Source organism: Mercenaria mercenaria, chromosome 16, assembly GCF_021730395.1.
Source record: "Mercenaria mercenaria strain notata chromosome 16, MADL_Memer_1, whole genome shotgun sequence".
In the NCBI taxonomy this organism is placed as follows: domain Eukaryota; kingdom Metazoa; phylum Mollusca; class Bivalvia; order Venerida; family Veneridae; genus Mercenaria; species Mercenaria mercenaria.
The window spans coordinates 40,731,984-40,804,072 of record NC_069376.1 but is presented as its reverse complement, the minus strand read 5'-3'; the positions used below and the strand labels follow the sequence as shown (position 1 = coordinate 40,804,072).

The following is a 72,089-nucleotide window of genomic DNA, read 5'->3' as shown; positions in this document are numbered from 1 at the left end:
ATATTTGTTTTCACTAATTCTATTTCAACAACGGCGAAAGTTTCTGAAATCAGTAAAGGTTTTTGGGATAATTTTATATCAGTTCTGACGTTGCAAACACTGCAAATTATAAATTCACATTCTTCGATATTTGCACGATTGCTTCAGGATTTGTTGAGAAATTTCAATTTATATGGTGGATCATTGTCATCGTCAATTTTAGCATTATGTAACTGGGCATTTTGAAGTCCACGTTGTATTTCCATATATCCATTTTTCAATTTTAAATAACTTTATTAAAGTCTATATCAATATTTAGAGATTGGTTGTGAGAGAAAGATTTCACTTACAGTGAACAGATGGCGGATAATACTTCAGACTTGTGTGTTTTGTGGTGAATATTTGTCCTGAACCTTTAGAGAATTTTCATTAAGCTTGCTAAGGATGATCCTAGGACTTCCTATACGGACATGATGCATATTTGTCTCAAAGACATCAAGATGTGAAACAATTAAAAGGAAAAGAAAGGTTAGGGATGATCAGTATGACTTACTGTATCCTGGCAACGGCACCGCTGATGTAAATCAATGGGATGTGTGCCTGCTTATTACATTGATTACGGAATGTTTGATGCAAGTCTTCCGCCAATGCAAAAGTATCATCTAAATGAAATTCGCGGATAAGAAACCAGTTGCAGCATCTTCCAAACACATGAAGCATATCCGACGAAGATTTTGATATCTATTGGGGACGCCTTGATACAGCGACAATGACTTTAGCTAAGGAGATGTTCAACGCTACACATGAAGCAGAATTTCGCCAGAAAATTTGTGACGCTAAAACTAGTCACTTACCAGATCTTGGTGATGCTTTACGGATATGGTATGAAGAAACAATCGGCAAATGGCGGACACAATTCAGGAAATGAAAATCAATTAGATGAAGTTGGATCCAATACAATGGAAGCAACGTCAATTCTACGGAAGGTGACTGTAGGAAAACCAGGGCATGCAGTGTAAATATTATAGTCAGTTACATTCTGTATATAAACGTAAATTAGTTAAAATATGTATTAAGTTCCGTCGTGTAGATTACCATAATCTTTCACCACCAGGCATTTAAACAGTTTTAAAGCCAATTTGTTAAATTATTTAACACTTTAAACCTTTCCATTATATCAGTTTCACAAGCATAAGAGTTGTTTACCAGGATAATATGGCAATCGAGGTTATAGCTATATTTTATTTTTTTATTCCGAAACATAATAAATAAATCAAACAAAATAAAATTGGAACTCTTAAATCTAATTTTAGACATAATGCATAATATTTTTTTTTTTTTTTTTGTTTCAGTCTTCTTTGTTCGATATGAAAGCAAATTGGGCAATGATATGGTGTTCAATGTTAATGAAAAAGAACGTTACATTTAAATAATCAGTTCACATGTAATATGTGTGCTACGGAATAAAGCAAATTGTCTTTCTAAAACTATGAAATGAAAAGTAAAGATAAGTTAAAAGAAGGCAATGCGAATACAATAAGATTGCACTTTCTTGATGTTTGAAAAGGGTCTTTCATAAAGATTTTGAATTTCAAATAGTTTTCATTTTTAAGGAGACAAAAACAAAAGAATAAAAACTGTAGACGGCATTCTGAAGAAACTTCAAGGTTTGTATATAATTTGTTCTTTACATTATTGCACAAATGCATGTACCAGTAAACATCTGTATAACAATGATGCTTTAGTATATAGTTCACAATGTATAAGATACTTTTAACATTGCTGGAATTTGTTTTTGGAAGTTTTATGTCTTGTTTTGAATTTTACTTTTGAAGGACAACCATTACATCTTAAGTAGTTTCATCTGCAAATGACTTTTATGACGGAATTTTGCGTAATCGCTAGCAGAATAAGGTGCTCATGCGAGCTGTTTTGATCACTTGCCCCCGTCGTTCATTACACGCGTCCAAATTTTCTGTTCATATTTTCCAAAAACATCTCCTCTGGAACTATTCAGTGCAAGTTGACGTAACTCGGCATAGATATTGCTTAGACTGCTACTCGTCGATTAAACTAAAAATATTTAAGATGCATGTCCGATTCGGAAACTTTTTTTGCAAAAATATCTCTGTACATTTTACTGTTGATATTGAATTGAAACGTCGCATGCGTCTTTGGGGTTATACATCTAATTGATAGCATCAAGTCCCTGTATTCTGGCCAAATTATGTCCCCTTTTCGACCTAGAAAATCCTGGTTTAAAGTTTTGCATGCATGTACATATAGCTACTGCTTAAACGCATACAGCTTTGAGACTTATCTTTTCTTTTTTAGGTCAATTTACAACCTAATTGGACCAAGCCCCCATAACTCTGACTTGCATTTTGGCCAAATTATACTCCCGTTTGGACTTAGAAAGTATTAGTTAAAGTTTTGCATGTAAGTTATTATCTTCAAAACTAATGCAGATATTGAATTGAAACTTCACATGTATCTTCGGGGTTATTAAACTAGGTGGTACCATCAATTCCCATAATTCTGACTTGCATTTTATCCAATTAATGTCCCTTTCTGGTTATGCGTGTTAACCCCAAACCTAATGCAGATACTCAGGATTGAAACTACATAGATATTTTAACATCTTTTTTTGTCCTTTCCCTAAATAAATGAATAAAATATCTTTCAAGTCAGTGTAGCATACGGTGGCACAGTGGTGACATCCGCAACGCTTTATTTATATTGTGGACACAACTTAGTAAATCGTGGCCACAACTTAGTAAATTAACTGACAAACTGACAATTAGCATCTACAGGAAGACTTGTGCCATTAATTACACTGATGTTTTGTAACAACAAAAATCAGTGTTTTTGTAGAGTTTGAACATCTTTTGTTAGTTTAATGGTGGAATGAAGCACAAAGGTAGAACAGAGAGTTCACGCTATTTTTGGTTTGAACGCTGCTCAGTAATACTTTTGAATATCAAAGCCAAGTTTGATTTTATTTCAAAGGAGTTTGATATAGTTTTAATTTGAAATAGTTATTTCAACTGAATGTTTAATTACCAACTAGTAAAACAATTAATTAAAGGTACATGTATATTTCTTGATATCGTTACTTGCCCTTGCATTAATTTGCCTATCTTTTCAAGAGCGCATTGAATATGATTGAAATATAGCATGAAAGTTTGTCACATGTCCTTGCCTAATGTATAAAGAACAAATATTGGCAAACATAATGGTTTATATAATATTTTGCCAGTTTAACAATGCTTTACGTATTGAAAAAAAAATAAATATCATCTTAGTCCCATATAAATCAATAAATTATATTTTTAAGAAACCTGCATCTACTGGAAAAAAATACTTTATGCGCTGTTTCTTTGCATGTCCTTTGAAATAGTAATTTAGCAAAATATGTCATAACAGCAGTTCAATTTTAGACCCAAATGTCACGCTTTATTTGCACTTGGCCGTAGCATATAGGGACGAGGTCTCTTTCCCTGGTGATAAATGGTATGGGAATCATTCATTCTTGAAAAAGATTTCCCAATCTCGAAATAATTTCACACGGATATTTGAAATTGACTTTCAAGATTGTTCAAATTTATACTAGAGTATACTGATTCTTTAAACAACGTGGACCGATGAGTCCATTAGACCACTATAACACGGTCTCTATTTCCTATATGTATCTAATTTTAATTCAAGGAAATCTTTCTTGGAAAAAATCCTACAAAAATTGTTCAAGCTTTTGCGAATCGGAAAATGCATGACTACCATGGGAGTAGAACTCGTTTTGTAACAACTTTGGCGTACTTAATTGAACTAAAATAACATGGCAAAATGAGTCTCAAGTTAACTACTATTACATGTACTAACATTGCTTACATAACAGCATGGAACGGGGTTTTATACATGTTAAAATTTGAAACTCTTATAAGCAATCTAGAGCTTCTACAATTTACTTGTGTTACATTTGATTTATTTTGTCAATTTAACTTTTCATTCATTAGTCTTATGTATGCACATTTACATATAAACTTTCATCATAAAAGATAAAACATTGTACATATCCATTGTTAAAGAAGAATTACAAGACTATAGAGGCTATATATATTAAAGGTTCACAGCCTTTAAAATTTCAATATTCCTTACTCATTATTGATTACGACTCCGCCTCGTTTTAAGTCATGAGTTTAATACTGCGTCTTCATACATGGAAGCATTGCTAATGAACGTAATTATCTATTGTATCTATCAGCAATTTTGTGAAGCAACAATCAAGGATTTACCAGATAACTTCAGTGCGCCAGAAAAAGTGTCTGACATCGAACAAAACTACGAGATAATCATCACTTGGTTGTAACAGGAAGTTACAATAGTCGTTACTTTGAAACAGCACTTGCAGCCATTAAAGGAATGGATTACGATTACAAACGAAGTGTCGAAATGCACAAGTCTTCGGATGGGCCATATCGATCCTGAAGATGTTTGATTTGGTCCTCTGCAGAAATCCGTTTGGAAATTTTCATAGATATAGACAAGTCCAAAAGTATGGCTGATATATTCAACGTATGATGCATACAACTAAAGGGGACGATGAAAAAACGTTAGACATCATCATGGTAACAGACTCGGCGATTTTGGCGAAGTGCAAACAATTCCATGATCATGGTATCCTCGAAGACGTTGTAAAGGTGTTCGATGACACAACGAAACTCATCCGGCAGATCTTACACTTGGTACGACATTTTAGTTTATTACTTTATTTCGACATATAAGTAATTAAGAAATAATTCATAGCAAACCAGTGGTTAAACACTTTTTTATACACGACGGACATTAAAACAATGAGTCAAGAACCATTAATATTATATTATATTCCTCTATGGTTGAGAGTAATATTTCACGAGGGCGTAACCCGAGTGAATTATTTTGTACGACGAATAACGCCCGAAGTGAATAAATAAATATAGTGTTGAAACAAGGTTTAGTTATATTTTTTTCGATTCTTGTACATTTTTTATTAGCTCACCTGTCACGTAGTTACAAGATGAGCTTTTGTGATCGTCCGTCGTCCGTCCGTCCACAATTTCCTTGTGAACACGATAGAAACCACATTTGTACTTGATTTTTTCAAACTTGCACACAACTTGTATGGACAAATATCTCGATTTCTTTCGAAAACTGGCCGGATCCCACCATGGTTCTAGAGTTATGGCCCCTTATAAGGCCAACTTTGCTATTTTTGGCTTGTAAACACGATAGATTCAACATTTGCAATCAACTTTAATCAAACTTGCGGACAACTTGATTTGGCATATTATATCTCAGTTTCTTTCTATATACTGGCCAGATCCCGTCATGGGTTCTAGAGTTATGGCCCCTTAAAGGTCCATGAATTGCATATTTTGGCTTGTGAACAGATAGACAACATTTTGCTACCAACTTTAATCAAACTGCACACAACTTGTACAGGCATAATATCTTGGTTCTTCCGAAAATTGGCCAGATCCCGCCCTGGGTTCCAGAGTTACGGCCCTTAAAAGGCCAAAATTTGCTATTTTCGCTTTTGCTATCATATAGAGACTTGATTATAGTTTGATTTTATACAAACTTATATCTTCAACAACAATACATCCTGGATTCCATGATGAATCTGTCCGAACCAAGCATCGGTTCCGGAGTTATTTTATCAATGATTATCTCCCTTGATTTTAATGAAAATGGATTTATATCAATAAGTACTTATAGGACTCATTTGAAATTTCATTATTTTCATTAGTTGGACTGAGACAATCAGAATAGATAACTATGGACTGATTTTATGTCAAATTACCTCCCTTTATGTCAAATTAAAAATTGGTTAGATCTTTGTAACTAATGAAGATTCTGATTTGAAATGTCGTTTATGCTCTTAGTTGGACTCGGACAATCAGGGTAGATCATTTTGACTGAATTTATGACAAATAATTCCTTTATTTTATGTAAATTAATACACATCAGCGTTTAATGAGATTGGTTTTAAATGTTATTTAAGTCCTCTAGTGTAAGGAATAGTCTTGCTAGTACAAAAATGCAGTATAAGAGCCTAGGACCCTGTGGCTCAAATTGGCCGTGATTAGTATGTGACCCATAGGTCAAAGTGACTATTACAAGAAAATTTTTTCTGATGATATTTAATGTGTATGCCTATTTGATCTATGTCAAAACTTATTCTTATTAGTAAGAGCAACGGTACTCAGGTGAGCGAAAATAGGGCCATCATGGCCTCTTGTTGTCAAATTTAGATCGATTTAGATCGGCTGTTTCTTCGAGAATCAATGGCGCCAAATGGTAGGTCGTCACGCTCCTTTGTTTATACAGCCGGGACCGGAAAATTGTAATACGTCTTGCTGAATAGTTCAGTTAGAGCGCAATTCTAAATGACGGCGAACTAACTCAGTGTATGTGTGTAAATTAATCAAAACAGTTGTGCTATGTGAGATTGTTTTAAATAAATATTTGATCAATTGAAAGCTCTATTTCTCGATGCGTACATAGCGCCAAATATCACGTGGACGTGAACATAATGTTTGGTTGTTATGATTTAAGCATTTTCTAGTCATATTTCAATTTTAACACGTTCGAATTACACCAGGAAGGGATGCTAATCTGGAATTCGTTTTCAGTCGTAAGTGGACGGAGTAAACCAGAATAGCCAAAGTAGGTCATTTTGCGAAATGTGTTTTAATCGACAAGACAATACACGGTAAAACCATTCTTTGTTTATATAAAAGAAAATCATATAAGTGTTAGAATAAATAACTAATACTTACTTTCATGAAATATTTATTGATTGATTTCAGAGTGCAGAAATCAGGATGTGTACTCAGCTTATTTGCCAGTTAGCAACAACTTGAAAGGTAAACATGCTCAATATTACAATATCTATAGATAAGTGCCTACTAGTACTACATGTAATCGTTTATTCAATTTTATTACAGTGGTAAATACTTGTATGATTACAGTCATCGGGCTATAATCTGTGCTATATTCTCGGTCTGTATTCAACATTATGTTTACAGGGCTAATAGTAAAAAAGCGAATATTATTCAAATATCATCTTATATAAACACACTTATGAATGCTGCTGTCATACGAAAATATTGGCTATAGTCCCTCGGACCTCGAAACATAGTTTTGACTAGATCTATTGATCGGCAAGCCACTCAGTTAGTGTATAATGTTCAAGTACTTTTTATTGTTTCAATAAAGACATGACCAGCAACTTCCTGAAGCAATATAGAATCTGCAGCGGTCAAGTTGATAAAGAAATCCTCAGGAAAACTAGGCTTAAATTCAAAGCAAATAAAGCTATTGTGCTGACAGGCCCCAAGAAATGCGGAAAGACATCAGTAGCAGTTGCCTTAGCTTCTTCTTATGAACCATCACAATGTTTACTTCTGACTGAACCAAACGATTTTAAGAAAATTGATTTAAAGAATACCTGTTTGGTTATTATTGAGGAGTTTGCCGGGGAGTACTGTTACAGCAAGGAAGACGTATACAAATGGTACAGCATGTTTAACCATGTGTATAATGCCATAACGTCAGGACAGATGAACGCGATAATCACGTGCGAAAAAGGCAAACTTGAGAAATGTTGCGTTGAGATTTCACCACACCCTTTGCTTGAACACAGAGTAGACATGCCCGAACGTACCACTGTCATCAAACAGGAGATGATACTTCAGAATACAGAAAGTAAGTAGGAACTAAGAATGCTGAAATGACCTTCATTTTTTATAAATTTAAAGTACTGTTGAAACTCGGTATCTCAAACTCACTTATCTCGAAATTCCCGCCATCAGAAAGTATATTTCTTTATTTTGTTCGGTTAAACTTCGCACCGACACAGTTTTAGGTCATATGGCGACTGTGGAGGAAGACTCCAGGTGTTACTCCGTGCATTTTTTCATCACGAGCGGGCACCTCGGTAGAACTACCGACTTTCCGTAAGCCAGCTGGATGCCATCACAAGTAATCTTTAGTATTGTCAGATTCGACGTGCAGCGACTTCCTTATATCGAGTCAATCTAAAACCTCTAGTCATATCTCTAATTTTTAACGTCTCCGGTGTGTGATGGTAAAACAGATTCCTTAGAAGTAGGCGTGTTGCAAACATGAAATCAATAAAAATATTAACAAAATGAGCTTCGAAATAAATAAATTGTACATTTCCTGTTTTCACGTACATACGTATCTACATAAAAATAAGGGATCTCTTTTTGTCTAACTGTGAACGCTGTGAATGGTCTTATTTAGTGACATATGTTTGAAACATTTTGAAAGGAATTCTTACGAGATTTCGATAGACAAAACGACAATTTGTTAACAACTACTTATTGTCCATGTATTGTTTTAATTTATGTGTGTCAGCTACAATAAACAAGAGCATTTTAAGGGGAAAATCGAACTGTAAGGTAGAAAAACAGCTTTTTCAATATACATAATGCGTCCGCCAAAAAAAGTCACATTTTTTTTCAGTCCTTCTTAGAACAAGGAAAAGATGATTAAGGTAGAACATCCACCTTATACTCCTGGCCTAAGTCTCTGTGACTTTTCCCTCGTAAATAAACGCTTCGCTGTAAATGTCGTTTTTGTTCTGCAAAGTCTTTCTCAACAGTATAACAAGAGGAGATTACCTTTCAATATTCATTTCATGGATAGCAAAAAAATGTGTTTCTCTGTGCAAAGAGAATGCTCTAAAGTTATAACGTGAAAATTGTAATAAATTGATTTATAGTTCAGACATACGAAGACAAGTGAGACTTTTCGTTACGTAAGGCAACAGCAACATATTCAGCGAAAAGTACCTGCACCAAGTATCATCGATTTTCGGCGATCTCGAAGTAAAACGATTACAGATACCACGTTTGTTGATATTACAATGCTTTTAAATATAATTTCCAGGAATAGTTTTCAAGATGATGGATATTGCAACTTGATTACTGTATTATGGTAGTATACAGAATCATTGTAAAAATCATGAAATCTGTGTCCGTCATAAGTCCATCCAAAAGGTCAGAAATACATCAAAGCTAAAAATTAAGAGTGCAACTGCATGCCATAATCAATCTTAATATTTTTAGATACTTTAGGTGATGTGGACAACTCTCACGGATCAGTAAGTTATAGTGCGGTTATGGAAACAAATCGTATGGGAATTATGGGAGCGTTTAACACGCCTTATGGCAATGACAACCCGACGATCACACTGAGATTGCCGCAAGGAGGAACAGCTCAAGACCAAGACATCTCCTCTATAGGAATACCGGGGACGTTACAGAACAGTAGAAACCTATTTCCAACTACTAGGAATAATATTGTACCAGTACATGCATTATCAACAGAAAGAGGAGGTAACAATTATTATCAAAGTTTGAGCTCTATCTATTTACAATATATACACACAACTTAAGTCGTTGTTTAAAGGTATACTTGTTTTATCGAATGAAAGCAAATTAAATTCTACCTTAGATTAGGTTTTTTTTTTTTACAAACTTAATGAAGCAACTGGCATCGCCTTAACAAATCATAATTTAATATTAATAAGTCTACTGACATTGCTTCATTTAAAATTTCTCGGAATTAGCGACCTAAACTGACATTTATTTTATTTTTGCTAGGTAATGTATTGTACGAGTATGGGGTGTTAATATACCACTATCATTGTAAAATATATACGTCTGTGTCCTTCTGAGTGCTGTCAGTATATATCAGATATATATATAAGGGTCAAATTCACGCTATCATTTAATATGTTGTTTTAGATATTGTAAACAACTATGCCGGATCAACAGATACAGGTACTGTGATGGAATCAAGTAGAAATGGAATATGGGGAGCATTTAACATGCCTTATATAAACGGAACAGAAAGGTGGGACTTACCCATCTCTGTTATGGGAACGCCAGCATCGTTGCAGAACTTCACGACCAGTTATCGAAGACCTATTCCGCTAGCACAAACAGTATCAACAGAAATTGGAGGTAACAATTTATTAAATCCAAGTTCTATCTATGTACTACAATGTAGATATAAACAAACGCAAACCGTTGAAAAACTTTTCTTAAAAAATTAAAATACTACCTCATATTGAGATATTGCTTATGACAAGTTTGGCGAAACGGTTAACCCACTGTATAGAAATAAAAGCCAACGACCACCTTGTTAAGCTACCTAAACCAAAATGGCGGTATTGATGCAGAACTTCTTGGCACAATAATTTTTGACAAGACTGGGCTGGCTAACAGCTTTGCCCTGCAAATTATTTTATTACACCAGTTAAAGAATCATTCTTAATTCATTCGTGGAAATTCCACGGATGATCTGAGCAACAATGACCGTAATTCTGCTAGACTACAAATTCTTCATTCTACAAGAGAGAAATGATGAGAGGTACTGTTTCTTTTTCAGTTGGTACAGGCCCGCTGTCTCAGATTCATGGACATCAAAGGTATAAAAAGGGTGAATTGAAACACTCAGTTTTTATTTTGGTGACTTAATTGCTTTAAATAAGACTTTATCAGGAATCGTTTAGACTTTCTAAGTGATTTTTCTTTAACGGATTTGAAAGCGATTGAAATTTTGCACGCTTGTTCAAATTTATTCAAAAAAATATCCGGCAGTTTCTTAAACATGAGCGTCTTTGCGCAAAATTTTAGGTGAAGCTCGACGTCAGTTTTGCGTGTTTTGCGTTCATAAATTGTTTGCCTTGACAAATTATACATCATTGGAGAGATAATTTTAATACAAACATATCTATTTAAATAAAGACTTTTTGCCGTATTTTTTCTTGTATATAAAACGCTACTTAAAACACTGTCAAGTATGTCATTTTGCGCTCTGCTAAAAAAATGAGTTAGTGATCATGTTTGAAGATTTACGGCTGCAAAATGGAGAATAACAGAAAACTGGAAAAATACAAGTCAATCGGAAATATCGTCAACTTTAATTTGACATTCAAATCCGTCAAAAATCGTTAGGTGGCGCATATTACCTTAAGTCGAACTGGCCGATACTGGGCCGTTGTTTGTTGTTTATATACGCTGATGGTGCAGGACGGACCTCTATCTGCCATTTTGTATGTACTTCTGCACGTCTGTTTATCAGTTAACAATTTCGTTACAGCTCAATAACTTCACAATACTTTGACCTATGAATCTTAAGCTATGATACACAAACTTTAGTTAAATATTGCTCATGGTTTCCCATTGATTTGAGGTCAATGGAACAAAGGTCAAGGTCAACACAAAATCGATTTCTCTTAATATGTTAAGACTCCATTGACCTGCGATCTTCAAACGTAATTGACCAATGCGTGTATGGCGCGGGAGTTTCTAATATTTACCGATGCTGTAAAACGAGGAGCAAGCTAGATGAATCTCTTGAAAATGACTTGTACTACATAAGTGTAGTTGTAATTTGTATTCTTTTACGTAAAACCGGATAAAAATCAAATAGCTTGATATTTTCTCTTCGTTACTTATAGCACATTTCTCATTTCATTGAACTTTATTTTACAAAAATAGAAGAATACATAATATTACGCTAAATATGATAAAACTAGACGAAAATTCTGTTTAGCTTGAAAATGTAACGTTTACTTTCCCTGTCTACAGACGTAATATCTCGTGCTTTGTTTATTAACGCTGCTACAAGAAAATAGGGTTAAAATATTAGTTCGGCATAATTTTACTGTTATTTGTCAAAAAAAAACATGTATAAGAAAATATTAGCTTTAAGTTCAGATACAATCTGACTTAAGTACTTGATCTTCTAAACGAAGATCTGAGAACGACCCATTCACATACGTCTTCTGTATATTTTGGATTTCCAGTATTGCTATATTTATTTTAAGCAATCAGACGACTTGTTCGAATGTCAAAGAGTAAGAAAAAATATGCAGGCAATCCAGGGCTTGAACCCGGGTCCCCTCACTTACAAAGCAAATGGCCTACCGGCTGAGCTAACGGCTATCTGACACATTATGGATTAAGAATTGTAAATATAGAAAGTCAAGGCTACAGTTAGATTTGCAAAATGTTGTAAGTTAAGCTCTGATTGGTTAGCGAAAGGGTCGTCAAAACGAGGCTATTAATAGGTCGTTTTCAGATCCTATGCGTAGCGTAATAGGAGATGTACTTTAGTCAGATTGGTTCAGATAGGAATTTCCGGTTTTCGGGCAACTGCTTGCATGGTATCAGCAGAGCATTCTCTTCGCCTTAAGCCACAGTTAGCCCTTTTACCTGATATTCAAGTCAGCACCTACAACCAGTGAAAGTTTATGTTACACATAAACGTTTAATGTAGCGATATTACTTGTTTAGTTAAAGAAAACACGCATAAAATGGTAAGTAATGACCGGATGTATTAAAACAGTCATTTTCCACGCATTACTATAATAAAAATAAAAACAAACTGATGTGGCACATATTTCATATGGGACAGACTTCTGTCAGTATTCCGATTACTAACTGATATCTGTCCGATATCGGCGTGCTCATTGGAGAGCAAATTCTATATTATAAAGCATAAATGTACAAATAATAAACAGGAAAGATTGAATGAAAAATAAGACAGTATAATATGTACATTGTAAGCTCGCATTGGCGAAGTCATAAGAGCAATTGCAAGACCCCCGGCGCCGTCGCCGTCAAAATTTGTAGACACCTCGTTAACGGTTCACAGCAACCTCACATCTTATTACCAGTCACAGCTTAATGAAACTTCAGAAGTGACTTTCCTTTGTCTGACTTAAATTTTATAGCTCTTGATTTTAGTTTGATTGAATTATATCCCTTGTTACACTTAGCCTTTCCTCACAAAAATTAAGATCGGTTTTAGTCATGCATATGTTTCTAAGGAGTTGTCTGTCAAAGACAAGTTTAAGGGCTAATAAAAATGCATATTTATTTTCGGTAGATTACGGCTTCATGCGTGTAAACTTTCCAATTTAATTTCCGGTTATCATTTATCGATATCAAAATTGTTTGCATGAACTCTGAAACATATGCAAATGTGTTTCATCGAAGTTTCAAGATATAAAAGTTTGTTTTGGCAAGGATCTCCTTCTATAGCTTTTTATCACCATGAATAGCTAGTGTGATAAAATACGCAAATGATATTACCCGGTATACGATGTCTTAAACCTGGACTGACTGCAAATTTTTCTTACTCTTTGACATTCGAACAAGTTAAGTCATCTGATTTGTTCAAATAAAAATAGATTTGCGAAAATAAAAATAGCAATATTGGAAATCCAAAATATACAGAAGACGAATGTGAATGGGTCATTCTCAGATCTTCGTTTAGAAGATCAAGTACTTTAGCCAGATTGTGAAAACTAACTACTAGCATTTAGGAGTGACCTGTCGCTTTTATTAATAGATTTGAAAGGTTACTGGAATAAACCACTTCAGTAAAGGGGTACCTTACCCTTTTATAACTTATTTTTATAACAAATATTTAAATGACTGCTTTCTTCGACAATTAGACGCCGTGGTGCAGTGGTAAGCGTGACGGCTCTAAAATCTAACTTTTGTGAGTTCGAATTCCAATGGAGATCAATATTGTTTTTTTTTTTTTCTTTTTTTTTTCTTTTCATTTTATACTTTGCTAAGGTACATTTTAAAATGATGATAATGTTAAACATGTATTTGAATCGATCGCATTACTTGTATCATTTTGGTATTTTCGCATATAACATAGGTTTTTCAAATATCTTCTTGATTGTGAATTATTCAACATGGTTGACATAGCCCTTGACAATTTGGTCATTCATCTAGCTGATGACACTGATTCGGAGGAAACCGACACCGCCAGCGAGTGTGAAGATGCTCTATTGGAAGCGTGTGTTTGAAATGTATTGAATGTATTGAAATTGTACGAATGAAATTAAAAATGAAATTGAAATGATGAAATAAAATGAAATAAAAAAAAAAAACAACATGAAAAATGTAAATAAAACAAATTCAATCATAAAACAAATCGCCCTGTGTGGGATTCGAACCCACAGCCTCCTAATCGCAAAAGTTAAATCACTATCAAGGCTCCTCAATTGTACCAACTGAGCTACCGATGCAGTTTCAATCTTTACATTATATAAAATATATTTATAGTTTAAAAAAGTCAAATATCTTTCAAACCCTTATTTAATAAATGGAACAGTCTGGAAAATCCAAATTTAAAAATAAAAGCGACAGGTTACTCCTAATTGCTAATACATTAATTATCACGGTGAGGATGCGTACACCGGATATTGCCATTTAATGATAAGGTATTTTCCGAAAACGTGTTTATTTTTCGTCATCAAGGTAAGTAAAACACCTATTTACTATTGTATTATACTTCTATAGAAGAAAGGATCATTGTTTTTAATAACTATATAATGTGTATATGCTCTCACAAGCGTAAAATGAGTCAATCTTATTAGGAAACGCTAAAATTTGTGATAAAATGGCATCTTTATCATCTGATAAATGCAGGTCGGGGACACATTTCTCTCGGTATCGTCACTTATTGTCTTGTGATAAAAATTCTGAATCGTATGATTTGTTTAGTTACATACAAAGAAAATATGTGCAAAATTTCAGCTTTGTAAATGTTCAAATGACGGAGAAATCGATGATAAATGAGCGTCGATGGTGTACTGTGTATTGCAAATATATGTACTGAGTATTGACTTGTATCACATTTTACTGTACTGTGTATTGTTTACATTATAGCTTAGTTTTATAGAATTCATCTTACAAAATGTACATTATCATTTCCTTTCCAAAGTACAAAACAGTAATTTCTTTAGCCCTGAAGATACGTGATGTTTTACATTGATATTTATAGCGTTTACTCTGTTGTAATTCATGTAATAAGCTCTAAACGTAACTCTCAGTCACCATAGTGCAACAGCGGGCAATATTTTTTGTTACGTTTAGCAGTTGTAAATGTATATATATTTTCTATTCTTCCACTGAGCATTGATTAAGTTGATTTTACACGAATTACCTCAAAAACAGTTAAAGGTATCTTTTATAATTTTGCATTGGGATGCCACTAAGACTTACTCTTAATATCTAATAGAAAGCCCGGCCCTACTAATAAATACTATATTGTGAATTTTTTCGTTGCAGATTCAACTTGTTTATGTGTGTTTATGGCTGGCTCGACGAACGAATTTAAGGCCATTGTATGTCATTTTGTTGAACACCACCCAAAATACGAGAATATTATAGTACGCTAACGACCAAAACGGCAAAAAAGTAAATTACAAGATAGCACCAGACATATGCAGAGAAAAAAAAGCAGAAAAATACTGTTGATTCAGAAAATATTAACATACTTGTTTCAAAAAAGAACCAATGTGCAACAGAAAGAAACCTTTGATTTGGACAAATGGTGAGTAGCCTGTTCATTGATGGCAGTGGAAATGTATGCTACCTACCTCGCCATCTAGCAGAACTCAACATTTACCCGTGCTACCAGTACAAAAATATAATCTAGAGACACATACACGGCGGTGTACATGGAACTTTCAATGTTACACAGAGTGCAATTGCATGGACAGGCAGGGTTTTCAAAGAGTATTGTTATACAGTCTATGAAAGAATGTGACAAAATAGATGGATGAATTTTAATCAGTTTGGTTGCCAAGAAACGTTTTCTTCGATTTTATAGTTTCCTATATTTCTTGACGTTGCAAAATGTTTTCATCGACAACTTGGTTAATATGAGGTATAGTGAAGACTGCAAGTTGTTTTGAAGAGCAGGCTTATAACTCTTCCACTGATTTTACAATTATACAACTTCTTGCATAACAGAGACCGCATTTCTGACGCTAAATTAAGAGGATAGAGAAAAGCAAGACAGACGAATACTTATTGACATTAAAAGAAGCAGCTAGTTACTGCATAAATGTGATGAGTGTACATTACTTCCACATAAGATTGGGCATTGATACTGAAATAGGTTCTGTTGTGACAGATTTATTTTACCACCAAGGGCGCTTTTGTTTGTAACAAACTCAGTTCGGTTTCAAACCGGTTTGCCAAACTTTCGATTTGTTTTGTAAAACTGGTTTTGATCTCGAAAAGGTTTGTGTCATTTGTTTTCAAAAACCGCTAACCGGTTTGTCAAACCGACCAAACTGCCTTCGGAGGCGGTTTGTTCGGTTTGTTGTATCCGAAATTTATTGCAGTTCGAGAAAAAATGGCGAACCGTGTGGACCAAAATGGAAACGGGTAAAGAAAAAATATTAAGTATTGGTTCATTTCTGGTGAAAACCCGTGGTAATCTTTATGCTCAGCCGAATTCATTTGTCAATAATTACTTCTAAAAACATTCTCTTTGATTGGCATTCATCGTTTTCATCAGTTTCTCTAACCATCGAAATATTCCATTCATTTCGTTCCAAGATTATTCGATCTCCAACAGTCCAAAATCCAATTACTGTTAGAGTATAAAGTTTTAATTTATAGTAAATGTGTCTGTTTCTGAAGGATAACATACATATGCAATATTTTGTATTTAAATAAATGTCTCTGTTGCTAAGCAAGGGATCACTTCTTGTAGTGTAAAGAAACACACTTACTTTTGTAAGAATTCTAGGTTCAAGTCCTAGCAAGAAGCCCTATGCACATTGACATAACTTTATATGCACATAAACATCATTAGTATATAAATACATATGCAAAGCAGTTCTCTAGCCTGACTAAAAGATGCAGTTTTAAATTTTAAGAGCAAAATGAGTATTTTTTTTTATTTTCATGCATGCAACTATTCATATCAATGAACATTTCATTTTTCAACTAAATTTTCATTTTTTTTTCATCCCTGACAAGATATTAATTGAAAATAAATTTATGCAGAAAAATGGCCGAAAAACACTGCAAAGTCATAAATACTTGTGGGGGACTAATTTTCATGGATTTCATAGTTGTGTAATTAATTTTTAACAAGCCCATAAATACCATCGTTTTTATCTTCAAAAGTTGAATTCCATAAATTCGAGTCCCCATGAAATAGCCATTTCAATATAGACAAAGCAGTTATTAACAACAAAAATAAAATGACTATTAAGTCTGTAAAAAGAGCTGATCCTTGTTGTCAAATGTTGTACAATTTATTACAATGCTAACTTCGGAAACAAGTTTGCACAAGTTTGTTTCAATTGATAATGCATTGTCTCATTATTGCCTTGATGATGGTGACTTTCCCCTTGTAACTCACATGTTCTGTTGGTTGTTCTGACTGAGCTCCTAGCTTAGCCAGTTTGTCTGCCTCTTCATTGCCTGCAAATCCACAATGGGATGGAATCCACTGAAGTGCTACTTTGCAGGTTATACTCAGGCTCTGCATTCTCCTGGCTAGCTGCGGAGCTTTATTGTTGATCAGAGCTTCCATGACAGACAGTGCATCTGTAAGAAAGACGACTGAGGAGCTTTCTTCTGCCGAGTCTTCAGTCATTCAGACGGCCTTCATGAGTGCTTCAGTCTTTGTCTTGTAATTGCTTGTGTTTTCCTGTGGCTGCGTGTAGTGTAGAGAAATTTCAATTCACCGAAATACATATAATTATATACATAAGTATCAATTATGTTTAATAATGTATATCCATGGTTTCTGGTCCCCCTTAATACAGTGACATAAAAGTTCAAAGTATTAAGTATTATCTGATCAAGTCAGGGGTGTCATTGGATGCCATCCAACTCATTGTTGCCAGATTTTGGATGTACAGTGTGTCATCCGAAAAAAATGTCAGAGATTAAATATGTCAACCATTTTTTGAAGAATCTTAATTAATATTTATTTAAACAAGTTTTTGTGAGGTAAGATACACTCGCTGGCCTAAAATACAACTGGTTACTTAAATCAGTCCAGCACCAGAGTCAGAGTATATGTGCTTTGCTTGAACCTTGGGTAGTATAACATCATCTATTTTTGCACATTAACTACATCACAACTGTCAAACTTTGCTGAGTGTGTCTAAAACAAGGAAACAGCAATGATTTCAATTTAGGAGTTATCCCTGTTACAAAACACTTAATCTCTAATTTTCATCAAATTGAAATAATAAAAAGTCTTCTGGATAGTGGATACAGTTAAATGACTACATCTCAGTCTCAGTCTTTGTGGCCGGATGGTTAGAGTAGTTGATTTTAAATTATTTGTCCTTCACTGCTGTGTGTTCGAAACATTGCTCAGGGTGTAGAATTCTTTCATGTGTGGATTTTTAAGTAATCCAGCTGACTTAAAGGACAGTGGCTTAACCTAGCTGCCCGCCCATGCCTTAAATAATGCATTGAAAGTTGATATATGACCTATAATTCTGTCAGTCTGACATTAAACTTAACAAAACCAAACATTTGTATTCACTCAACTGGTCTAATGGCTTATGTTGTTGAGTGCAAAAGGCAGTGATTCAACTGTCTATGCCATAATTAGCCTTGCTATATACACATGTTAAATAGTGTCGGCACATGAGGAGTAGTAATAGTAGTACATGTTATTTAATATGTTTGGCTCTTAGATACAAAATCTGTCATTTATCTCCATTTAGAATAAATTTAATCAACAGTTTTTCTAGATTCGTCATTTTGTTCATACAAACCGCCTGTTTGTTCAAGAACTCATTTTAAAAGAAACCAGTTTAAGTTCATCATTATTTTTTATCCAAACCAAAACCTAAAACCCAAACCGGTTTTTTGCAAACAAAAGCGCCCCACGTAATAGTGTAAAAGTCATGTTTTACTTTGATAAAGAACAAAAAGTCATGTACATTGAAATATTGATTAAACAAACTTGAAACGTAAACACAAATTCATAAAATAGCAAAGATAATAATAAGATAGTAGAAGAACTCTATAAGATTTGTCTTTCGTTCTAATCCTTTCCACCAACTGTACTTGTAATGTTAGTATATAAATATAGTAATGTATATTGTTGGGAATAAATATGTTTAAACCAAAGATCATAAATATTTGACATTCAACAGTTTAAATACATGAACAAATCGAAATGATCTTCAAGTGAGTTCCCGATCGTTTTTTATAGTTCAAAGTTGACCTTGACAAAAATATACAATTTTGGTCAACAGGGAAGTTGATCACATAAAAGTGATAACGAACTGTTTGCATAGAAATGACATATATCTTGCAAATGAAGTGTGCAAAATAATTTCAAGAATAACACATGGCACTGTTTCCTCCTACTTTTAACACAAATTGCTCAGTGCATATGACACCCATTTTGTTTCGTATGAAGCAAGTGGTGAGCTAATTACCTTTCAGAACAATGCATTTAAAGCAATAAAATAGCTTTGACTATATTATTTAAGAAAATTTCAAGTGAAACTAGTTCGAAGATTTTACGTTGAATGAGTCTAGGTTTATTGAGGAGAAACAACTTTAAAAGTTCAAAGCCCCTACCATATTAACCTTTGAACTATTGACACCATAATCGATAAAGGTCGTCTACTGACCAAGGTTGATGTCTCTTTGTAGTATAATAGCGAAAGGGTAACATATTTCCATGTTTGCTCTTCTTGTAAGGTGAGACATTTTCCACACTTGTCGTCATCATACCCCGTGTTCCATTATTATAAAATTTAAATTAACAGCTGAACTTGTGGCTTGGTCTTTACTCAGCAGTGGCTAGTCTTTAGACAGTTTCTCGGAGTGACTATTGGCATGCCGCTGTAATTGTAAGTTGTTATATCAGTGTTCAAACTGGTGCTTGTTATTTTCGCTGTGAAGTCTAATTTCATCTGCAAACAGAAAAAGACATTCCGTCATTTAGGCCAATGGAATTACATGCCTCGTCTATCTAATGACCATAAATGCTGAAAATATGCACATTTTCCAATATCAATACTCAGTACACTAAACTGCAATACACAGTACAAATATTACTTTGAAAACTCAATACACAGTACACCATCGACGCTCCTTTATCACCGATTTCTCCGTAATTTGAACATTTACAAAGCTGAAATTTTGCACATTTTATCTTTGTATGTGACTAAATAAATCATACGATTCAGATTTTCTCCACAATGCAAATAGGTTATGGTATCAGGACAAATGTTTTTACGGCATGCATTTATCAAATGATAAACTTGTCATTTTATCAAAACTTTTAGCATTTCTACTTAAGATTGACCAATTTCACGCTTGTGAGAGCATAAACATAGTATCTTGTTATGAAAAGTAATGATCTTTTCTTCTGTAGTAGTATAATACAATAGTAAATCGGGATTTTACTTACCTTGTTGACGAAAAATAATCACGTTTTCGGAAAATACCTTATCACTTGGTGGCAATATCCGGTGTACGCATCCTCACCGTGATTATGCCTTATTTAAAGTTTGTAAATCGATCATTTTGAATAATCTATATAACACTGAGGTATTGTTAATGGCGGAAACTAGATACGTGCTACACAAGTACAAATACTACTGTATCCTAGTCTAACTGAGATATCATATATCTAATGTTACTATTGTTATTAAGTTTTTATGATTAAAATGACTGAATAACAGTCAGCTTTTTAAAACTCAGATTTATAATTAGTAGTGCTAAACCACTGGAAAATAAATAAATTGTATTTATGTATATTCGTGTTAAAGTTTTGTATTCACAATTATAAGTCTTCAGACAACCGTCCTGATTTTTCAGTTAAAGGTACCCCTCTTTGCATTATTTCACTGGACGGGCACCTGGGTAGAACCCTCGATCTTCAGTAGCCCAGCTGAAAGGCTTCTTAACATGACAGAATTATACATTGGTGATGTAAAATTTAACTGTACGTCATTTTTATATACTCCAACGGCTTATTTCCCAAATGCTGACCATATTTGCAACAATTAATATTTTATCCGGCTATTACGTACTCGCAAAAGGTAAAAACAAAAAAAAACTCATCGATGTTTATAAGGATTATATACAATGTATCTGTACCAACTTTCCCCGCCCTTTTAAAATCAATCTATATTTTGGCGAAAAGAAATGATACAAACGTAAAAAGAAAGCTTGCATTGCAAATAAATTGCAAAGTGAAGCAGCGCAACAAAAATGCAGTACTCAGTATATGTATTCCTTTATTAGAAAATGGTAAAGATAAATAAATCTTTGCGATTTACAGTTTGCCATGCGTTCTGTTGCGTGTGTTAGGGATTCGTTGTCCCGTTGAAACATTGTTAGAGTTAAGAATAATGTTAAGCCTGCACCATAAATGATTTTAGCTTCTCAGTAATATTTTTGTTGCACCCGTATTTTTGTCTAGCCTTGTGATCTGTATGTGTTACTTGTTATAAGATGGTATGCAAAATAAACAACGGAAACAATATTTAAAAACAAACATGCATGGGACATTGATGTTGGTTTGTTTTGTATATTTAACTCCACAAGTTACGTGTAAATCTAACGTACTGTCAATACAACAGGTACTTGTAAGTGATCAAAAATATCTGTGTTCTGTTAAACCCTGTTATAGTTGCTCTAAGTAGTTAACATTGTCTCTTCAGCAAGTCCAATTCCTTCTTTATCTATATAAACCGCCATTTTGTTTTTTGTGGAGTCAATTTTTGAAATCGGTCGGGCGTGACTTTATCGGCGTGTTTACATTTTTATCCAGTAGCAGACGATTACCTAACAATAGGGAACCGCACCCTGAGGTGAGTCATCGGTGTTCCAACACGCTCAAGGAGAACAATACAGTCCCTTTATTTTAAACAATAGGACGGATTCTATTTAAAGGATCTAAGCCACAGTTTCACTCTATTCAATTTAACCCAAACAATAAAAGAACCTTAAACCACTTCGAGTAGACAATTTTTTTTTCAAGTATAACTTCAAGCAGACGAAAGAAGGGGATCGGGTCATCACTAGGAAGATATCTGATGTCAATAGAGGACAGTACATCAATAAGCGGAACAATGGAGGGTAGGTAGGCGCATTATAACCTTAAATGGCTAGTGAAAGGATCCCGGTGTCAGTTACACCGTGCGCGAGAAGCGTAATATTGAGAGAGAATTGATAAACTAACCAATAAGTCAACAAAAGTTGTAGATTTAATGATAATTCATTTTTTCATATTTTACATAAAAATTCACTTTTAATTTTTCTACTACACATAAAAGTGTTTGTTATTTTCATTTCATTTTGTCTTTACAATTTTGTCAATATCAAAGTCACGACTAATTTTCATGAGTTCAGCAAAAAAACGGATATCGTTTTAAGTGAAGTGTCAGGCGCACAGGTTTCACTAAATGCGACGCGTTTGTTTCATCTTCCTGCTTTAAATGTATTTCCAATTCCCGAATTTCTTTTCTTCTCACAGGTAGGTAGTAAGGAGCGACAGTTTGTAATCCCACCCATTTTTCTTGTTTTTCTCAAGTCGTCGCAGCAAAGGACTAGTTTTTCCTTTCACGATATTTTCGCCACAAATATCTGAATACACGTGAAGTCCGTCACTAGATTTCGATCTCACTTTTTCCGTTGCGTGAATCTCCATTAAAGCCACTTTCCATATACCTTCTAAGTATATAGGCGCATTCAATTGTATTTTGAAATGGCTAGTATCGTTGTTTACAAAATATGCATCGCTTTCGTCACTTTGTAGATAAATGTAAATGTCACTTATCATGTTGACTTCTTTCCAATGGGACTTCTTGAAGAAAAATGATACCGTTCTATAAATAAAAATCGATTTAAAGAATAAATGCTTTTACTAGTCTTATAAGATTACAAAATATATGGTTCACACCTATTGATTATAAGGTTAAACACGCGACAAGTTCTATAATATTGATGTTTAATCCTAAAGCTAAAAGTTCTATAATATTGATGTTTAATCCTCAAGCTAAAATAGTGTCTGTTTTTAATAACGTCAAAAGGAATTATACCTGGTATAACATTAACGCCTTTGTCGTCTGCTTCTTTATCAATCAATGAATGCGATCAATTCGCTTCGGCTGTCTAAGGTATTATGATTATTATATATACAATTTATTTTGTTTTTTTTGTTTTGGGTTTAACGCCGTTTTTCAACAGTATTTCAGTCATGTAACGGCGGGCAGTTAACCTAACCAGTATTCCTGGATTCTGTACCAGTACAAACCTGTTCTCCGCAAGTAACTGCCAACCTCCCCACATGAATCAGAGGACTAATGATTTCAGACACAATGTCGTTTATCAAATAGTCACGGAGAACATACGCCCCGCCCGAGGATCGAACTCGCGACCCCGAGATCCGTAGACCAACGCTCTTACCTACTGAGCTAAGCGGGCGGGCATATTTACAATTTAACACTGAAGTATCTTTTTTCTATTGATCCACCGCCGCCGCCGTCTCCACAATGCGCGCCGCAGGGAGCGTCACAATGCGCGCCTCAGATATCTCCGCAGAAAATGAAGCCACACTATTCTCTGTATGTATGGTTTGTTTCTAGTGGTATTGTACAGCAACAAGTCCTTCACAAAAGTGGTTTTTCCACAAGCTGAAAAAAAAAGAAATAATTATTGGTTTCATTTTCTGCGGAGATCTCTGAGGCGCGCATTGTGGCGCTCCCTGCGGCGCGCATTGTGGCGCTCCCTGCGGCGCGCATTGTGGCGCTCCCTGCGGCGCGCATTGTGGCGCTCCCAGTGGCGCGCATTGTGGCACTCCCTGCGGCGCGCATTGTGGCGCTCCCTGCGGCGCGCATTGTGGAGACGGCGGCGGCGGTGGATCAATAGAAAAAAGACACTTCAGTGTTAAATTGTGTATTTAATAATCATAATAACTTAGACAGCCGAAGCAAATGGGTCGCATTCATTGATTGATAATGAAGCAGACGACAAAGGCGTTAATATTATACCAGGTATAATTCCTTTTGACGTTATTAAAGCAGACACTATTTTAGCTTGAGGATTAAACATCAATATTATAGAACTTTTAGCTTTAGGATTAAACATCAATATTATAGAACTTGTCGCGTGTTTAACCTTATAATCAATAGGTGTGAACCATATATTTTGTAATCTTATAAGACTAGTAAAAGCATTTATTCTTTAAATCGATTTTTTTGATAGAACGGTATCATTTTCTTCAAAAAGTCCCATTGGAAGGAAGTCAACATGATGAGTGACATTTACATTTATCTACAAAGTGACGAAAGCGATGCATATTTTGTAAACAACGATACTAGCCATTTCAAAATACAATTGAATGAGCCTGTATACTTAGAAGGTATATGGAAAGTGGCTTTAATGGAGTTTCACGCAACGGAAAAAGTGAGATCGAAATCTATTGACGGACTTTACGTGTATTTAGATATTTGTGGCGAAAGTATCGTGAAAGGAAAAGCTAGTCCTTTGCTGCGACGACTTGAGAAAAACAAGAAAAATGGTTGGAATTACAAACTTGACGCTCCTTACTACCTACCTGTGAGAAGAAAAGAAATTCGGGAATTGGAAATACATTTAAAGCAGGAAGATGAAACAAACGCGTCGCATTTAGTGAAACCTGTGCGCCTGACACTTCACTTAAAACGATATCCGTTTTTTTTGCTAAACTCATGAAAATGTAGTCGTGACTTTGATATTGACAAAATTGTAAAGACAAAATGAAATGAAAATAACAAACACTATTATGTGTAGTAGAAAAATTAAAAATGAATTTTTATGTAAAATATGAAAAAATAAATTATCATTAAATCTACAACTTTTGTTGACTTATTGGTTAGTTTATCAAATCTCTCTCAATATTACGCTTCCCGCACACGGTGTAACTGACATGCTTAAGGTTATAATGCGCCTACCTACCCTCCATTGTTCCGCTCCTCTATTGACATCAGATATCTACCTAGTGGTAACCCGATCCACTTCTTTCGTCTGCTTGAAGTTATACTTGAAAAAACAAATCGTCTGCTCGAGGTGGTTTAAGGTTCTTTTATTTTTTGGGTTAAACTGTATAGAGTGAAACTGTGGCTTAGATCCTTTAAATAGAATCCGTCCTATTGTTTAAAATAAAGGGACTGTATTGTTCTCCTTGAGCGTGTTGGAACACCGATGACTCACCTCAGGGTGCGGTTCCCTATTGTTAGGTAATCGTCTGCTACTGGATAAATATGTAAACACACCGATAAAGTCACGCCCGACCGATTTCAAAAATTGACTCCACAAAAAACAAAATGGCGGTTTATATAGATAAAGAAGGAAGGACTTGCTGAAGAGACGAGGTTAACTACTGCTCTATTCAACAAATGACGTCACTTTAAATCAATACATCGTTGTTAATATGTTTTAGGCGGCGAAATTGGCAGCCATCTTTTGTCAAAAGAAAACAGAATTGTAGATAATGAAAATATCATGCTGCCGCGACCTTATAAAGTGTTATGGTGGAATAAAATGTGTACATATTTAACTTTAGGATATCCGTACCAATCTGGCTGTGATAAGGTACATGATTAGCTGTGTTTTCGACTGACGAGGAAGTAAGTGAATAAGTTTTCGTCCTGGATAAGTATATAGACTGATAGTGACTTTTTTACTTCTCGATTTTCTTAATACCACACAAATTAGACAATAATTATGATTTAATAGCATGATTACGTACATTTTTTTTTCTTAAATCGAAAGTAGGAAAATCCATTGAATCAGTTGATTTATTTGTCTTATCTATATTTGAATCGTTGTAATGTTACTTTTAGCGCCGGTAAGATAGTATAATCAATTGAAGTTTGAGTGTTAACAGTTGAAAAAACTACATTCTGTTGTATAAAATGACATTTTAAGAGCTTATATATAACCATTATTTACACAATATTTTGACATGGAGACACAATACAAAGAAACGTTAATGAAACTCTTTTGTTTTTATTATTGATTAACTAAATTATGTAATTATGTTTAACGAAATCAGCTCTTTTATAAATGTGTATTTTGTAAAACAAGTTTAAGGTCGTACAATAAATATAATTGAAATGTGACGGCCGATTTTTTAAGTGTATTTATAGCTAGAATCACGCTGCCCCGGATGGGCTGGCGGATCATGAGTTCCGAATAGCAGCTGTGACGCGCCCGTAGAACCCCTAACTCACTCGTAAATCATCTTGTTTATCCTTTCAGAAATCGGGGTAACCGGGGTCAAGGGTGTGAAATTTTGAACATGCTCAAAATTTTGCCACGGATGATATATCCGTAAGGAATCCGTAGTAAATCGTAGCAGTTCTGAAAAGATCGTAACAGATTTTAAAATATCGTAACTGTCATGAAGATAATAACTGTGGTCAAAACATACGTGCTATTACGGCTTTATTCTAATAAGGTTAATTAAGGTTCTGTTAGATTGTATCAGAGTTTTATAACGTAACAAATTTGCAAAACCCACTTTTATTACACATTTATACCAATTCGGGGATGGAAATCCGGAATTCATTCGTGAGTCCATCAGGGACAGTGTGATTCTAGCTTATACATTAGTATAATTTAGTACATTTATCAAATTTCACATTCGGTTAGACGAACATATTGTGAATGTGATAGAGTTAAGAAATAAAAAAATGAATTCCAACGGTCGCTCAATATGACAATAATTAAAATGTTTGCAGGCTTAGTTTGACTGAGCCTGTACATGGACGATAGCGGATATGCAAGCTACCGTTCACGCCCTGTAGACCCGGAATCAAAAGAATGGACCTCAAAATATAATCAAAACATGTATATAATATCCTGTTGATTTTATTTCAGAAAAATCGTTTAAAATGGCTACAACAGAAAATGAATATTATATCAGAGCCATACTGCTGCTGGTTGAAGGTGGTTGCTATATTTCAAAAAAAGTATTATACAGAGAACATTCTGGTGACATAAACAAATTGCTTAATAGTTTTAAACGTGAATTAAAGCGCGAGTTGCACGAAAAACAAATAGAAAAACTATTTCCACCAAATGGAAACACTATAGTTGACACATGGGACCTTCAAATGCTAATTATAGTAGTTTTAAGACTATTTCATAACTCTCTTAAGAGGGAAGATATAAGGAAATTACGAGATCTAAAACTTTTGCGGAATGAAGTGCAAGCACACAGTTCTTCAGTAACACTTGATGTAGTTCAATACGAGGATATCAAAGACGAGCTTACTGATGCATTGACCAGTTTAGCTTCGGGCTTTGGAGAAAATGTGCAACAGGAATGCAGATCATTTATCAACAAGTACACGTCTGGGCCTCTCGATGTAATGTCCGCTAGAGAGTATCTGAAGCAATTACAGAATTATGATGTACTGTTTAAACAAGTGTTGGAGAAGATCGACAGTTCTAAGAATGACATATGTACGCGCTTAAATGCCACACAGAAGTGTCTGTCGGACGATGTCAAGAATGTCAGTCAACAGGTGACAGGTAAAGAAACTCTAAAAAAATTTTTTTATACAAGTTGTTTCTGTACAATTTATCTAACTATTTACATTTCTGTTAATCACCTGTGTTCAGCGGTTCGGTTTAGTTCTTCATAACTGATTATCGTTGCGTGTACGATATGTATTTGTAAGATAAATACACATGGTAGATGTGAAAATAAATTTCAATCATGTTAGGACTATAGATCCTTACTAAAGTAGTAGCAATGGTGTAATGGTTTCAAACTTACTTGACACAGTATGTTAGTACGGAGGCCAATGAGGTCTACCATGCACCCCCACCCCCTAGACTTTTTTCATAGGTACCAAATTATTCGGCAGGACCAACTCTCTCAAAATAAAAAATGTTCCCATGAAAAAACTGTTTCCAACTATACACATGTATAAGATTTCACTGTTTCTGTGGCAACCATTTGTTTTTGGAAAATACGACCATATAGAGGATAAACAGTCATATCTTGGTCAGATTTGGTATTAAAACAATAAAAATGGTGTCAAAATGGAGCTAAGACATTTGCATTAAAAAAGCAGCATCTTTATGACTAATTTGCATATTCATTAATGACAATGTTAAAATTTGACAAAATTTTGTTAAATTTATTTTTTCTAAGTTTCAAATCAATTTAAATCACTAATCAGCTTTGTTCTGGTCTTAAAGTCTCTCAGTGTTTTGTAGTATATTATTTTGTTACTTTTATGGCACATTTGTTTACACAAAACTGGATGTGCTCAGCTAATTTGCATAAAATGAATCAATGTCACAAACAACGAATAAAATTCTGAAACCCCTAAAACTAAATAAAATGATATAATTAATTGTTATCAATGAAAAACCAATATTTATGTGGTCTATAATGTTTTAGACATTATATAATTAACACTTTATTAAAGGAAGAATACAAATGTAACATACATTACACATGTTACGTTACCATTTCAACAACCTTGTTGTATTGCATCAATTATTCAGAAAATATTCCACAAACATGGTTAATATTAATTATTTTGTACTATGGTAATACAATATACTACTTTACTTTTCAGAGAGTGTGATATTATTTCCGTAACACACTTTAAAACACGTTACCACTACCATTGCTTTTAAAAAAAAGATATTTTATAAGAAGTTAAAACCCAGATTGTCGCATACTGATTTATTTAAACTGTTAGCTGTTAGTTTTAAGAAGGTTTACTTCAGTTATTTCAGAAATAGCCTAAAATATATATTGCACCATCCATGTAACTCTAATTGTAGAATTTCAATAAAGCACGCAATAATATCCATCTGTGCATCCATAATATTATGATCATACAGCTGATATTTTCAGTCTTCCTGTAAGTCAAAGTCAAGTTTTATAAAAAAGTACTTTTTGAATTTTAGAAAAAGTAGCATTAAAAGAACATATACAAAACCAACCCTAGCTTTATAGGATGAATCATAGGGTCCTGAATCAGATATCTGGATGAGGCCTTTGCTCTCCGTGACGATTAAATAAAGACATCGTGTCTAAAGTCTGCTTAGTAGAAGTAGACTTCAACCCACCTGTACAATACGGAGAACTTAGCTCTTGCCTGCAGAGAACTGAGTACATGTAGCTCCAGTACAGAATCCATGGACACTTGTTTGGTTAACTGCTCAACATTACATGACTGAATTTCTTTTGCAAAGTTGTGCTAAACCAAAACTAATAAACAAAAGAAAATATGCTGCTATTTAAAGTAAAAACTTTAGATTTAAAACTAAAACCAGCTGGACCAAATTGTTTTAGTGATACCAGATCATACTTACTAAAATACAATTCCTCTTACGCCAGTGCTAGGGGGTGCTTTTCACACTTCATTACCTCTCATAAACAGCCATGATCCAACTGAGTTTGCTATTTATTTGCTTGGTTGCGATCTTTGCTTCAAAAGGATCTTCTTAAATTCTATTGCAAAATGTTTTCAGCAACTCATTAGTGTCGTTCATACAGCACTCATTATCTTTCAGTCAGTTTTAAATAACATTATGTGATTATTCTCCTAACAATTTGGTTTTCATAGACTTAATATCATTCACATTCTTGACTGCTTTTTCCAATTTTATAAGTTTAAATCTAAAGATACCTTGAAGTACCTGAAATTTCATGTTGTTTTTTAGTTTTTATTCAGTGCAGCTTTTCAACAGTGAATATTTCATCAGTAAGCCCATGGATATCTCAATACAATTCATGCGTTTCTGAAACTAAAAAACAAAATGCTTTATTTCACACGTAAATAAATGTATTGATGCACTTCACAATAACACAAAACGAGATAAATATTCCATTAAAACCATTTCCATGAAAGGAAGCACAAAATTGTAACCCTATTATCAGTGTTCAAATGTTAACAGGGATGTTTACATGATTAATATATACACAATATATACATAAAAATATATAATCAATGTAAAATTTAAGTATTGACAACAATACTGAAACCATCAAATAAAAGAACATCGCATTTAAGAAACAGATATTAGTATAATTAAACCGATAGATTCATTAATTCAAAATAAAAAAGGAACATTGAATGTGTAATAAATGTTTCAGATAATTTCTTTGTTGACAAAAGTGAAGAAAGAATGTTAGAATTAATACTTTAAAGTTTTAACAAATCCATGATATCATAATATTGAAATCAGTGGTTCAGATTTCTTCATATATATTTCTAAATACAGCAAAGTACAGTGGTAACGTACTTTAAAGCGCCGTTATGAAAAAAAAACTCATTGCTTGGAAAGTATGGAGCTGTACTATTTTGTAGAAGTATTTAACAACTTGATAACTAAATATTCCTCTACCATTTTCTGAGAAAATAACGATACAGTAAAACAAGATTACTGGAATGGTAACGTAACAATTGTTAAGTATGCTACAAACAGATTCCTCCTTCAAATAAGTATTTACATTATATTTTCATGTGCTTCAGCTCAAATAACACAAGTTTACTGATCACAGTTTAGGTCATCATGTTGTTCAGTATTAGTTATATCTTGTTTTCAGAGATGTCTGTTTCAGTATAGATTAATTTAAGCAAATTTGCTAAAATACCTAATGTAAAAAAAAAATATTTACCTTCACAGTAATAAAATACTATTCTAGAAAATACTGAGAGACATTAAGACCAGATCAAAGCTGTCTGATCTATATTTTCTAAATAATTGATGTAACAAAACAAGGTTATTGAAAAGGTAATGTAGTATGTGTAAAGTATGTTACATACTGAATCCTTCTCCAAAAAGGTGTTCAAACTTTATTTCCAAACAATATAGCTCATATAATTGTTATTTCATTGATAACATTTTATTATATCATTTTAATAAATTTTAGTGGTATCCTGTTTCCTGAGATGTTTGTTGTGGTTATGGTTAATATTATGCAAATTAGCTAAACACACCTATTTTGGAGTAAAAAAGTTACCATCAGTGTTACAAAATACTATTTAAGAAAACACTGAGAGACTTTCAGATCAGATCAAAACTGTTTGGTATATTTAAATTGATTTAAAACTTAAAAAATATTATTTTCTAATAAAATTTTGTCATTTTGTAACATTCTCATTAATATTCATGCATATGCAAATTAGTTAATTAACATACAAGTGCTGCTTGTTAAAGGCCAATGTCTTAGCTCCGTTTTGACACCATTTTTATTGTTTTATCACCAAAACTGACCAAGATATGATTGATTATCCTCTATATGGTCGTATTTTCCAAAAATGAACGGTTGCCACGGAAACAGTGAAATCTTATATAGTTGAAAAGAGTTTTTTCATTGGAACACTTTTTTTTTATTTCGAAAGGGTTAGTCCTGTCAAACAATTTGGTACCTATGAAAAAATGTCGGGGTTGGGGGGTGCATGGTAGAACTCATTGGCCCCCTACCTATGTTAATTTCAATATTATTTTAGATTGAATCGAGAATATATTTGGCAATAAATTGGTACATGTAAACATAATCGTATTTCATATACACAACAGACATAACTACATTTTAGTATCGCTTTAAAATGCACGCCTCTAAATTTATGGTAATGTTTTTGAAATTTAGAAGCTTTTCCTTCGTTATTAATTGCAATGAAAAGTAGATATAAAGTGATTTTGTGTATTTTAGGAACTTTTTATCTATAAACATACTCTTTATTTCTTCTAATTTTTAATCAATAAAATATATAGAAAACTCTCAAAAGCGTGAGTCTCGCTGGTGAAATTTGATTCAAAATAAAGGAATAATTAGCTGCATTTTATGCACATTAAAACAGTTACTTTAACAATATTGGTGTATTTTTTATATATATTTTATTAAGTGCTATTTGGAATAAAAAAAATTGAAATTTTGATAATTATCTTCGGATGTATGTCCCTATCGCATTCAAATTGTACAACTGTTTTAAGTTATTAAAGTTCACATAACAATTATTAATTAATTATTCGAAGTTGATATCGTCAAATGTCAAATGACGATACCTGATTTTACTGTATATGAAATGAAAACTGCAAAAACAAACAACATAACATGAATATTTCAAAATTGGTATTCAGCACATACATTAACATGTCTCACCGATGTGGGTTCGAGCCTCACTCGGGGCTTTGAGTTCTTCATGTGAGAAAGGCACTCCACTATCAAAGCCATATGACCTAAATTGTGTAGATGCAGCATTAACCCTCACCGCCCCCCCCCCCCACCCACCCCCACAAAAAAATATATAAAGTAATATGATACTTTCACATTTTCAGATCTTGAAAAGACTTTGATTGAGCAACTGCAAAGACTTGATGCAGGAACTTGCAGGAAGAAAATCAAAGGTAATATTTGTTACACGTAAGGCAGCTTCATCAATATAATAATACAATACAACTTACTGATATTCAAAATTTGCGTTTCAGTTGGTATGCATGTGGAGTTATCGCTAGGTGGACCAACCGAAGAGTGGATACTTCTAATGGAGAGAACATTGAATGATGTCTTTAACGAAGCATATAAAACATCTGGAGGAAAATTTGAAGATATCAAGAAAAGAGTAGAGGATTTACTCGAAGTTATCAAACAAAACACAACAATCAATTACAATGGCTCAAACATAAAGTGCATCATTCTTATGTTTGAATGCTTTACATACTCTGGGCTATTGGATTTGCTCCAGTATCTAACGAGTCAGAAATATCAACGTCGGCTTGATGGTTTAACAGAAACATTGTCGACGCATTTTGAGGTTGATATTCCAGTAACGGCTACATCTACAATCTCACCTGAATGCTTGCAAAATGCGTTAGACGATTTAAGTAAGTAGGTGTCAGATTGAAGTTAATACTTGTGTATCTAATTCATTTTAATATGTTTAATTATTTAGTGACAAAGAATATTTCAATTTAAATGTAAATTAAAACAATAGTCACTGTAGTAATCTTTCAATTTATTTGATAAGTTTTGAATATTTGATATTGTCTTCATTTTGTCTTTTAAGACTTTCGAGAACTGACTTTTCTGTTTGTCTTATTGTCAGATTAAGTTTGTATATTGAAAATGTTTGGTCTCCATGCCAAAGCTACATTTTAGATATATATGTTTGGGGTGATGGTTGTATTTAGCTTTTTTGAAATTTTGAATTTGTTTTCAAAATTAATATTTAATATAAGATTTATCGTGCGACATTAAGTAGGTCTCGATGGTGTAAGTAAACACACAAGAAGTAACGCGATTTATTCAGAAAACTACGTTATTATATATAATTGTGATATCTTGTAAATCAAATTTAATCTGAAATAGTGTATTAATTAGACTTCCATTTCAAAAAGACATTAGAGAATGTTTACAAAATGACCCAAATTCTACAGCAGAGTGCGAAAGAGAAAAACAGGAGACTGAAAATTGTCACAGTCATCCGACTGATGAATCCAAGAAGTCGTTAAAGCTGGCGATGGAATGTTCATCTGTAGAAGACTTGGTATATCTCTGGAAAATGTTTCAACAGGGTGGTGCTGCATATTATCTTGACAGAATAGCTGATAAGCTTTCTGAATATTTTGGAAAGAGAATAACTTTATCATCATCTTTAAATCTGGAAGAATTCAAAAAAGCACTTGAAGATACACGTGAGTTTAAACGTGTCAAAGTTTCTTAGTCAAGAAAAGATTTTCCTGTTACATCTTGTGTGACCCAAGGGTCTGTCCTGGGGCTTCTCCTCTTTCTTTTATATATTAATGACTTACCTGATCATGTGACTTTTTGCTGATGATGCAGCTGTCCATCTTACTATCAGTAATACAACTGATGACTCATTATACCAGATTTCATCAATAACATGGAACACTGAGTGGTCACTTCCTGTCCCGGTGTAATCAGTCCTGTATATACAACATTGCCATATAGCAGATTATTAAGTTTAACTGCAATTGAGATAATTATAGTCACCTACCAGAAGGGACTTTCTATTGCATGACAATAGTTCATTCTATTGCTGATTTCTGTTGTGTCTAAAATTAAGCATAATTTATGCGAGATACTTAATCTGCTGTCACATGTAATCACTAGATAATCTTGTTGTTCAAGGTGTAGAATATATGATTAGTCATTTTCTTTACAGAACAAATTTGAAAGCCATAAAATTATTGTATCAATTAGTTCAAGCTGCGCACATTACCGAATTGTCTGCTCGTACGATTTCTAAACTCTAGACATAAAAACTTGGGGTGGGGGCGGGTGGGGGCGGGAATGAAATCAATTATAATGACTATGAAATGTATCTACTCAAAATCAATTGTGATGAAAGGACTATATACATCACTCACGTTTTTATATTATTTCATTTTACTTTACATGGTGTGAAAGTATAAACTAAGGTTGTCATTATGTTTGTCTATCTTTTTTGCCAGTTGAAAGTGCTGAAGATGCTGATGTTGGAGCAAGCAATATAACAGGTAAACAAGTTATATGCAAGTGCATATAGATATTTGACTTCATTAACCAATGTCACGTTCAGCCTTTTAGTATTTATAGACCGGCACTCTAGACGTTTTGTGAGCTATAAAATAAAAGACTAAACTTGAAATATCATGCTATGTATTAAAAGCCTGAAGACTGACAGTTCTTGAACTGTTTGTAAATTTATATCTGTAGGGATACCCAGATTTTAAATTTCTCCGTAAATTGGTTTCTACAGTGTATCAAATAATTTTACCCTGCTTTAAAATTTTGGAATGAACTGTACAATTCACATCATAATGTACGAAAAAAGAATATGGTACTATAAAGTAACCTATTAAATTGTCTTTTTGTTAAACTTTTATCGTTTTATCGTTTATCGTTTTATCACACTTTCAAACATATTTAGTAATATTTACTGTCAATATGCGTTTATAGATATATCTTTGCAGATACCCATTCCGCTCGTGTCTAACATCATCTAATTTAGACATAATTAAATAGGCATGATACTCTTACGATTTTTATCGTATTAATTTTAATTCACAAACGGCCATTGACTCAGACTTAGAAGAAATAATGAATATATTATTCTTTGTAAACTTTTTCTGTCATCTGAAATTGAAATTAAGTGGTGTTTCCGCTGTTGCCGGTTTTTAATGAACATCTTTAAATTTGTTATACTAAAAGTCTATTATTATGTCCCCTTTCAAAGAAGGTGAGGTATATTGTTTTTGCAGATGTCGGTCGGTCGGTCTGTCCATAGACCAATCCGTTTCTGGATGATAATTCAAGAATCATAACCATGAATCTAGGATCATGAAAATTGATAGGAATATTGGTCATGACCACTGGCACCAGAGCAGAAAGAAAATGCCCCTGTACATGTTATACCCTACCCCTAGGTATTCTATAAGAACCATGGTCATGAACGGGAAAATATACTAACCCATTTCAATCGCGCATTTCATATCTAAAACACGCAGTTCGGTAAATGTGTACTATGGATATCAAACAAGTGGTAATTTATCTACCATTGTGTACCGGTCATATTTCTCCAATACTTTTTCTCTTAGAAAAACAAGGCGTAGTTTATAGTTTTTTCAACGTTACACAAAAAACTTGCTTGAACTTCCCTGGTGAAGTTCCGGTCTAGATTGCAAAAATCATTCTGATTGGCTGATGTGAAAATGTATGTCAGTCGTCATTTTACAACACGTGTACGATAAAATGTGTATATGCAGCATAAATGTGCAAAATAAATTAAATAAACAGAACAGATGTATACCAATGTATGATTTCAAATTCAAAATCATATCCAAGATGAATTTCATTCATCATTTCGAGTTTTATCGTAAAACTGTTAATATTTTGCATTCTGTTTTTGTTTGTTTACATTTCGCCTAACATGTGCACACTGCCGTGACCTCTAGACCGGATGTTCATTAGGGGAGTTCACGCAAGTTTTTCTCTAGCGTTGACGAAAGCATAAATATGTGGAGCTTCTCTGTAATATGGAATATTGAGATAATGTGACTGGCGCACGATGGAAGATAAATTACCGCTTGTTCAATATACTAGGTACCCATTCACTGAACTGTGCGTTTTATATGAGAAATGTACGATTGAATTGGATAAGTGCACTTTCCCGTTCATGACCATGGTTCTTATAGAATACCTAGGGGTAGGGTATAACATGTACAGAGGCATTTTCTTTCTGGTCTGGTGCCAGTGGCCATGACCAGCAAATGACGCAAATATTGATTTTGAGGTCGGTACTTTAAACGTCAATGTCACAGTGACCAAGAAAAGTTTCCGGATGATAACTCAAGAACGCTTGGGCCTAGGATCTACGATTAGCTGCAAAACCACCACTGGGGTGCATAAATCGGTTTTTGATGCGCACCAAACCTCACTCCTACCGCCACCATGTTCCAAAGACACGGAATAGTGTAAATAAAAGTATTCTCCGCCAGGTGAATCTATAACACACGCAATGGAAACAAAAGGAAACCACATCATATTGTATCAAAGAAAAAAAATAATATGCAAATACACAACAGCCTATTTGTCCATCTGTCCAACGTGCATCGACCCACTATTAAACTGACAGTCCATTTCGTTCCATTAGATTATTAACTTCACTTCGGAGATACGTGTTCCTTTTGTGTCTGACACATACTTTACGAGAGTGATAAATATATTATATGACTTCAATAACGTCGTTTTATCTAGACTTAGAATAAATAAGCAGTACATATTCTTTTGTTATTTTTCAATTGAAATTAAAGTTAAGCAGTGTGGAAATTGTCGTTTAGTGTAGAAGCTTTGCTTTATACTTGTATAGGTACTTGTATAGGTAACAATGTTACTTTATATCACAAATGTATATTATACTAAGCGTGTCAAATGTCAGAACATAGTAAATGCATAATGAACTCTGTTGCAATTAAAAACTAACCGTGTTCTTTTACTTATATGCTGTTATTTATAAGGTTAATGTCTTACATAATTAAGCATACTATTATTATTATGATTAACGACGCACCACACGTATACATATCTGAATCATGGCATATCTGTTTGTATACAGTTATTCTGCATACATTATGCTCATAACAGTTATTCCTTATTAAAGTGATTGTTGTCAATGATGATAATGTTTATTCAGTTTTCGGAAAGGTAAAATATCATACTTTTCCTTGCAGTATTGATAGAAGATGATAGCTCAGATGAAGATGTCGCTCTTCGTGAATATAAACGACCTCAAACTACCCCGAGTAGACGTAAGTAAATTTATTACTGGTTAGGATGCCCACAATATGACAAATGCTGTTTGGTCTGTGGGCCAATGCCAGTTGTAACACAGAATTTAGGCCAAGGTTGAGCTATATCATGATGTTATTCTATTCTTCAGGAAATATTGTCTTTTATAAACTTTATTTTGTCTCTAAAATTAGGCGGTGTGGAAACAGTTGTCGGATTTTAATTGTTTTATATCAGATTAATGTATATCATTATTTAGCTTATTATACGTTTAAAGATAGATGGATGCATATACAAAACACAGCATAATTTTATCGTTATTTTGCATACATAAAGCTCATAGTTATTACTTCTTAAAGTAATTACATTTCTTCTCTTGTTTATAATAATGTTTCATAAATGTATTATAGCAATAATGTTCATCAAACTGAAAAGTAAAAGTAGAATCCACGTAAGCGTTCGTACTCATCCAGGTACATTTAGATCGAAGGGAAGACGCCGATACAACCATTTCGCCGTTATTTGTTGAATGCAACATTCTATAGCCATCATCAACATTATCCAAATCCATTTAATCTTTTTTTTAATCTTTCGAATGATATGTGAAAAAAGAAGGATAAACATCGAACAGGGATTGCTGCGTTCCAAAAACGCAATCTCCACAGACGCCAACGAAGCACGCAGACGAGCTCACGACCAACACACACACACACACACACACACACACGCATGCACGCACGCATGCACGCACGCAACAAGCAGACACTCATACAAAGCAGACTCACCAGGACAAAACGAACAAATAAAGGAACACAATGGGGCACCGCCTTGGAACGATCAACTGCAAAACCACAACTGGGGTGCTTAAACCGGTTTTAGATGCGCACCCAACCTCACTCTTACCCCCCCCCCCCCCCCAACCATGTTTCTAAGTCACGGGACAGTTTAAATAAAAGTATTCTCCGCCAGGTGAATCTATAACACACGTTATGGAAACAAAAAGGAAACCACATCAGATTGTATAAAAGAAAAAACAATAATATGCAAATACACAATAGGCTATTTGTCCATCTGTCCAACGTGCATCGACCCACTATTAAACTGACAGTCCATTTCGTTCCATTAGATTATTGACTTCACTTCGGAGATACGTGTTCCTTTTGTGTCTGACACATACTTTAACGAGAGTGATAAATATATTCTATGACTTCAATAACGACGTTTTCTCTAGACTTAGAATAAATAAGCAGTACATTTTCTTTTGTTATTTTTTCAAAAGAAATTAAGGTTAAGCAGTGTGGAAATTGTCGTTTAGTGTTAATGTAGAAGCTCTGCTTTATACTTGTATAGGTAAAAATTTTACTTTATATCACAAATGTATATTATACTAAGCGTGTCAAATGTCAGAACATTGTAAATGCATAATGAACTCTGTTGCAATTAACAACTAACCGTGTTCTTTTACTTACATGCTGTTATTTATCAGGTAAATGTCTTACATAATTAAGCATACTCTTATTATTATGGTTAACGAGGCACCACACGTATACATATCTGAATCATGGCAAATCTGTTTGTATACAGTTATTTTGCATACATTATGCTCATAACAGTTATTCCTTATTAAAGTAATGTTGTCAATGATGATAATGTTTATTCAGTTTTCGAAAACGTAAAACATCATACTTCTCATTGCAGTATTGATAGAAGATGATAGCTCAGATGATAGCTCAGATGAATGTGTCTTTACCACGAGTAGACGTAAGTACATTTACTACTGGTTAGGATGCCCACACTATGACAAATGTTTTGATCTGTGGGCCAATGCCAGTTGTAACCCAGAATTTAGGCCAAGGTTGAGCAATTTCATGCTGTTCTATTCTTCAGGAAATTTTTAAGCGCGGATGTCGGTCTGAGCAACATGAAAATAAATAAATGACGATTATTTTTAAACGTTGGTGTCTAATGAATGTAGTTCAGCCTTATATCAGACTAACGTTGATTTTCGATGGTGAAATTGTCTATTCGTCATAATTGTATCGTCCGCAGAATACATGCATCTGTATAATAATACGTTAGTCCATTTGTGGAAATTGTATCGTCCCACTATGAAACATTATTGCTGTTCAAGTGCGTTGGCCCAGATTATTGACTTCTCTATGCACATACCCGTTGCGTTCGTCTCTGACATCGTTTTATTTAGACGTACTTAAACCGGAATGACAAGCTATTCAATGATTTCAATAACGACGTTAATGACTTCATACTTAAATAATGAGCATATTGTCTTTTGTAAACTTTTTTTGTCTCTAAAATTAAGCGGTGTTGAAACATTTGTCGGATTTTAACTGTTTTTTATCAGATTAATGTATATCTTTATTTAGCTGATTGTAAGTTTAACGATAGATGGATGCATATACAAACCACAACATAATTTTATCGTTATTTTGCATACATAAAGCTCATAGTTATTATTTCTTAAAGTTATTACATTTCTTCTTCTGTCACAATTGTATATAATATTGTTTCATAAATGTATTATAGCAATAATGTTCATGAAATTGAAAAGTAAAAGTAGAATCCACGTAAGCTTTCGTACTCATCCAGGTACATTCAGATCTAAGGGAGGACGCCGGAACAACCATTTTACAATTATTTGTTGAATGCAACATTCTATTGCCATCATCAAAATTATCCAAATCCATTTAACCTTTTTTTTTAATCTTTCGAATGATATGTGAAAAAAAAGGATAAACATCAAACATGGATTGCCGCGTTCCAAAAAGGCAACCTCCACAAACGCCAACTAAGCACGCGGACGCGCGCACGGCCAACACAAACACACACACGCACACGCGCACACACACACACACACACACACACACGCACACACACACACACACACACACACACACACACACAAAACAAACACACACTCATAATAAACAGACTCACCAGGACAAAACGAACAAATAAAGGAACACAGTGGGACACCGCCTTGGAACGATCAGCTGCAAAACCACCACTGGGGTGCTTAAACCGGGTTTTAATGCGCACCCAACGTCACTCTTACCCCCCCCCCCCCTCGCCTACCATGTTCCAAAGACACGGGACAGTGTAAATAAATGTATTCTCCGCCAGGTGAATCTATAACACACGTAATGGAAACAAAAAGGGAACCACATCAGATTGTATAAAAGAAAAAAACAATAATATGCAAATACACAACAGCCTATTTGTCCATCTGTCCAACGTGCATCGACCCACTATTAAACTGACAGTCCATTTCGTTCCATTAGATTATTGACTTCACTTTGCAGATACGTATTCCTTTTGTGTCTGACACATACTTTAACGAGAGTGATAAATATATTCTATGACTTCAATAACGACGTTTTCTCTAGACTTAGAATAAATAAGCAGTACATTTTCTTTTGTTATTTTTTCAACTGAAGTTAAGGTTAAGCAGTGTGGAAATTGTCGTTTGGTGTTAATGTAGAAGCTTTGCTTTATACTTGTATAGGTACTTGTATAGGTACAAATTTTACTTTATATCACAAATGTATATTATACTAAGCGTGTCAAATGTCAGAACATTGTAAATGCATAATGAACTCTGTTGCAATTAAAAACTAACAGTGTTCTTTTACTTACATGCTGTTATTTATAAGGTAAATGTCTTACATAATTAAGCATGCTCTTATTATTATTATTAACGATGCACAACACGTATACATATCTGAATCATGGCATATCTGTTTGTATACAGTTATTTTGCATACATTATGCTCATAACAGTTATTCCTTATTAAAGTGATTGTTGTCAATAATGATAATGTTTATTCAGTTTTCGAAAACGTAAAATATCATACTTTTCATTGCAGTATTCATAGAAGATGATAGCTCAGATGAAGATATCTCTGTTCGTGAATTTAAACGATCTCAAAGTACCCCGAGTAGACGTAAGTAAATTTATTACTGGTTAGGATGCCCACACTATGACAAATGTTGTTTTGGTCTGTGGGCCAATGCCAGTTGTAACCCAGAATTTAGGCCAAGGTTGAGCTATATCATGGTGTTATTCTATTCTTCGGGAAATTTTTAAGGGTGGATGTCGGTCTGAGCAACATGAAAATAAATAAATGACGATTTTTTAAAACGTTGGTGTCTAATGAATGTAGTTCAGCCTTATTTCAGATTAACGTTGATTTTCGATGGTGAAAACAAATTTTATGTGACCTTTCTTATCATAAATATTTTCTTTTAATCTTTGAAATAATTGATAATTTACTTTCATGATCACAAAATGCTCTTTTATGCATTACATACCGAATAAAATGCAAACTGTTGATGTTGGTTTACCCCACCCACCACATTAGTACATATACTTATATGAAAAATCTTTAGAACTTCTCATCCTTTATAAAGATACATAACCCTCAACTAAGAGATCAGATACCTTTGCAGCCAAATGTCAGTCTGCTAAAACTATGGTTTGTGTTTCATTGGGCGATTTGCATACTGATAGACCTATTCTTTGCTAAAGGGGTAGAAATGATGAAAGTATCGCAAAAGCTTTACTCGAAATCTGCGAATTTAGCATTGTCCGCTCTCTAAGTCAAACAGTTCTCATCCGATCTTCACAAAGCTTGCTGATAATGTTTGTAGGCATATTATCTCGACCAAGTTCGATAACCAGCCATTCGCCTCAGACACTCTTGGATTATTGCCCTTGAATTACTCGAAAAACTGCAAATTTAGCTTTGTCCGCTCTCTAAGTCGAACAGTTTTCATCCGATTTCACCAAACTTGCTGACAATGTTTTGACATAACATCCTGGCTAAGTTTGATAACCAGCCAAATGATCCCAGGCATTCTTGGATTATGGCCCTTGAATTACTCGAAATCGGCGAATTTAGCATTGTCCGCCCTCTAAGTCGAACAGTTTCCATCCGATCTTCACCAGACTTGGTGACAATGTTTCTGGGCACAATATCTCAGCCAAGTTCGATATCCACCCATACCGCCCAAAGCACTCTTGGATTATGGCACTTGAATTACTCGAATTTTTTTTATGATACGTAACTGAATATTTAGACGGGCGTATTTTGTGAGAGTCTGGCTCTCTTGTTACAAAACGCGTTGCGATGTTCATTTCACATTGTAATTAACACTCCAACCCGTTTTGTAATATTACATGTATTTACAAATTGCAACTTTATTACAAAATGGCTTGTAACAAGGTTCCATGTACAACGCCGTATGAGTACATCTGCAAGTGTCTCTCAATTATATTTTGGTACCTGTTACATTTGTAAATGTTGATTATTGCTCCATCTGGGGCCAAAGATCATGGACGGTAGCTTGCGTTTCCACTACCGTCCACGAAGAGGCTCATTCAAACCGATCCTGCAACATTTACATTCGTGTCGTGTTGGACGTGCTCTGGCTTCAACATTCTCTATTGTACAGGTACAGATAGAATATTGTATCATACATATATACATACATACATATAAAGTGTCGCCAAACTTCAGTACTCTGAAACGTACTTTTGCAGTTTCAAACTAAACGTGTTCTTTTACTTACATGCCATTAAGAAAAATGTATTACACTATTTAGCATACTCTTAATATTGTGGTTAACAATACCCAACACGGATGCATATATAAACACCGGCATAGCTATTGTATACCCTATGCTTATAGAAAATATTATTTTTTAAAGTGATTGTATTTCTCCTCCAGTCATAGTGGTATATACATTTGTATCAAGTTGTAGAAATAATGTTCATGAAATTAAAAAGTAAATGTAGAAACAATATTAGCGTTAAAATACTCATCCAGTTTATTTATATCGTAAGGCAGGACTATGGAACAAGCAGTTTACCATTATTTGTTAAATACAATGCTCTATAGCCATCATCAAACAGCATATAATTAATATCCGTTTGTGAAATGACTGTTAACACCACTGCTGTCTTTATATATATATATGGCGTTTACATGGTGGAACGTATAACCTGACCTGTTTATTTGATTTCAGGTTTTATATATCTTACAATGAATATATTTTTTTCTTTGTAGATTGGAATGCTGTTGATTCTGGTGATGAAATAAACAAAATACCAAGTAAGCAACTTACGTTAACGTACATGTCAAAATTTGACTTTATTAATCGACGCCGCGTTGAAACTTATTTTACTTCGGTGCTCAAGACGTTTGATGACCCATGAAATAGAATAATGTAGTTATCTAACAAGAATAAGATATACACAGCGGTTCCAACGACTTTAAGGATGTACGAGCGAATTTTTTCTAACGTTAAGAATTTTCTCATACCCTGTGAGCTTGAAGAACATTAGTTTCTAAGACAAACAAGAGCAGAAAAAACATAGGTCACCGAACTCGTTTTAATTTTATAGGGTATTTTCTTCACCCACTGTTTACGCACTTCTGAAATTTTGTAAAATTTGAAAAAAAGTTGGTACCTTATAAAACATATAATATCCTACTTAATCTTATAGGGATTTCAGGTTTTACAGGTTAATATGAATATATAATGATGTCAGTATTATATAAGCATAAATGTCACTAACAAATCTCTTTAATTTTTACATGTTGACATAATTACCCCACCCACTTTATTTTCAATGGAAAAAACTTACTTAGATCTACAAAAAAAAATTCTGACATTAAGATTTTCAAAATATTTTGCAGCATTAATGACACACAAAAATGCTTCAAAATGAAAAGAAAAAATGTTGGGGTCACCGTGTATCTAAGAGATTTATTAAGAAAAAACTGTTAAAAGTGGTGAATTTTGATATTTTTTGTTCTTTTTGTTTTAATTTATATTTTCTAAATAATATAAAGTGCTATCTTGAAAACTTTTATTTTATTTATAGCTTAACATTATATGTATCAGTCAGAAAAATATCAAAACCAAACCTGATCTACTTCAGTAGATATTTGAAATTACCTACCCCTACCCCATTGTAAATTATACGTCAATTTTAGGCAAATGCCAGCCAAAAATAAGGGTGAAAAATTGTTTTTCACAAAAAGCATAATATATTTGGTTAAATGGTACATTACTAGCCATATTTTAATTATTTAGCATTAATTTTTGGCAAAACTTTTGTTAGAAAGCAATATTTGAAGAAACATTTTTCAAAATAGCGGATATCCTGAAAAAACGCTCGTACATCCTTAAGCAGAAGAAAAGGTGCCCAAAATATATACTGAGAGATAAACACAAAAATTCGTGCAATTCGTGTGAGTAAATTTATTACTGGTTAGAATGCCCGACCATGAATTTAAATTTGTACGAAACTCTGTTTCTGCAATGTTTCGAAAAAATTAACCCTGTTTTTAAGCAGTAAAATTCACATAATAATGTATAAAGGAAACACAATAATATGTTTCTATAAAATATGTCAAGCATGCATCGTCCAACAATCAAACATACAGTCCAAATATTCCTTAGATAATTGACACCTCTTTGCATTTACCTGTTCCGTTTGTGTCTGACATCTAATTTACAGATACTTTGACGTGAACAATAAGATTAAGACTTTAATCATATTCAGTGGTTTTCTCTAGATTTAGAAGAAATAAGTAGAGATAGTACCCAAAGTTTTAGATTATGAAAAACAATTAAAACGATAATGCTATTTGCTGATATGTAACACTTAAGACTGAATATAATACTTAAGTCTTGACTTGATCATTTTGAAGCATATTATTTAGGATTTTCGGAAACTTCTTATTTAATTTCAATGTATCTGCTCTTGTAGATAGTCCTATCTATCCAGCCATTGACAAATATTTAATCCCCAATTATACCTGGATTAAAATACACGATTATTGTGTGACGTCAGAAAATGTTTTAAGTCTAATAACATAAATTCAGATCCACTGTTTAAGCTGAAATTTAGATATAATGTTATTTGTACCATATCATCATACATCATATATAAAAACAAGAAAAACCTCTTCAGTATTTACCGTGAAAATTGACATTACAATGATATGACTTATCACTATGTTTTAACCATACATTTACTTCGTTATTGCTATTAAATTGTGTCATGCAGGTGAACAGGTAAATGCAGGATAGGATTAATATTTGTGTCATTGATTGATCTCTAGTACTATGTCTAAAATAAGGAGTACATTTTGTAATGTTTTGTTAAACTGGTGTGGAAACAGTCTTCGGATTTAAATGAAGATGTTTAGTTTTATACTTATCAGTCATGTATATCATATTAAGCGTGTCAATTTCAGAACATTTAAAATACAGGAGATGCACTATGTTGCATTTTAAAGCCAAACGTGTTCTTTTAACTCATAAGTTCAATGTCTTACATAACTTAGCATATTCTTATTATTATGTAACCCTGCACGTATGCAAACCTAAACCACGACATATTAATTTGTGTACGATTATTCTGCGTATATTATTCTCATAGCAGTTATTCTTTCTTAGAGTAATTGTTGTCAACAGTTTCGTGAAAGCCTAAAATATAATTCTCTTTATTGAATACTTCATTGAGGATGATAGCACTGATGAAGATACATATGAATCTTGTAGTGAATTTGAAAGATCTCCTACTACTTTGACTAGACGCAAGTAAATTTATTACTGCATAGAAAGTCCTGACCATGACTTTAAATTTGTACAAAATGCTGTTTCTGCAATGCATCAATGTATTTATACCTGTTTGTATTAAACATGAACTGTAAAGACATTTTATAATATATAAAAGGAAACTATAATAAGCTAAAATACAGTTACCTATTTATCCATCTGTCAAACATGTATCATTTACCGTTAACTTTATTTTTACTGTCCATAAACATTTGCCTAGACTATTGGTTTCTCTATACAAATATTCGTCCCGTTCGTGTCTGAGATCGTCTAATGGAAACATACTAAACTAGAAATGAATAGATTAGGATTTTATAGTAATATCTGTCTGGGTTTGTGATTACCTTGGCACACGGCTTGTTGGAACCTAAACTTAAGGCTGGTGGCTACCTAGCCCATTACTCCGCCCCCACCGTAATGATTGTGCTGCAGAACCCAATTGTAAGCTTACTGTTTACGACGTCGTCTGTAGACACGGATACAAATTGAAATGCGACTCATAACTTAACATCACATGCTGCCAACGCTGACCGCGATGGTTGTGGGCCCAAATAAGACGTTGGTGATGGTGACGTAGCATAAGAACTAGACCGCGGTAGGGCCTGTGCCAGATAATTTCCCGTTCTCTATGTCGACTTCTATGCCCTCCACTGATACCTACCATTAAACGTGACGTTGAAATCAGTCATAAAAAGGACGTTGACGAGTGTGATTGTACTAACGCTACACGCGGTCTAGTCGAACGAGGCCCATGGCCAAGCGTTCACGTGTCTCTGATACGTCGGTCGAGATCCAGTATTGCCGAACGAGAGACGTTTAAACGTCTAGCAACTTTTTCTTGCGTTCGCCCATATTCGACCATGGCAAGAACTTAGGCCCTCTCTTCAAAATTTAGCCTTGGCATTATCAAAATACTGATTAATTGTCAGAAAATCTCTGAAAAATATGGTCATATGTCGACTAACACCACTTGTACATGTGTAAACGTCGCTCAATAAAACCACAAGGTTGACACACACGGACTGCGTGAGGAAATCTTTGGCATGTACATGCATTTTACAAGGAGCTGAATCGTACGAGTTTCTGTTTGTTATGTTTGTCGGTCAGAGTACATGTACATCTCTGACATTGCCCAACACATTTATGCGAAATAACTTTCGATGAGGCGTTTCTTTATCACCTCAGTGTATTATTACTAATGCTCTTAAAACTGAAAGACGAGCATCTGTCAAACTGACACTTGGAACACTTGCTTGCGCTTGAACTCCCCGCTTTGTTTCGTGCGTGTCATAAACTGGGTACAAAAAAATGATATTCTTACGACTATATTATACCGGATCATCACTTCTTATGATAAAAGTTCAGTTTCGGTACCCGCCCACGATATGCGCAGTACAAAGCAAGGATCAATTCGCAGGGAAGCGTTCCATACAAGTAAGATTGATAGATTTATGATAGGTATTGACTTCTCGTCGGAACCCGAACGTCACTTGTCAGGAGGACTGGTTTCATTTGACAGAATGGTTACAGAATCGTCGATTAATACCATGGATTCATAGGTAGATGCTAATTTAAAAGCTAAATCGACTATTGTTTTCAAGTGTCAATTGTACGGATGCACATCTTTATATTTTCTGATCGTCACCTACGCTCAGTACGTGTTATCATGCTAGAAAATGCAGGCTATCAGTTGGCAGTGGCGGAGGAGTGTGGCAGGGGTCAGTGGAATTAACTGGAAGTAATCAAGATAAATAAAAGAAAAGGATACAATAAAATTATTTGTCCATTCGTCCCACTCTTAAAATAATTATATTCATTTGTAAAGCTGTCTGTTTAAATCACTGACATCTTTAGTATTCACATATTATAAACAAATAGACATAATTCAGACTGCCTGATTATCTGTCTTTAAGCCTGTCATAACTATCTCACGATAAATGTAATATGTTATCTGCTTGATTCTGTTTGTGGAAAAATAACAAATACAAGTCAGCAAAATGCACAAAAGATATAATATTGAAATATGTTAGAACGAGTGAACACCAAATACAATATTTTCACGAACATTGTAGCTAAGTTTTACATAATTAGTGTTTTTTACAGCGGAACATACATATTATTTTTTTCTCATATTTAATAAATTCAAAATATATGTTATAGATGTAACAATATGTATCGCCGCAGTTGTCTTATCTCGGTATATTTCATATTATTATGTAAAAATGTGGTGTTTTCTTGACAAAACAGTGCCTTATTAACTCACCTGAGCACAAAGTGATCAAGGGTGAGCTACTATGTTCAGTGATTGTCCGGCTTCCGTCATCGTCCGTCGTCTGTCGTCCGTCAACATTTTCTTTAAACAACATCTCCTCCTAAAGCCCCAAGCCAATTTTGATCAAACTTCACAGGGATGTTCTTTAGGTGGTCTTCTTTCAGAATTGAATTCCGTTTAGAACTCTGGTTGCCACAGCAACCGAAAGGAAAATCTTTGAAAAATCTTTTTGTCCAAAACCACAGGGCTAGGGCTTGATATTTGGCATTTAGTATCATCTAGTGGTCTTCTACCGTGATTCGTCAAATTATTCCTCCATGGTCATTTATGGCTCCACTCTGGTGGTCACATATTTTAAATAGACTTACCTAGGGAAAACTTTGAAAATCGTATAGTCAAAATTACATGGCCTAGTGCTTTGATATTTGATAATTGGCATCATCTAGTGGGCCTCTACTAAGGTTGTTCAAATTATACCACTAGGATCAAATATGGCCCGGCCATGAGGGTCATATGGTTTATATAGGGAAACTTTTGAAAATCTTCTTGTACAAAACACCACAGGGTCTAAGGCTTTTATAATTGGTATGTAGTTTCGTAAAGTAGTCCCTTACTAAGTTTTTTTTTTAATTATCCCCATGGGGTTTAAAATGAACCCGCCTCGGGGGATGGGGGGGGGGGGGGGGGGGGGTGCACATGGTTTAAATAGACTTGTATAGGAAAAAATTCAAAAATCTTGTCTCGAACTGCAAGGCCTAGAATTTAGATAGTTGGTATATTGAATTGTCTAGTTGTCCTCTACCAAGTTTGTTCCATCTCTGTCAAAATGGCCCTGTCTCAGCGCTGTGGCCACATGTTTTATATTGACTTGTATAAGGAAAACTTCAAACAACATCTCCTCTGAAACCATTTGGTGGAAGTGGATGAAACTGGATGTTTCTAGGGTGGCTTTCTTTCAAAGTTGTTCAAACAGTTTCATTTGGTTGCACATAGTGACAGGGTCATGGTCACTTTTCCTTGTTGTTTGTGTAATAAATATGGTGTATACAAAAAGAAATAAATGGTCACCTACTTTCACTTTCGATTCCCTAGGTTTACCTCTACGCATGCATCGGGAGTAACCATAGATCTGAATCACGTGACATGTAGCTTAATATTCATTGGAAGCGACACGCATATCAATACGCGCAGTTAACAATTTTTTCATTTCTTTTAATTTGCACTTTTCTCATCGTTAATCGTAAAGTACAATGTGTTTGCTGGATATCTAAATAGTGTTCACTTTAATAAATAGTAAATTGTAAATTTTTATACTTAATTTCAGAATATTTATGTTAAAATAAACATTATGTTATTCGTCTTCTGTATTGCTCAATGGGGACTTAACAATCTTTCTGGGGGCTGAACCTCCTTCCGTCTCCAACCGTATATGTCTGAGTTGAATGCGGTTCCTTTGGAGCATTCCAATTTCACGAAAAAAAACTGAAGTAATTTCTTAGTTAAGTCTGTTATTTTAGAATCGCTCTATTGCTTAAGTTACGATAATTTAATGATGATTTATTTTTCTCTAACAATGTATTTATCAAAGCACTAAGAGGACTGATGTGGGCAGCGGGTGACAGCTTTTGGTAATGGGCATGAACAGTTAGCTTACGTTTGGTAATTCTAGTTACACTACTTTTGATTATAAAGCATTTCAACCTTATTTTACCAAATCAAGGGGTGAAACTCTGCTTTTACTCTGTCAAAGGGAATAGAATAATATAAGAGCAAAGCTCATGTGCTTATTGAAAATTTTGAGAGGTTTGGTTAATCTTGCTCAAAATAGTTTTTGAATTATAATCTTTTTTTTAACAAATCAATGGGAAAACATTCTGCTTTTACTAGAACAAGGGGAATAACAGTAAATGTGAGCAACGGTCATGGACTAATTGATAATTATGTGATGTTTGGAGATTCTAGTTATAATAAGAGCTTGTAGAACACTTGCATGAAGTAACTGACAAGAAACAGAAATTGTTTGGTCACTGTTCACTGGACATTTAACGTATTGACCTTAAATCAATAATTATGGGTCATTTACCAGTCTTAAATGACCTCCGTATCAAATATGATCTTAGACCAATGCATAATCTATTTTTCTGGCAAAATGTTCTATTGCCAATGTGCTCTTGACCTTTGACCTACTGAACTCAAAATCAATAGGGGTCATCTGCTGGTCATGGCAAATCTCCCGATCTGATGATCCTAGGCCCAAGCGTTCTCCAGTTATCATCCGGAAACCGATTGGTCTACAGACCGACCAACATCCATCACAAACAATAATATTTACAATATACCCCTCCTCCTTCGAAGGAGGGCAATTAATTTTTAAAATAGAAGAATCCCATATCTCCCCCAATGCATAGTCGTAATAGGCAAGAAGTTAATAGAGGATAGGAGCGAAAGACAAAGAGACACTAATAGTAGGCTGCAATAGAGATCATCTACTTGGCATGTCCAATCACCATATGAAGTTTCAAAATTCTGGGTCAAATGGTTCTCAAGTAAACCGTTTTCCATGTTCAGGCCCCTGTGACCTTGATCTTTCATCGAGTGAGCCCAAAATTAACAGGGGTCATCTACTCTGCATGTCCAATCATCCTATGAAGTTTCAACATTCTGGGTCAATCGATTCTTAAGTTATTGATCCAGAAATAGTTTTTCCATCTTCAGGCCTCTGTGACCTTTCCCTTAAGTCAAGTGACCTCAGACACATTAAGTGTCATCTACTCTGTAATTCCTATCATCGTGATTGAAGGTTCTGGGTCAAATGATTCTGAAGTTATTGGTTGGAAACTGTTTTCAAAATTCTGGTTCCTGTGACCTTAACTTTTGATCAAGTGATTAAAAAATAAATAGGGGTCATCTACTCTACATGTCCAATCATCCTATGAAGTTTCAACATTCTGGGTCAAGTGGTTCTCAAATTATTGATCAGAAACGGGTTTCCATGTTCAGGCCCCTGTGACCTTGACAGGTGATTTTTTTTTCAAATGAGATCTCATCTTGGTAAAAACAGGCTATGAATATATTATACATAAATTACATAGATAAAAGACACTTCAGAATAGTTCTTAAACTAAAAGCAACCATAAAAGAATATTTACAATGAAATTAAATGTTTCATTCAATTTTAAAACAACCAGAACAACTACTACTGTCTCCAATATCAGCACACATCATAATATTCAGGTTGCATTCAGTCATTTTTCAGCTGTGGATTAATGTAATATGCCTCATAATCATGACAACATGCATGTTTTAGTGTTATTATATTTTCTGGTCCTTTGGTATCATGGAGTCCATTCAACATATGTGTAATAGAGTTCCGCTTAAGCCGGTGTTAGGGGGCGAAAGAGTTGTTGCCCATTTCATTACCTCTCATGAACAGACTCAATCAAACCGAGTCTGTTATTATTCTTCTTGGTTGCATTCTATGCTTCCAAAGGAATTTTTTTACGAATTTTATTGTTAAAAATGCAAATATTGAAAATCGATATTTTTCAAACTTAGTTTGGATTGTCTCAAATGATTTCATTACAGTCTTCCGAATCCCGCAATTGTATAATTATCCGAGAAGAAATCGTACGCCAGTACGTGAATATTTGGGGACGAAAACACCGCGAATCTACCGGCGATTAAAAGGCGAACATGTTAAAAATAATGTTTCTTTCGAATTAATTTTACCCTTTAATGATATGTCAATCACAAACACCAGCTAGAATGTAAAATTAAATAAAATTGAACTGCATATGTTCGTATTTTCGGGAAACAGGTACGAATTTTTCTCCACCTCCGTTACGGCTGCAATTATTTTCCTAAGTCATGCAAATTAGAATTAATTGGTGTTATCTTGTCAAAGCAGTGTCTTATTATGTAAAAAGCCACGTTTTCATGTCAAAGTGTGATATCAACCTGTCAAAATAGTGTTTTGTTATATCAACTAGCTATGTTATCATGCCAAAATGTGATCATGTCTGCATAGAGAGTTATAATAAAAAAAAAAGATAAGCAGATTGTCATTTGTACATTTCTTTTACATCTGAAAGGTTAATACGGAAAATGTTTTCGGATGTAAATGTCAATATTTATACTTCTGCGTGCGTGTAGATTTGTTTAATTCATGTGTATTTATGAAGCGTGTAAGACTTACGAACACAGAAAATGCAGACAATGCATCCTGAAACATAATGTGCTGTTTAAACCCATGTTCTTTTACGTACGCGGTGTGCATTATAAAATTATGCGTAACATATGTGTACATACTCGTAATCTCGTGGTTAACGTACCCTTTTCGTATGCATAGGTGGCAGTAACGTACCTAGGATATAGTATGGGTCCATGGGCTTTATACACTTAAATATATTACAATTATTATGTGTTCTAAGAAGAAAAAATGCCAAAAAGTCATTTTGAATTTTTTTTGCCCCTGTGACAATGAGCCATTAGAAAGGTGTTTATGAGCATTTTGTCATGCACATTGCTTCCAGGTCCGTATTGTTTTTCAAAACAATATTTCTGAATCAATGACTGGCCGTCTTTTGGGCAAATGAACACTCTTCCATCAACGGCGTACGAAGCGGTAGTCTTTTCTTTACCCGAATAAATCCCACACATTTTCCGCACCAAAGTCTTCCCCCTAAAACATATCAAGTACACTGTGTCAGTTAAAAATAACGTTACAAGCGGTCAGAACAGGCTAAATGCAAACTAACAAGACTAAAAGTAAGGTTCAATCCTACTTAGTTACTTACCAGTTGCTATTTAATTTAAATTTGGTAAATAATCTTCGTCTATTCTTGTTTATATTCGGGTACAATTCGGATTTTATCGCTACGTTTGAAATACGTAAACAGTTAAAAGTTAAATAGCGAATCTATAAGTAGCTAAGTAGGGCTGAACCTGATTTTCGGTCATGTTAGCTTGCATTTAGCCTGTTCTGAACGGTTATAACGTTATTTTATACTGGCACAGTGTGCTTGGTGTGTTTAAGGGGGAAGTCTTTGGTGCTAAAAATGTGTGAGATTTATTCGGGTAGAGGCAAAACTACCGTTTTTAAGCGTTGCTCGCTCGTTGTACGTAAACGGTTTGCAATTGGGCTTTGAAGTAAGATTTTTCTGAAAGGGTATTTACTTGCCCAAAAGACGGCCAGTCATTGATAAAGAAATATTGTTTTGAAAAAGAAAATACGGACCTGGCAGCAATGTACATGTCAAAATGCTTATAAACACCTTTCTAATGGCTCATTTTCACAGAGGGCAAAAAAAACAACATCAAAATGAGTTTTTGGCATTTTTTTTCTTAGAAAACAAAATAATTGTAATAGATTTAAGTGTATATAGCTCATGGACCCATCCTGTATCCTAGTACGTTACTGCCACATGTGTTCGTATGCATATTAAAAAAATATATATTGTATACTTCTATACTGAATGAATTATGCTGATTGAAGTTACTCATCCTTAAATTGATTGTTGTCATTTATGATATGTGCTAATGAAGTGTCGTTAAAACGTAAACTATCATGTGCTTTATAGAAGACTTGATTAAAGATACTCGCATCGATGAAGATGTAACATATGACGCAGACAGTTTAGATCGGTTAAAAAGATCTCCAGCTGCTTCGATGAAACGTAAGTAAATTTACGAATAGCATCAAATAGGTAATAATTCTCATCCATTTAAGAAGATGACTATTTAACATCACTGGTGTCTCTATTATATTCTCTTGGATATTTACATGGTATAAATTAGGGATGGGAACGAATATTCGAATATTCGAAAATCGGTCGAATATTCGAATATGAAAATCAAATTCGAATATTCGTAAATAATTGTATATTTTTTTTTTTCAAAATAAGTATCATTGATTTTGGGCAATACGAGCATGCTAATTCTACAGAATAAAACCATGTCATGTTTGTTTATCGAATATCAAAAGATGTCCAATTAACAAGAAAATAGCAATGTATAATTTGCAGGGGCCATCGTTACGGATTAACAGTTTGCAACAGGCGTCAATGTGTCAGATGCATGTCAAAAGATGTCCGATTAACAAGAAAATTGCAATGCATAATTACCTGGGGTCATCGCTACGGATTAACAGTTTATATTAGGCGTAAATGTGATATCTTTTTATCTTTTGTTCATTTTTATTGGCGCCTGTTTTATGTAACAAGTTGTAGAATTTTGGCAAGCTTGTAGATATTGCCGATCTTTTCACAATATTTTGTACGACGTTTCAGACCATCCGCAGAATCGGTTTTCATCCGTAATCGGCCGTATTCGAATTAAATTCTGAAGTACGTTATAAGAAAATCAAGAAATAACACATGATTGATGCATAAGTTCATGTTGGAGGAGGTTTTAGTCTGCCTTACTTGCTTTTTACACGACGATTTTTACACGCCGATTGAAAATTTTCAAAATGGCGGCGGTAATACAACAGCGCCTCACGTGTTTAAATGGGACGACCTGCTATTTTTAGATAAAATTGCGACGATCTAAATTATAATCGTTTTGATTTTTTTGTATCATTTTGAAGCTAAAACACTGAATAAGTTAAATATGCTTATGTTTATACTGACAGAATCGTGAAATAAAACGCTAGGGTCGGCGGGTTTTACTAGGTAGGGTCGGGTTACCCGAAACAAACATTTTTCGGCCTTATTACGTACGATGATCCACGCTTCAAACAAATGAATACGTTGTGTATATGCCAATCACTTAATAAGAATTTAAAGCTTCCATCAAAACAAACCGAATATTCGAATATATTCGAATATGGCAAACCGAATATTCGAATATTGATTTCAGTATTCGTTCCCATCCCTAGTATATATGTATAAACTGACGCAGTCTGCTTGTCTGTCCATTTATTTGCCTGATAAATCTGCCTCACAATAAATATATTTTAATTTTATTTCTCTGTAGTTGAAAGTGCTATTGATGCTGATCCTGGAACAAGCAAACTAACAGGTACACAAATTATATACAAGTGCATTTCGACATTTGACTACATATTACGACGTTGCGTAACCTCTCAGTATTGATAGACGGAGCTCTAGACGTTTGGAGAGCAATGGAATACATATAGAAGAAGACCGTGTTACACATGTCTTATTTGTTTCCGTGTTGAATGGCTTCCCTGACTTTAATTTATCAATATATTTTATTAAAAATATATCCACAAAAATCTGACTATTGATGTAGACTGCTTTAGACAGGTACGTGTAGAACTTTTATAATACATGTATAATATATTAAGCCTAACAAAATTACAAAAATAGAAAATGTAGACAATGCATCCTGAAGCAAACATGTAAATTGCTGTTCAAACCAATGTGCCTTTAATTATAATATTATGGGTAACATATTTTAGCATACTGATATTATTATAGTTTACGATACCCTATGCGTATGAATATTTAGAGAAAACAATCTATTGTATACTTTTTTGCAGTATGAATTATGTTGATAGTAGTTACTAATTCTTAAATTGAGTGTTGTCAATTTTGATATCGTGCTCTTCATTGAAGACTTGATGAAAGATGTTCGCATAGATCAAGATGAAAAAGATGAAGCAGAAAGTTTACGTCCATTTGGAAGATCTTCAACTACCAGGATGAAAAGTAAGTGAATATACAAGTGGTTAGACTGTCCAGACCATGACTTAACATTTGTACCAAGTGTTGTTTCTGCAAAGTAAAAGTTTATTTAACCATGTTTTAAACTATTGTCGGTAAAATAACTTTACATATTGCTGTTGATAAATAAATGGGAAATCTTAAAATTGTAATTAAGTAATCTATGGTACTCTTTATTGATTTTCATTAGGTCTGAAATGTAACCATCACCTGTATGAGATACTTTATTTGCAATCAAATGTAACCACCAAATAATCCCGTTTTAAACATTGGCGTAACCAAGGAAAATCGGACATCGAAATAGTCTTTGCAATATTAGGATTACAGTTGTATTTAATGATTTCAATAGCGGAAATTTCTATAGAGTCGCACAAAATAACCAGGAAATTGGCATTAAATATTGCTTTGTTGATTGAATTAGCGGTATGGAACCTCGGATGTTAGGTTTACACTTCTGCAGGTAGAATGTATATTACACACAAGCTTGTTAAAATACTGAACATTGAAATACAGGCAATGCACTCTGAGAGTACTTTTACAGTTCAAAACCGCGTTGTTTTACTTACGTGTTGTGATATTTAAGATTAATGAATTAACACATTTTATCATATTATTCTGTTTAAAGATATATGTATATTTAAAGCAGAACATATCTATTGTTACAGTATATGTTTATACTTTATACGCACTATATACCTTGCAGTCTAAATTTTCCCAAGCCTATTGACATCTACTTGCAGATACCTATTCCTTTTTGTCTGACATCGTCTAATGTAGACATACTTTAAAAGATAAGATAAGCTTAGGACTTAGATCATATTCAATAACTTCAATTCCGATGTTTTCTCCAATAACTTCAATTCCGATGTTTTCTCCAGGATAAGTAGATATAAGAAGTACATTTTCTTTTATGATTTTTTGTCATCTGAAATATTGACCTTAATCAGTGTGGAAACAGAAGTCGGATGTTAATGAAGATTTTAGGTTTTATACATGTTCATGTATAAATAGGATTTTTATCACACATATTTTTCAAACTAAGCGTATCAAATTTCAGAACAGTTGAAATATAGACAATGCACAATATTTTAGATTAAAACAAACCGTGATATTTCATTTACGTGTTGTTATTGATAAGGTTAACATATTACATAATTTTGCTACACGTATGCATATTTAAACCATAACATGTTTTCTATATAGGATTATTCTTCAGATATTGTGCTCATGGCAGTTATTCCTTCTTCAAGTTACTTCTTTGAAACATGATATATGATAATTATGTTTCGTAAAAGCGTAAACTATTCTTTCTCTTTATTGAACATTTGATCGAAGAAGATAGAATAGATGAAGATGAAGATAACCTGTTTAATCCATTTATGGTATCCAGATCTGATAAGCGAAGACGTAAGTAAATCTATAACTTTTAAGGATGCCCAGACCATGACTTTAAATTTGTATAGAATACTGTTTCGACAATGCATCAATGCATTTAACCCTGTTTGAAAACTTTGGAATGAAATGTAAAAGTCACACCTTAAACTATGGAAGGAAAAACAGTGATATGCTATTATACAATAATGTATTTGTACATCTGCGAAACATGAATCACCCTACTATTAAACTCACATTCTTAGAAAACTGACTTCTCTTAGCTGTTCCTTTTTGGTCTGACATCGTCTAATTTAGACATTCTTAAACAGGAGTAATATGATTAAGACATTAATCATGTTCAATAACTTCAATAAGTACGTTTGCAGTTCAAACACGTGTTGTGTTCTGCACGTTCGATAAACCGGAAGTAGTGGTGGGACCTCGTTTATCCAGAAAACGTAGAATAAAGTCTTGATTTGGCGTACGGAAATGAAAATCATTTCATGAAATAATGGCAACCGGTGATTAATTTTTATACAGCGTCAATGTCACTGTCTTTTTTAAATTGAATGATGATATTTAATCATCTGACAGGTTAAATAATTTTAATGTCTTAAAATTAGCTTGAAAGACGCGAATTTCTTTAATCTTGAGCATCTTATCAACAAGCACACGGACCTACATATTTTATTTTTCCATAGTAAAGGTCATATGTTTATTTACTTCTGTGAGAAGTTTTATCAACATGATCAAATGTTCCATTGTAGAAAAAAATTCTATTTGCGAAAATGTTGTCAAACTCGTGATATTTCCATAGACTCAGTCTAGTCCAAAATCGATCACATGACCATATTTTTTTGTTATCCAAATTTTCTACGTTGTAGAAAAATATGCTATATTTTAATGCGTCAGTTCATTTAACCCTGTTTTATACATTTAAATGTCTAATTTAGACATTCTTAAACAGGAGTAATATGATTAAGACATTAATCATGTTCAATAACTTCAATAAGTACGTTTGCAGTTCAAACCCGTGTTGTTTTACTTACGTGCTGTGATATTTAAGATTAATGTATAACACATTTTTGCATATTCTTATGGTAGAGCTATCTATTATATACGTTTATACGCGTAGTAGCTATTTACATTCGGAAAAGGATTGCTGTCAGTTATAATATATACTTATTAAGTAAAACGTAGAATATCATGCTCTTTATTGAAGAATTTCCAATATATCGAGAAGAAAAATATGGAAAGAAATATCCAGATGTACATCCAGGGACAATGTTTCGAGTTATTTCGCCAAGTGATGGTAAGTGTAGGTAAAGTCAAGGTCATTACTGGAAGTCAAAATTTAGTAGGTTCCTTTTCCCCTATCCGGTCCTAAACTTCATCGTGGTATTTTAATATTTATTTGGACAGTTGTTTCCTATAATGAGGCAACATCCAGACTCCTAGCTCAAAGGTCAAAGTCACACTTGGAGATCAAACGTCAATAGGTTTGTTTTCCTATTTCTGTTTGCCATAAGTCCGTCATTCATCAAGGGTTTTAATGCTGCTTGGTACTAATGTTCCCCATAATGAGACAACTTGTTTTGCACAATACCCAAACCTACCCCTAACACTCGCAGGTCAAAGGTCATGGGACTTTTTTCCTGCCCGGTCCATAACTCTTTCATCCATCAAAAGGATTTTACTATTACATGGCACGAATGTTCCCCATAATGAAATAATTTATCATGCATAACATCAAGATCCCTAGCTAAACGGCCAGTGTCACACTTGGGAGTCAAAAATCAACATTGATCTTTTCCTGTCCAGTCTGTGAATTATATATGGTATACTTTATTGTCCTATCTGCAGCTTTTACATCCTTGAGTGTATATTTAAATAATTTCGAATAAATATTCAATATAACAAGCTGATGTGTCATATGGGCCGAATTAAGAAAATGTTGGTGTATTTTGTCAGAATCACTTCCCTTTAGTGTGATACATTTTTCCTCTTATTTTCTCATCAATTTAAAAGTAAAGTATTATTAAAATACTTTTTATGTATCTATAGATGTCACAAGCAAGTAACAACTGTATATTTTATGTCTGCTTATTTTAATCCAAACATTGTGGGTTATAACATATTTTATATGTAGCACACTACTGTATATGCATTATTGACATATAGAAGATCATTAAGTTATACTGCAGTTGAGATAATTGTAGTCACCTTCCAGTAGGGGACCTTGTATTGCTTGTCAATACTTCATTCAATAGTTGACTTCTGTTATATTTAAAATAAGTCATTACTTTTACGCGATACCTAATCTGCTACCACATGTAATCACAGGATAATCTTGTTGTTCACGGATTAGAAAATAGTATTTGACATCTTTTATCCAGAAGAAATACCGCAGAATTATATAAGCATTTCAAGCTGTCTGTCCTCAGGATATGTACACACTAGACGTAAATATTTAGAAAAAAATATTGAAATCATCATTAATGACTGTGAAGTGTATCTAATAAAAAACAATTGTGATGAACGAACGGACAATTCAAATGCCATATCCTACCAGAGACATAAATAGAAAAAAATATCATTATTTAAGTACAATTATTATGGACATTTAAATTGCTTCTCCGGTCCTAATGTATTTTAAAAGTAATTTTCATGAAAGTGACAAGTGTATTCCTGTAAATTATCGACAGTAATAAATAAAAAAATGTCTTTGAATTAGTTCATTTGAAAATGAAAGATAATGCTCAACTGTTTTGTGTGAATGATTATTTATAGATCTTGAAGTAAAGTATATTTTTGGGAAACACATCCGAATCTATGCATACTTTGTTCAGATGACTAAATAGTCCTAGAAGTGTTATCCGTCACTGGCTTCACTTTTCCAAGTAGGACCAAATTTTTCGGATTAAATATTGCCTTATAATACGAAATTTAAACCATTATATAATTGAGGTACTCCGGTATTAAGTTTTCAACAGAAAGGAATATCAGATGCAATTTGAATTTTTAGGTACAATCTCTACATATAGCAGATCATTAAGTTATACGGTAGTTGAGATAATTGTAGCCACCTTCCAGTAGGGTACCTTGTATTGCTTGGCAATACTTCATTTAAAAATTGATTGCTGTTATATTTAAAATAAGTCATTATTTATCTGTTATCCAATGTAACCATAAGATAATCTTGTTTTGTTTTTCACAAATTAGAAAATATGATTTGACAACCTCTATCCAGAAGAAATACCGTAGAAATATTGTATCAAGCAGTTCAAACAGTGAACATTTCAAAATTGTCTGCCCTCGGGATATCTAAACCCTAGACGTAAATACTAGTATTTGAACAAAAAAGTATGGCAAATCATCATTAATGACCATGAAGTGTATCTAATCAAAAACAATTGTGAGGAATGAACGGACAATTTAAAGGGGACATAAAAAGAAAAAAAAAGATATCATTATTCAAGTACAATCATTAAGGGCATTTAAATTGCTTCTCCTTTCCAAATGTATTTTAAAAGTATTTTTTTAAGTGTGAGTAGATTGCATGTAAGAGTTCATACTCGTCCAGAGTCTTTTAGATAGTAAGGATGGACAATGGACAATGCAGTTTATAATTACATGCTGATTACAAGGTACTAGCGCAATTCTCAAGCAGATGATCGGTTTCAACCATTTTTGAAGATGACTATTAACATCACTGATGCCTTTATTACTATTTTTATATCTACATAGTGCAAACGTACAAACTAACGCCGTTTGCCTGTTTGTCTATCTTTTTCTCCAGTTGAAAGTGATAATGATGCTGATGTTGGAACAAGTAAAATAACAGGTGAACAAATTATATGCAAGTTGAAATCGACATTTGACTTCAATCAAACCGGGCCTGTAGCATCTCCGTTTATGTCGTGTTGGGCGACTTGTGATTTTTCACATTTTATTTGATTAACCGACGTCACGTTCAACCTTACAATATTTTAAGACTGGTGTTGTAAACGTTTGGTGAGCCATAAATTACATATAGAAAATCCTGTTACACATTTGTTATTGGTTTTCCTGTTGAATGATTACTGTGGCTTTATGAAGCTATAAATGCAGATTATTAAAAAAGGTGACTGTTAATGTTGACTGCTTGTTTTAAATACCCGTTCTATTATTGTCTCATTTCATCGAATTAAGACATATTGGACAGGAAGTATAAGCATAAGACAAATATGTCAGTAAGTTAACGCTGTTGTCTCTAGACTAAATAAAAATAATGAGCACATTGTCTTTTATGCATACCTATCTCATCTGAAATGAAAATTAGGTGGTATAGAAAAGTCGTCGGATGTAAATAGAGATGTGTAAATTTATACATGTACAGGTACGTGTAGAGCTTTTATGATACATGCATAATATATTAAACGTGACAAACTTAAGAACATTGAAAATGTAGACAATGCATCCTGAAAGATACATGCAATTTGCTGTTCAAACCCATGTTCCTTTACGTATGCGCTGAAAATTATAAAATCATGGGTAACATATTTTAGCATAACAATATTGTTATGGTTTACGATATGGTTTACGATACCCTATATGTATGAATATTTGGGAAAAAATCTTATCTATTGTATACTTATTTGCAGTATGAATTATGCTGATAGTAGTAACTAATTGTTAAATTGATTCTTGTCATTTATGATATCATGCTCTTCATTGAAGACACCATAATAGATGTTCGCAAAGATCAAGCTGAAAAAGATGAAGTAGAGAATTTACGTCCATTTGGAAGATCTCCAAGTAAGTGAATATACAAGTGGTTAGACTGTCCAGACCATGACTTTACATTTGTACCAAATGTTGATTCTGCAAAGTAAAAATGTTCATTTAACCATGTATATTTGCAGATAGCTGTTCCTTTTTTGTCTGACATCGTCTAATCTAGAGTGATATGCTTAAGACTTTAATCATTAACATAAACTTCAATAACTACGTTTTGCAACTCAAAACCGTGTTGTTTTAATTAAGTGCTGTGATATTTAAGATAAATGTAAACAGACGACCTTCAGCTTTTTATGGAATTAAAGTAAACAGGCTGAACCCCGAATGAATGAATGTGCGTGGACTTCGTTTTTTTTTTGTTTTTATTAATGCGGAGTCTATTTTCAGCACTTTCTAACAGTTTGAAAATACCTGAGCTTTACCATGACATGTCAGCTTTTCATCTACGAAAAGAATATTTGAACTCGGAAAATCCACAGTCCCACAGGGGTCCGTAACGGCAGACCTAGGCATTTAAGAAATATTTTCAAAAAATTTCGTTTAATAACTGTTGATTCTACGGAGGCATGAAATGGCCATCAAACGATAATACGTTTTACTACGTTAGTGTAGCGGAAAGGATATACAGATTTCCTGAAATGATTTTTTACCTGTTTAGGTCTTAAACGTCTATTTTCATACAAACGTGTTAACATTTAAAAAAAAACACCTCATTTTTAGAAAAGATGTTTTTCCTATTAAAGGATTTTGTCACACACGTATATTTTAAATTGTTAAATTTCACAACATTGATAATATTAGCAATGCACTTTGAAACGAACTTTTGTAATTTAAAACCAACAGTGTTCCTTTACTCACGTGCTGTTTTATAAGGTTAAGGTAGTTCTGCACGTTCGATAAACCGGGAGTAGTGGTGGGACCTCGTTTATCCAGAAAACGTAGAATAAAGTCTTGATTTGGCGTACGGAAATGAAAATCATTTCATGAAATAATGGCAACCGGTGATTAATTTTTATACAGCGACAATGTCACTGTCTTTTTTAAATTGAATGATGATATTTAATCATCTGACAGGTTAAATAATTTTAATGTCTTAAAATTAGCTTGAAAGACGCGAATTTCTTTAATCTTGAGCATCTTATCAAGAAGCACACGGACCTACATATTTTATTTTTCCATAGTAAAGGTCATATGTTTATTTACTTCTGTGAGAAGTTTTATCAACATGATCAAATGTTCCATTGTAGAAAAAAATTCTATTTGCGAAAGTGTTGTCAAACTCGTGATATTTCCATAGACTCAGTCTAGTCCAAAATCGATCACATGACCATATTTTTTTGTTATCCAAATTTTCTACGTTGTAGAAAAATATGCTGTTGTTTAATGCATCAGTTCATTTAACCCTGTTTTATACATTTAAATGTCTAATTTAGACATTCTTAAACAGGAGTAATATGATTAAGACATTAATCATGTTCAATAACTTCAATAAGTACGTTTGCAGTTCAAACCCGTGTTGTTTTACTTACGTGCTGTGATATTTAAGATTAATGTATAACACATTTTGGCATATTCTTATGGTAGAGCTATCTATTATATACGTTTATACGCGTAGTAGCTATTTACATTCTGAAAAGGATTGCTGTCAGTTATAATATATACTTATTAAGTAAAACGTAGAATATCATGCTCTTTATTGAAGAATTTCCAATATATCGAGAAGAAAAATATGGAAAGAAATATCCAGATGTACATCCATCGACAATGTTTCGAGTTATTTCGCCAAGTGATGGTAAGTGTAGGTAAAGTCAAGGTCATTACTGGAAGTCAAAATTTAGTAGGTTCCTTTTCCCCTATCCGGTCCTAAACTTCATCGTGGTATTTTAATATTTATTTGGACAGTTGTTTCCTATAATGAGGCAACATCCAGACTCCTAGCTCAAAGGTCAAAGTCACACTTGGAGATCAAACGTCAATAGGTTTGTTTTCCTATTTCTGTTTGCCATAAGTCCGTCATTCATTAAGGGTTTTAATGCTGCTTGGTACTAAAGTTCCCCATAATGAGACAACTTGTTTTGCACAATACCCAAACCTACCCCTTACACTCGCAGGTCAAAGGTCATGGGACTTTTTTCCTGTCCATAACTCTTTCATCCATCAAAAGGATTTTACTATTACATGGCACGAATGTTCCCCATAATGAAATAATTTATCATGCATAACATCAAGATCCCTAGCTAAACGGCCAGTGTCGCACTTGGGAGTCAAAAATCAACATTGATCTTTTCCTGTCCAGTGTGTGAATTATATATGGTATACTTTATTGTCCTATCTGCAGCTTTTCCATCCTTGAGTGTATATTTAAATAATATATTTCGAATAAATATTCAATATAACAAGCTGATGTGTCATATGGGCCGAATTAAGAAAATGTTGGTGTATTTTGTCAGAATCACTTCCCTTTAGTATGATACATTTTTCCTCTTATTTCTCATCAATTTAAAAGTAAAGTATTATTAAAATACTTTTTATGTATCTATAGATGTCACAAGCAAGTAACAACTGTATATTTTATGTCTGCTTATTTTAATCCAAACATTGTGGGTTATAACATATTTTATATGTAGCACACTACTGTATATGCATTATTGACATATAGAAGATCATTAAGTTATACTGCAGTTGAGATAATTGTAGTCACCTTCCAGTAGGGGACCTTGTATTGCTTGTCAATACTTCATTCAATAGTTGACTTCTGTTATATTTAAAATAAGTCATTACTTTTACGCGATACTTAATCTGCTACCAAATGTAATCACAGGATAATCTTGTTGTTCACGGATTAGAAAATAGTATTTGACATCCTTTATCCAGAAGAAATACCGCAGAATTATATAAGCATTTCAAGCAGCGCACATTACAAAGTTGTCTGTCCTCAGGATATGTACACACTAGACGTAAATATTTAGAAAAAAATATTGAAATCATCATTAATGACTGTGAAGTGTATCTAATAAAAAACAATTGTGATGAACGAACGGACAATTCAAATGCCATATCCTACCAGAGACATAAAAAGAAAAAAATATCATTATTTAAGTACAATTATTATGGACATTTAAATTGCTTCTCCGGTCCTAATGTATTTTAAAAGTAATTTTCATGAAAGTGACAAGTGTATTCCTGTAAATTATCGACAGTAATAAAAAAAAAAATGTCTTTGAATTAGTTCGTTTGAAAATGAAAGATAATGCTCAACTGTTTTGTGTGAATGATTATTTATAGATCTTAAAGTAAAGTATATTTTTGGGAAACACATCCGAATCTATGCATACTTTGTTCAGATGACTAAATAGTCCTAGAAGTGTTATCCGTCACTGGCTTCACTTTTCCAAGTAGGACCAAATTTTTCGGATTAAATATTGCCTTTTAATACGAAATTTAAACCATTATATAATTGAGGTACTCCGGTATTAAGTTTTCAACAGAAAGTAATATCAGATGCAATTTGAATTTTTAGGTACAATCTCTACATATAGCAGATCATTAAGTTATACGGTAGTTGAGATAATTGTAGCCACCTTCCAGTAGGGTACCTTGTATTGCTTGGCAATACTTCATTTAAAAGTTGATTGCTGTTATATTTAAAATAAGTCATTATTTATCTGTTATCCAATGTAACCATAAGATAATCTTGTTTTGTTTTTCACAAATTAGAAAATATGATTTGACAACCTCTATCCAGAAGAAATACCGTAGAAATATTGTATCAAGCAGTTCAAACAGTGAACATTTCAAAATTGTCTGCCCTCGGGATATCTAAACCCTAGACGTAAATACTAGTATTTGAACAAAAAAGTATGGCAAATCATCATTAATGACCATGAAGTGTATCTAATCAAAAACAATTGTGAGGAATGAACGGACAATTTAAAGGGGACATAAAAAGAAACAAAAAGATATCATTATTCAAGTACAATCATTAAGGGCATTTAAATTGCTTCTCCTTTCCAAATGTATTTTAAAAGTATTTTTTTTAAGTGTGAGTAGATTGCATGTAAGAGTTCATACTCGTCTAGAGTCTTTTAGATAGTAAGGATGGACAATGGACAATGCAGTTTATAATTACATGCTGATTACAAGGTACTAGCGCAATTCTCAAGCAGATGATCGGTTTCAACCATTTTTGAAGATGACTATTAACATCACTGATGCCTTTTTTACTATTTTATATCTACATAGTGCAAACGTACAAACTAACGCCGTTTGCCTGTTTGTCTATATTTTTCTCCAGTTGAAAGTGATAATGATGTTGATGTTGGAACAAGTAAAATAACAGGTGAACAAATTATATGCAAGTTGAAATCGACATTTGACTTCAATCAAACCGGGCCTGTAGCATCTCCGTTTATGTCGTGTTGGGCGACCTGTGATTTTCCACATTTTATTTGATTAACCGACGTCACGTTCAACCTTACAATATTTTAAGACTGGTGTTGTAAACGTTTGGTGAGCCATAAATTACATATAGAAAATCCTGTTACACATTTGTTATTGGTTTTCCTGTTGAATGATTACTGTGGCTTTATGAAGCTATAAATGCAGATTATTAAAAAAGGTGACTGTTAATGTTGACTGCTTGTTTTAAATACCCGTTCTATTATTGTCTCATTTCATCGAATTAAGACATATTGGACAGGAAGTATAAGCATAAGACAAATACGTCAGTAAGTTAACGCTGTTGTCTCTAGACTAAATAAAAATAATGAGCACATTGTCTTTTATGCATACCTATCTCATCTGAAATGAAAATTAGGTGGTATGGAAAAGTCGTCGGATGTAAATAGAGATGTGTAAATTTATACATGTACCGGTACGTCTAGAGCTTTTATGATACATGCATAATATATTAAACGTGACAAACTTAAGAACATTGAAAATGTAGACAATGCATCCTGAAAGATACATGTAATTTGCTGTTCAAACCCATGTTTCTTTACGTATGCGCTGAAAATTATAAAATCATGGGTAACATATTTTAGCATAACAATATTGTTATGGTTTACGATATGGTTTACGATACCCTATATGTATGAATATTTGGGAAAAAAATCTTATCTATTGTATACTTATTTGCATTATGAATTATGCTGATAGTAGTAACTAATTCTTAAATTGATTCTTGTCAATTATGAAATCATGCTCTTCATTGAAGACACCATGAAAGATGTTCACAAAGATCAAGCTGAAAAAGATGAAGAAGAGAGTTTACGTCCATTTGAAAGATCTCTAAGTAAGTGAATATACAAGTGGTTAGACTGTCCAGACCATGACTTTACATTTGTACCAAATGTTGATTCTGCAAAGTAAAAATGTTCATTTAACCATGTATATTTGCAGATAGCTGTTCCTTTTTTGTCTGACATCGTCTAATCTAGAGTGATATGCTTAAGACTTTAATCATTAACATAAACTTCAATAACTACGTTTTGCAACTCAAAACCGTGTTGTTTTAATTAAGTGCTGTGATATTTAAGATAAATGTAAACAGACGACCTTCAGCTTTTTATGGAATTAAAGTAAACAGGCTGAACCCCGTCTAAATGAATGTGCGTGGACTTCGTTTTTTGTTTTTATTAATGCGGAGTCAATTTTCAGCACTTTCTAACAGTTTGAAAATACCTGAGCTTTACCATTACATGTCATCTTTTCATGTACGAAAAGAATATTTGAACTCGGAAAATCCACAGTCCCACAGGGGTCCGTAACGGCAGACCTAGGCATTTAAGAAATATTTTCAAAAAATTTCGTTTAATAACTGTTGATTCTACGGAGGCATGAAATGGCCATCAAACGATAATACGTTTTACTACGTTAGTGTAGCGGAAAGGATATACAGATTTCCTGAAATGATTTTTTACCTGTTTTGGTCTTAAACGTCTATTTTCATACAAACGTGTTAACATTTAAAAAAAACAACTCATTTTTAGAAAAGATGTTTTTCCTATTAAAGGATTTTGTCACACACGTATATTTTAAATTGTTAAATTTCACAACATTGATAATATTAGCAATGCACTTTGAAACGAACGTTTGTAATTTAAAACCAACAGTGTTCCTTTACTCACGTGCTGTTTTATAAGGTTAAGGTAGTTCTGCACGTTCGATAAACCGGAACTAGTGGTGGGACCTCGTTTATCCAGAAAACGTATAATAAAGTCTTGATTTGGCGTACGGAAATGAAAATCATTTCATGAAATAATGGCAACCGGTGATTAATTTTTATACAGCGTCAATGTCACTGTCTTTTTTAAATTGAATGATGATATTTAATCATCTGACAGGTTAAATAATTTTAATGTCTTAAAATTAGCTTGAAAGACGCGAATTTCTTTAATCTTGAGCATCATATTAACAAGCACACGGACCTATACATTTTATTTTTCCATAGTAAAGGTCATATGTTTATTTACTTCTGTGAGAATTTTTATCAACATGATCAAATGTTCCATTGTAGAAAAAAATTCTATTTGCGAAAATGTTGTCAAACTCGTGATATTTCCATAGACTCAGTCTAGTCCAAAATCGATCACATGACCATATTTTTTTGTTATCCAAATTTTCTACGTTGTAGAAAAATATGCTGTTTTTTAATGCATCAGTTCATTTAATCCTGTTTTATACATTTAAATGAGCTGTAAAATCACTTTATAATGTATAAAAAATATGGTAAGCTAAAATAAAGTTACCAATGTATCCATCTGTCCAATATATATCATCCCGCTATAAACATTTTACTCGTTAGATATTGGACTTTTCTGTGTAGATATCCTTTTGTTTGTGTCCCACATTGTCTTATTCAGACATACTTAGTTAGAAATGATAAGCTTAAGATTTTAATCATTTACAATGACTAAAATTACGACATTTTCTCAAGACTCTATAGCTAATGATGCCACTGTCATACGTATATATCTTGTATGTCACATTATGATTTTATTTGTATAGGTACTTTTAGGAATTTTATCATTCGAGTGTGTCAGACATGACGAGGCAGACGTACATTCTTATAATTAAAAATCACTCTTTTTCCGCAGTTCTGATACATTTTAGCGATATTTTTACAGATTTTATTAACTATCACAACACAAGCTGTAAAAAGTCTTCCCGCACTTGGAACCAGTCTTGTTATATTTTCGGGTCCTTTGGGATAATGAAGTCCATTCAATATATGTAATAAAGTTCCGCTTAAAGCCGGTGATAGGGGGCATGCGTGAAAGGTGTTGCACATTTCATTACCTCTCATGAACAGACTCAATCAAACCGAGTCTGCTATTATTCTGCTTGGTTGCATTCTATGCTCCCAAAGGATCTTTTACAGATTTCATTACTTATTAGTATAGTGCTGCATGTATTTTTGCGAGCACAAACTATCTCTTGCATAATTGTGGTGCCTGATTTCTGCCATGTCGTGTTGGCGTGTTGGTGAATCTTAAACATGAAAACACGAAAACTCGACAAAAACATTATTTGTCAGGTGGTCATATTTGGCAAGGCAAAAACATGATACATTCTACGACAAAAAAAAAAAAACAACATCGTTTTAAGACGGCGCCAACACGATGAATTTATCTGTCGATGTTTTGTTTTGGCGGGTATAAATATGTCATGTTGGCGCCCTTTATTTGTCTTTGTGTCTTGCCCACCTGCGCGAAAACACGACAAATACCTTATTTTTGGAAATTAATTTTTTTCGACCCGCTGACACGAAAATACGGCAAATACTGTTTGTCGTGTTTTCTTGATTTCGCCACGCATAAAACACGACTTTGAAGATTGATTTCTACTTAATCCGGTGCTAGGCAAATACTGTTTTGTCGTGTTTTCTTGATTTCGCCACGCCGGCATAAAACACGAAAACACGACTTTTAAGATTGAATTGAGCTTAATCCGGTGCTAGGGGGCGTGGGCAGTGTTGCATTTTCCATTACTGCTCATGAACAGACTCAATCAAACTGAGTCTACAATTTTCACTATTTGCCTTTTTCTCGGTGCTTCCGAGGGATCTACTTTCCATTGATTTAAACCCGTTTAAATTTAAAGATTGAATCTGCATAAGTCGATGCTAGGGGCGTAGGCAGTGTTGCATTTTCCATTATTGCTTATGAACAGACTCAATTAAACCGTGTCTGCAATTTTCACTGTTTGCCTTGTTCTCGGTGCTTCCGAGGGATCTACTTTCCAGATGTTATTTATTTGTCGAGTTTTCGTTTTGACGTCTTCCGTTAGACATGAGCACAACAATTACATCATCAACATATTTCAAGTATTTGTAACAGCTAATAGACCATTTCCAAAGGAAAGTGACACCTGAATAGAAACATGGTTGCAAGAATTTCATATATAATTTAAAGGCATCAGGTTTTTTGATAGAGTTTCCGACTCAGTGATAACATGATCTAATAGCGAGCTTCAAAAGTCACCAAATGCCTAGCATATTAGTATAAAAATATGTCTATCTACTTCACAAAACAATCTTTTTGCGTTATCACATAGTCATACTATCCTAGCAGACGTATACAAATGTTGTGTTTATATTTTCTATTGCAAAAACATTTGGATAAAAAGTCCCGATCATGTGGATATATTGTAAAATATTCAGATGTTAAAAATTAGGTTTTCAAATATAAACGGCGGTTGATACATTTTGAAGAACCCGTAGAGCTAGGAGTTACCATCTCTTTTACTGGAAGAAGAAGAACTGTAACGGGAGATACTTTTATCATTATCACCGTATACTCTAGTCATTCTCTGTTAACTATGCAAACAGTGAGCGTTAGATGGGCCATTTTCTTACTGTGCGTTTAATTGACTATTATCAATCCAGATCTGTTTGCGCGTCTTGAATAGGTATAATTGTTATGCGCATGTCAAACTAAGGAATCTAAATCGAAAATAAGGCAATTTTCTTGTTTTCGTGTGGGCGAGGCGGGCACGATAACAAGACAAATAAAGGGCGCTAACACGACATATTCATTCTCGCCAACCCGAAATCTCGACAATTAAATGTGTCGTGTTAGTGCCCTCTAAACGTTATGAAAAAAAACGGTCAAGTTTTTGTGTTTTCGCCTCGCCACTACACAGGGTTTTTGAGTATTGTTACAACTATCATGCCATGTTTTTTATTGTAGGGGCATGGCAGGAAAGAGTAGAAACGTCATTTTTACCCTCAGATTTTCCAACTGAGATGAAATGTAAGTTAATCTACAACCGATTATGATTGCCTTACCCCGGAGTATTTTGTTTTCAATTAACAAAAATAAAAAAAAAAACATAATCGTGCTTTATTTTATAATTCTGTGGCAAGTACTTCGCCTTGTGAAAAATAAGAATATTGTAATATGAAGACATTCTGTTTTTCTGAATGTTCTTGTTCATGTGACAGCAGGTTTGTGACATTTCAAACCAATTGCAAAATAGCGATTATTATCAAAAATAATATGGTTGTGCTCAAATGCCATATTCTTTGCTGGGACAGAGTTTCATCTAAGACAAAACGTACAGTGACAGTTAATTTGTGTCATTTCAGGCATTTTTGCTGTAATAATCTAGGAGCGATTGTTGTCTGCCATTAAAGGTTTGTTAAGGTTTGTTAAGTCTTGTTGAAACTCGCATACCATTTTGTTTTATTGTAGACCCCGGACGGGAAGTATCATTTCTACCCTCAGACAAAGTTTCAAGTAAGACGAAACGTAAGTAAATTTACAAATAAAACATATAATCGTGCTTTTTTGAAATACTGTTGAAAGTACTTTGCCTTGTGAAATATGAGAATAATACGAAGATTTTTTTTTTCTGAATGTTCACGTGACAGCAGGTTTGTGACATTTCATTGGAACATTGCTGTAATAATCTTATAGAGAATTAATCAGGACCTTGAGTAACAAAAGGTCGCTCCGTTAACGAAATTTAGTGCTGACCAGAAGGTAATACAAAAGATATGGATTCCAAGTAGCTAAAACCCTGTATTTTGAGAAACTATTGATTATAATATAGTACCGAATTGCGAAATCGATAATTTTCAAGATGTCGTCCAATATGGCGGCGATACATTTCTACGCTAGTTGATGTCTTTGCATTGAGATTGTAGGTGTTTGAATTAAGATTTTAATAATACCATTATCACAAACTGATAA

The 72,089-nt window shown here is 33.7% G+C and overlaps 3 protein-coding genes across 5 annotated transcripts; all 3 read left to right on the top strand.

Annotated features, from left to right (window-relative positions):
• The first annotated feature begins 748 nt into the window (after positions 1-748).
• LOC123540355 (uncharacterized) lies at positions 749-12,425 on the top strand. The gene is made up of 6 exons (XM_053525898.1): positions 749-878; positions 6,828-6,884; positions 7,237-7,725; positions 9,114-9,383; positions 9,795-10,013; positions 10,441-12,425. Exons 1-6 carry the CDS (start codon positions 749-751, stop codon positions 10,527-10,529), a joined length of 1,254 nt encoding a protein of 417 aa, XP_053381873.1. The 3' UTR covers positions 10,530-12,425.
• A 12,821-nt stretch (positions 12,426-25,246) lies between these two features.
• On the top strand, positions 25,247-34,416 carry LOC123541458 (uncharacterized). Of its 3 annotated transcripts, none has more exons than XM_053526792.1 (6): positions 25,255-25,486; positions 26,742-27,398; positions 32,178-32,246; positions 32,328-32,723; positions 33,279-33,533; positions 34,314-34,416. In XM_053526792.1, exons 2-6 carry the CDS (start codon positions 26,756-26,758, stop codon positions 34,385-34,387), a joined length of 1,437 nt encoding a protein of 478 aa, XP_053382767.1. In that variant the 5' UTR covers positions 25,255-25,486; positions 26,742-26,755; the 3' UTR covers positions 34,388-34,416. The 3 variants fall into 3 exon arrangements, with proteins under 3 accessions (XP_053382768.1, XP_053382767.1, XP_053382766.1); XM_053526791.1 differs by having other exon boundaries at positions 25,260-25,486; positions 33,276-33,533; XM_053526793.1 differs by lacking the exon at positions 32,178-32,246 and having other exon boundaries at positions 25,247-25,486; positions 33,276-33,533.
• A 645-nt stretch (positions 34,417-35,061) lies between these two features.
• Positions 35,062-59,491, top strand: LOC128546136 (uncharacterized). Its single transcript, XM_053525897.1, has 10 exons — positions 35,062-35,080; positions 37,071-37,148; positions 38,827-38,889; positions 41,013-41,090; positions 43,215-43,259; positions 53,632-53,727; positions 55,028-55,072; positions 55,633-55,725; positions 57,076-57,147; positions 58,337-59,491. Exons 1-10 carry the CDS (start codon positions 35,062-35,064, stop codon positions 58,438-58,440), a joined length of 693 nt encoding a protein of 230 aa, XP_053381872.1. The 3' UTR covers positions 58,441-59,491.
• The last annotated feature ends 12,598 nt before the right edge of the window (positions 59,492-72,089 follow it).

What these genes read in the sequence shown, in the direction of transcription:
- LOC123540355 (XM_053525898.1), top strand. Translation starts at nt 749, where the DNA reads ATGACTTTAGCTAAGGAGATGTTCAACGCTACACATGAAGCAGAATTT. An exon ending in AGTTAGCAACAACTTGAAAG is followed by an intron (nt 6,885 to 7,236) that starts GTAAACATGCTC and finishes GTTTCAATAAAG; the next exon opens with ACATGACCAGCAACTTCCTG. An exon ending in GATACTTCAGAATACAGAAA is followed by an intron (nt 7,726 to 9,113) that starts GTAAGTAGGAAC and finishes TAATATTTTTAG; the next exon opens with ATACTTTAGGTGATGTGGAC.
- LOC128546136 (XM_053525897.1), top strand. An exon ending in TGAAATAAACAAAATACCAA is followed by an intron (nt 43,260 to 53,631) that starts GTAAGCAACTTA and finishes TGTGCTTTATAG; the next exon opens with AAGACTTGATTAAAGATACT. An exon ending in TTCAACTACCAGGATGAAAA is followed by an intron (nt 55,726 to 57,075) that starts GTAAGTGAATAT and finishes ATTTGATCGAAG; the next exon opens with AAGATAGAATAGATGAAGAT.
- LOC123541458 (XM_053526791.1), top strand. Translation starts at nt 26,756, where the DNA reads ATGGCTACAACAGAAAATGAATATTATATCAGAGCCATACTGCTGCTG. An exon ending in AAATGCGTTAGACGATTTAA is followed by an intron (nt 32,724 to 33,275) that starts GTAAGTAGGTGT and finishes CAAATTCTACAG; the next exon opens with CAGAGTGCGAAAGAGAAAAA. An exon ending in AAAAGCACTTGAAGATACAC is followed by an intron (nt 33,534 to 34,313) that starts GTGAGTTTAAAC and finishes CTTTTTTGCCAG; the next exon opens with TTGAAAGTGCTGAAGATGCT.